This window comes from Miscanthus floridulus, chromosome 1 (genome assembly GCF_019320115.1).
Source record: "Miscanthus floridulus cultivar M001 chromosome 1, ASM1932011v1, whole genome shotgun sequence".
In the NCBI taxonomy this organism is placed as follows: domain Eukaryota; kingdom Viridiplantae; phylum Streptophyta; class Magnoliopsida; order Poales; family Poaceae; genus Miscanthus; species Miscanthus floridulus.
The window spans coordinates 58,579,134-58,651,222 of NC_089580.1; the positions used below are offsets into that span (position 1 = coordinate 58,579,134).

At 44.5% G+C, this 72,089-nt stretch overlaps 2 protein-coding genes across 2 annotated transcripts; both read left to right on the forward strand.

The window, feature by feature from the left end:
- The first annotated feature begins 15,537 nt into the window (after window positions 1–15,537).
- LOC136457339 (BAG family molecular chaperone regulator 1-like) lies at window positions 15,538–26,146 on the forward strand. Its single transcript, XM_066457373.1, has 4 exons — window positions 15,538–15,638; window positions 25,506–25,639; window positions 25,729–26,003; window positions 26,135–26,146. The coding sequence occupies exons 1-4, from the start codon at window positions 15,538–15,540 to the stop codon at window positions 26,144–26,146; spliced, it is 522 nt and encodes a 173-aa protein (XP_066313470.1).
- Window positions 26,147–32,011: 5,865 nt separating this feature from the next.
- Window positions 32,012–35,496, forward strand: LOC136457349 (protein ALP1-like). The gene is made up of 3 exons (XM_066457381.1): window positions 32,012–32,155; window positions 34,171–34,957; window positions 35,045–35,496. Exons 2-3 carry the CDS (start codon window positions 34,189–34,191, stop codon window positions 35,494–35,496), a joined length of 1,221 nt encoding a protein of 406 aa, XP_066313478.1. The 5' UTR covers window positions 32,012–32,155; window positions 34,171–34,188.
- The last annotated feature ends 36,593 nt before the right edge of the window (window positions 35,497–72,089 follow it).

A 72,089-nucleotide genomic window follows, 5' to 3' on the forward strand; every position in this document is an offset into this window, starting at 1 on the left:
CATGTGTTTTAGGGGTACCTAGCTGAAATACATTGGTTCACAAATCACTGTTTCCATGAGACGGTACGACTTGGCTATGGTCTAGCACCGTAGTAAAAACTGAAAGATGAAAGATGGTGAAATGGTTCTGATTGCTCAACCCTTTCTAGAAATTAGAACAGTGCTTACCTAGAATGGTTAGCTAATTAAGTAATCATGACTACTAATAAAACTTGACCCTAATAATGTACTTTTAGTAATGCTTTTTCGCAAACAAAAGAAAACAACAGACCATATTGCCTATCATGTTCCTTACGAGCCGAGAAACTATTTCCACTAGTCGGGTAAGTCTTAGCGAGTACATTATGTACTCAGGGTTTATTTTACCCTATTGTAGGTGCAACTTGAGGAGTTAACTCTTGTGTGGAGGATTCTTCTGGTGGGTATAGATGGATCCGTGTATCATTTTCGCTAGATGATTATTACATTTCCACTGTTTAATTATCACACTTTGAACTCTAGTATTGTAATAAATAATTTTAAGACTCTAGATTGTATGAAATGGACTAAGTATTGTAAGCTCGTACTTATTATTGGATTCTAGATATAAGACATGGATTGTTTCGAGTTCTCCCTTGGGGTGTGCTTGATGGAACTGTCCGGTATAGTCCACTTTCGGGGTGCTTAGTGTCTAGTGGAAGACAAGCTCCTCCGAAAGTGTGTTATTCTAAGCGGTTCTACCATAGGTGGTATTAGAGCCAATAATGAGTATATGGGTTTAAGAACTCTTTTGAAAAACCTAAAATTTGACCAACAAAATATTTGTGAAAAATAGGATGTGATAAATTAGATTCATCAGTTCCTTGGTCTTGTTGGTTATTATCAGTGCTTCATCTCCAAGTTTTCCAAAATAGTTCAACCGATGACCAAGTTGCTTCAGAAGGATGTCAAGTTTGTATGGAGTCCAGCTTGTGAAGAGGCTTTCCAAGCGCTGAAGAAGTTTCATACCTCTGCTCCTGTTCTTGCTCAACCAGATATTGATAGGCCATTTGATGTGTATTGTGGTGCCTCTAGGACTAGATTGGGTTGCGTGCTTATGCAAGATGGACATGTAATAGCTTATGCTTCACGTCAGCTGAAAAAGCACAAGATGAATTACCCTACCCATGATTTAGAGCTGGCTGCAATGGTGCACGCTCTAAAAATTTGGAGGCATTACCTGTTGGGAAATAAAGTACATATTTTATGGATCACAAGAGCCTCAAATATATTTTCACTCAATCCGAGTTGAATATGAGGCAACGGAGGTGGCTCGAGTTAATCAAGGATTACAATTTAGGGGTTCATTATCACCCTGGAAAAGCTAATGTGGTAGCTAATGCTTTAAGTCAGAAGTCACATTAGGTTGAGGAAGAATCTTTGCCCCTCACTTATTCTGAAGTGTTAGCCCATATTGCTCTAGTCTCGGATTTACTTGAGCAAATTATTATAGAGCAAAGGCAAGATGCTTTGGAAAACCCTCATATCAAGAAGTTAATTGCCGAAGGGCATGGTTCTCATTTCAGTATTGATGATCAAGGTGTGGTGAAGGTCAAGAACCAATTGCTGGTTCCCTCAAGAGATGAGCTTAGGAAAAAAATTAGATGAAGCTCACAATTCCAAGCTATCCATTCATCCTAGAAGCAACAAGATGTATCTTGATTTGCGTCACTTATATTGGTGGCCAAATATGAAGCAGGATATTAATAAATACATCTCAGAAATGCAACATTTGTGGGAGGGTTAAGGCGGACCATATGCATACACTTGGTTTTCTACAGCCCTTACCTATCCTTGTTTGAAAATAGGAGGATATTTCCATGGATTTTGTTGTGGGTTTGCCCCGCACAGCAAAGGGGTATGATTTTATTTGGGTCATTGTGGATTGCCTCACCAAGTCTGCTCATTTTCTCCCTGTGGATACAAGGTATTCTACCAAGAAATATGCTAAGTTGTATTTTGATCGAGTTGTAACCTTACATGGAGTTCCTCTCACCATTGTCTCTGATAGAAGGTCAGTTTTTGTCTCTTGCTTCTAAGAGCAACTCCAGAAGTGCCTTGGTACTCGCCTCCTTAGAAGTTCAATTTATCATTCGCAAACTGATGGTCAGACAGAAAGAGTTAACCAAGTACTTGAGGATATATTGAGAGCTTGTGTCATTTCTTTTCTAGAAAAATGGCATGAATGCTTGACTTTAGCTGAGCTTTCTTATAACAATATTTATCAAGAAAGCATTCGAATGGCACATTTTGAGGCTCTATATGGCAAGAAGTGTAGAACACCACTTAACTGGGTTGAAGTAGGAGACCGTTGTTATTTTGGGCCTAATTTTATCAAAGAAGTAAGAGAATAAGTCAGTGTAATTCAGAGTCATTTGAATGTAGCTCAGAATAGTCAAAAAACTTATGTGGACAAGAGGAGAAGACCTTTGCAATTTGAAGCTAGTGACTATGTGTATTTAAAGGTATCTCCAATGAGAGGTGTATCGGTTTGGGATCCATGGGAAAGTAGCTCCTCGCTATGTTGGACCGTAAAAGTCTTGGAATGGTGTGGTTCTGTTGCTTACCGTATCCAGCTACCAGAGATCTTGTCGGCAATCCACAATGTTTTCCACATTTCCCAACTAAAAAGTGTTTGTGAGTTTCTGATGAAGTGGTGGAAATTGAAGGGCTTTCTCTCCAACCTGATCTTTCTTATATTGAGCATCCCGTCAAGATCTTAGATAAAAAAGAAAGAATGACTAAAAACAAAGTGGTGAAATTTTACAAGGTCCAATGGCAAAATTATTCAGAGAATGAAGCAACATGGGACAAGAAAGCTATATTTTTAAACATTATCCCCATCTCCTTTCTAGTTCACCAAGGTAATTATGTAAATTGAAATTTATTTCTTATCTCTTTCCCACACTAGGCACACACATAAAATCTTGGGACGAGATTTTGTTTAAGGGGGTAGAGCTGTAACACCCTCGGTGTTACACCCTAAACAAACCACTAAACTATGTTATGAGCATCATGTTTATGTGATAAAGCATGTGATAAAGTGTGTAGATCAATTTCTTGTAACCTAAAATAACTAATAAAAATATTAAATGAAAGTTGATTCAATAGCTCATGTATATCAAGTAGGGTTAAAAACTAATTTTTATTAAGCAAAAGTATTATAGAACATGTGTGTGACACCTAAATAAGGTTTGAAGTACAAACTTTGTAGATGACAATGCAACTCTTGCTGTAGAAAAAGAGCATTGCTAGCTAGTATTTCTAATGGCCTAAAAATGGAACCTGAAACTAAATCTAGCTCAAGACTTAGAAGATTTCCAAGTTTGAAAATAGGGTGATGACGTTATATTGGTGAATTAATTCCATGCAATTTAGCTTGGGAGTGGTGTCATGTTTTAGCTCATGTTGGTAGTAAATAACTTAGTAGGGTTTAAACTAATTTTTATTGAAAAAAATGCTATAGAACATATATGTGGTGCTTAAATAAAGTTTGGAATATGAACTTTATAGATGACAATGAAATACTTGCTGCAAAAAATAACATTGCTAGCTAATATTTCTAATGGCCTAGAAATGCTACATGGAATCAAGTTCAGCTCAAAGACTTAGAATATTTTCAAGTTCATAGACAGCAAGACATGCCATATTTGGCAATTTGTTTTGTGAAATCAGGTTAAGACAAAGGTGTTAAGTTTTAGCTCAGTTTGGTAGCCTCACATGCCATCTTGAGCATGGTGAAGATGGTTTGGTTCTTGAAGCAACCGTTGAGTTGTTTTGGGCGCTTTAAAATTCATGCACGACTCGGTCTCGGGCTGGTTGGCCGCGTGGGCACGGTCACCATGCTCGAGCGCTCGGTGTCGCCACGCTGGCTGTCCCACGCGCACATGCACTGCCACGTGTGGCCAGCCATGGCTACTCTAGCCTGATTGTGGCCTGGCCGTCGCTAGCTCTTGGCGTGTGGAGCCACTGCTGCTGCTTGCGTAGCCTGGCGGTGTTGCCACCGGCCCCGTCGTGCTGTCGCACTGCTAACCCACCCCACGCCATGACAATGCCATTGCCGCTGCCATCACATCATTGTCATGTCCACACCCGTCCGTTGTAACCTCTACGCCGCTGCCGGCCCAGTTCGAGGCCGCCACTACCGCGCGCACGTGGCCGAGCTTGCCGTCACCTTGTCGTTGATGGCACTGTGGCGCGTGGGCCACGCCGGTCAGGGATGCGCGCGCTTGTACTTTTTGTCTGCACGCATGCCTTCCTGGTCGTGCCAAGCATGTCTCACCAAGGTGAGGCCGTGCTGTGCCACCTACCAGTGCATGTCTCTCTCTTTCTCGCTTTCTCCCTCCGCTGCCGCCATCGAGCCGCGCCATCAAATTACGTAGCGAGCAATCACCTTCGTTCAATTCATCGTATCCATGGCATCACCATCACATCATGTAGCTACCCGACCCCACCTAGCTTTGAAGCGAGCACGGCCAAGCTTCAATTTTGGAGTTTCCCCATCGTCGTGCTGATAAGGCCACGTCCGGCCATGGATGTGGGCAGCCCTCCAACCGTCCCTCCTGAGCTAGTTGACCTACACCACTAGCATCGCCTTCACTCCCTCTTCACCCTGCGTGCCTTAGCCAAACCACTACCGCCTCCCCATCATCGCTGACGCGACTGTGCCGCCTCGGTGCGTCACCGCATGGCTTGGACACACGTGGCTAGCCCTCCTCCACCATCCTCCACCCCAACCGTCATCTCGGCTAGATCCATAGTAGTCTACTGATGCTCCCTCACTAGCCAGTTAGGTTCTTAGGTGCTCTGGATCGCTGGGGCAGCTACGCCATCGCCATGGATGGCCACGCGTCGCTGCAGCTCGCTCCAACATGTCCTGCCACCCCACATTGCTGGTTGGTGTAGGTGGTGGGACCGTAGTTAAAGTTTGGCCTAATTGATGGGCCAGCGTGAGCCTCTAGTGGCCGGCACGGTCGTGTCGTGTCATCGCCGCTGCGCCACCGTGCACTAAGCTATTGGGGGGTGCACACGGGTGAATGTAGGAAAGGCTAGGGGGTTAAGTGAGAAGGTTTGAGAGAGGGGAAATAGCGTTAGGACTTAGTTGTAATTCAGGAGAAGTGTGAGTTCTATTTTGCAAAAATGCCAACACACGCGGGATTTCCCCCGCCGCGGGCCATCTCGCGCTATAGGCTGGCCTCGTGTGGGCCGCACCGTTGGCTACCACACGCTCTCACATGCACTGCGTCGCGTGGGCCGCACAGGCAAATTCGTTTTTCTTTTTCATAAAGAATTAGAAATAGCTTTCTAATTTAATTTTTGAGCTGATCTTTGGTAAATCATATAAAATCATGTATATGTCCAAAAATTATGAAACAAATTTTGTTAGGTTCTCAAAATTGTGCTCTATCTATTAGTGTATTTAGTTCATATATGTACATATTGATACTAGGAGCTATTAAATCATTTGAAAATGTTTAATATTGTTTGGGTAATTATTGTAGGAATTTTTGTGGTAAAATTGGTGATAGCTTTAGTCCTAAAATTTTTATAGTAGCTTTAAGGTATTATTATGTGCTCACGGTAATTTTTGTAGCCTTAGAATAGACTAAACATTAATGTAGTTAAATACTCTTTGTTTCAATATACATTAAATCATTAGTAGAAATAAAGATATATCCTTCATTTGTAAAGCTTGGTGTTTGTTAGTTGAACCCAACACTTTGCTTGGTAAAGATGATAGTTAGCTTAGTACCTTAGTCATTAGAGCTAGCTTAGTAGCTTAGTATGCGTATTCTTAGTTTAAGAGTTGCTATTGCCTAAATGCTAAGTGTTGCATCATCATCGCATGCATGTAGAAAACGAGTTGGCAGAGATCGTGACCACCGGTGATCGCGAGTTCGAGGAGATCATCGAGGAGTACGAAGAGGAGATTCTCGTGCAGGAGGAGGTCCCGGAGCCACCACTGACTGACTCAGCTGACACCACGCCTGGCCAAGGCAAGTCCCGGTGCATAACCACTTATTTTTTATAATCATTGTTTATATATGTTATGTGCATTTACATTACAACAATTTTATGGAAACCACATGCATAGATACACCTATCCTAAGAGTCTTACTAGTGCGTGTTTGAGTAGATGCTATGCTTAGGTCATCGGTAGCGTGAGTAACCCACCGTTGCTCACAATAGGGGATTATTTTTACTCTCATAATAAAATGATGAAGGGAAAAATGAAGACCAGGCAGGGATATGGTATGGGTATTGGTGGGTGTAACAGGTTGTGTCCCGCTGCCAACGGGGCTTAGCTTGGTTACACTATTTCCATGTTCGTGTTGATTAAGGACCGTCCATTGCTGTGGATGGTAGTCAGGTCACAAACTTATTATCCTAAGCACATACTTGCTTATGGGAGTGGGAAGGCTCATTATGATCTTGTCATGGGTTCTGGCTCTTTCTGGACCGACTGATTGGAGGTGGGGAAAGGTGGAGGTTTGAGCACCATATTGAGACTAGGTCTCAAGTGTGGGGGCTTAGAGTCCAAGTTTGGACGAGGACCTAGACCCCGTGACAGGAGTGGAATGGGTTGGTCTTGTTTGTGCCTGGGGTACAAACGGGGCATGTGTTTCGGGGTACCCAACTAGGATACATTGGTTCCTGAATCACTGTTTCCATGAGACGGTATGACTTGGCTATGGTCTAGCACCGTAGTAAGAACTAGAAGATGAAAGATGGTGAAATGGTTCTGATTGCTCTACCCTTGCTTGAAAGTAGAACAGGTGCTTACCTAGAATGGTAATAAAACTTGACATAATCATGACTGCTAATAAAACTTGACTATAAGGATGAACTATTACTAATGCTTTCAGCAAACAAAGAGAAAACAACAAACCCATATTACCTATCATATTCTTAAGAGTCAGGAAACTATTCCCACTAGTCGAGTAAGTCTTGCCAATACATTGTGTACTCAGGGTTTATTTTACCCATGTTGTAGGTGTAGCTTGAGGAGTAGCTCTTGTGTGGAGGATTCTTCTAGTCGGCACAGATGGATCCTTATATCTTTTTCGCTAGATGTTTACTTTCATTCCACTGTTTAATTATCGCACTCTAAACTCTAATATTGTAATAAATAATTTCTAATAACTCTTGTTATATGAAATGGACTAAGTATTGTAAGTTCATACTCATTATTGGATTCTGGAAGTAAAACATGGATTGTTTCGAGTTCTCCCTTGGGATGTGCTCTATAACAAAACCGTCCAATTTATAAGAGCACAAGTATAATAGCAATCACTGAAGTGATCAAACTATCATACTTGAGCCCATTTAAATCCGGTAGTTCGATGAAATCATGAGGGATCTCAAACCAACCAACATACAAACCAAGATCATACATGATTCAACATAACAAGTCACATATTATATTACAGTTCACAAATGGTTCACAACTATCTTACATACATTGGAGTTCACATAGTTATTACAAACCAAGTTCAAATAGCAAAAGCAAAGTAGTTTGACATCAACATCACACTTAGTTTAAATACATGCCATTACCATGGTCATTTCCAGCAAAAGCATAACAGAGAGAATAACTTAGGAGTACCATGCCCCATGGTTTAGTCCTCATCCACGGTAGGATGAAGGTAGTTCTTACAGTACCCATGATACATCATATCATCTACAACAAGAGGGAATAAACCCTAAGTACGAGAATGTACTCAACTAGACTTACCCATCGTAAACCAAAAATAATATGACACCAAGGAGTATGCAAGGCTTTATCGGTGGAGTTAGCTTGACAACATTTTGCAAAAAGCTTAAGTAACATAACTTGGAGATTTAATATCTTTAGCATCAATTTGAATACCTATTCAATTAAGCATCTTTAGATTAGCACCTGTACTTGAGCAATCACATGATTAAACTAACAAGCATTAGTAACCATATCCAATGTATTAATTTGAGCATCATCATAACCATCAAGTTCCATCAATTAATGTTACGTTGCCACTGCTCAGTCAAGTTCTCACTATCCAGGAGAGACGGTGACTCGAATCGATTCCAACCAGCTAGGGAGTTATTCCTAATATAAACCCATACTTCCCCCGTTGGGGTCACGTCGGGTCACCTTTGGTACAACTCCGGTATAGTTGTGGGTCCGATCAGCGCCACATTCTTAGGGATACTACCTATCTGCCAGAAAGTTTAGGCCCAGCTTGCCCTTGAACTCACGCCACTAGCTCCTCGCACATCCTTACTTCCTCCAGTGTGTGTACTTTCACTTACCAGGTCCTAGCCTGAGTTAAGCTACTCGGCTTCAAGGTCAGAACGGCTTATCCGGCCAACTAAGTGCTAGGCATGCGTTCAACATGATATAAGGACGTACAACGAATCGGTCCTTAACTGACATAGATGAGAATAAATAGGCACCAAGACCTCCATGCCTTATTGTTTTTTTATCACAATCCTGTCCGATCTCCTTTTATTCATCAACACATGGTTATTTCCACGATAGTAATTATAGCCAACCATGACCAGATCTCTACCTATATCTTGCAGGTGATAGGAATCACCTGACTTCTACCGGACTAAGCATGGCTAAGCATATATTCGATCCTAGACCTACATAGGATTCAAGATATATTTGTCTAGACAAAGAAAGTATATGCAGCAAGTGATTCCAATCAACCCTTAGTACTTAATGCATCAACATAAAAGGACTCAAGTTAATATTTAGAAAACATAGGAGGCTTATAATGCTCTAGGGCTTGCCTTTTAGAAATGAGGAAGGTTGGTGATCAGGACACTCAGGAAGATCTTCTATGTTGACTCCTCCTTTTGCCTAAACCTCCTGCTCCTGGGCTGCCTGCTACTCCTCCTGACGCTCGAGTTCGAACTCGAGTAGCGTCATTCCTTCTGGGGAACCTATTGCATGCATATGCACAAATGAGTATCATGAATGCATAGGAGATGAGATGACATGATAAAGTGTATACACATGAGCTTGGTTATTCGTAAGAAGTATGATAAGTTTAACATTCGTTGACCAAGTAGATGTATAACTTTCTTCTAGTTGATCTTTACTGAGTAGGTGCATATCTCTTCTATAGTACAAGAAACATACACTCACCAAGTTCTAGTAACCTAAGGTAAAGTTGTTCATCATCAGTAAGACGCTTAGAACCTGTAGCTAACAACTAATCTCAATTAGCCTAAGCATCTACACAAGCATCACATAAGACAAACAATTACAATTTGACTTAGTCATTTCCTGGAATGTAAACATCAACTACTTATTTTACCCATATCTAGAGTTCTACTCAACCAAATACTATGATCTTAGACTTTCTAGAAAGCTTATAAAACTTCCGACAACTTTCTTATAGTCATCTCCAGATGATTCAACGTCTATCAAGGTTAAACAAAGCAATTTCATAGATCTATTAAAAAATTCCAGAGAATAAGCATTTCTGGAGACCAACTTCCAATAGCTATAACTCTCAAACCATTTAGCCTATTGTCATAAAAACTTTACACAAGCAAGATAATTAAGTTATCTACAACTTTGTTACTGACAAGATTCACAACAAACATCATTTTACCCATGCAATTTACTTAACAACAGAAACTATTCAAAATAGTCACTATAATTGAATTATAGAGCAATTAATATTTCACTGCATACAAGCAATTAAATCTAGGCACAACCAATGGTATCAATAGTTCATAGACATCATATACACTTTAGAAAACATAATGGTCAAGCCCAAATAAATTATTTAGATACCTTTATTAATTTATTTGGACACTAAGGTGAAATAAGGAACACATCAAAAGTGCACAGTAAATTCTGAGAAAACTACAGTATCCTACATATGACCCCAAAAGTCTATTATACAAATTTCATGCCATTTAGATAAGTATAGCCATCTCTACAAAAATAACAAGTTGCATAGGCTTATTTTAGCAAAAATAGTTTAGCCTAGTAAAAAGTGTCAAACAATAGATTTCATATTTTCATTACTTTCATCCTAGCACCATAACACTGTGTAAAAATTTGCATGATCATAAGTTCTGTATTTTTACCCCATTTATTTTCACTAGAAACTAGCAATTAATCAAGGTTAATAGGAAAACCATATTCCAAGTATACCTACTATAGGTTTGGTATTTTTCCTAGCTAGAGCATATCAATACAAGACTAGTAAAATTGAATGACAATTTTTGCACTTCCCTAGCTCAAGATATGCATTTTACAAGATGGAAACAAATTTAAAAGCACTTATCTAGCTCAATTAAATTCCCCTAGAAAAAATCCCAAACAGTAGGTTTCATATTTTTATCAAATAGTAAACTTCATGAGGAATACAACAAAATTTGGATCACTTAATTTGGACACTCCTAGCTCTCGATATGAATTTTGAAGTTTGCTACAAAATCTGGAATACTAAATAAAGAAAATCGAATTTCAAATCAAGCTCAGCTGCTAGGTGCACCCGGTTCATACACCCCGCTGTGACTGACGCGTGGGCCTCGGGAGTCAACTGACCCCACAGGTCAGCCACACCGAAGCAGAGCGGCAGTTGACTGGCAAAAAGCTCACCAACGGTGAGCTCTTCGGCGGTAGCATCACCACAACTACACTCGTCTCTCCATTCCGCGTCGACTGGTATCCTCGGTTGGATCAGAGACTTGCCGGAGCAAGCTCAACGGCAGCAATGGTGGCTCAGCGGCGATGCACGATGGCGCACCGACTATCTCTGACCACGGCAAGCTCGGACGGGCTTGGCTACACCTCTACTGGGACCTAGCAGAGACCTAGGGTTTAGATTGGGGCTTGTGAGGGCACCAATGAGGCATGGCCGCGTGCATGATGGCACAACGACGCGAGCACGATGGCGGCATAGCGGTGTTCTACTCCGACGAGGTCAGCATCGGCATTAAGCTCTTGCCTTGAGCTAGACCTAGCTCTAACCTAACCCTAACATGAGAAGAGAGAAGACGCGAGGGCTCCGGTGAGCATGGCCATGGTGAGCTCGAGCTCGGCGGCGCCAATGGCATTCACGGTGACATCGTGGCCTCAGGGCCCTCACCTTAGTTCGAAAGGCGATGTTAGCGGGTCAATGAGGTGGAGCAAGGCACGACGAAGATGTGGGTGCGAGGGATTGAGCAGTGGTGCTATGGCAGCGGCGTATTCATCGGCGAGGGCGTGGCGGTGGCGGTGCGGCTTGGCATTGGTCGTGGCGATGGCGAGAGCGAGCGAGAGAAGTGGGTGAGAGCGAGAATGAGCAGCAGCAGCAGTGCGTCACCCTCTTCTCCCTGTTCTAGCTTGACCAGCCGAGCCAATGCCAGTGTACGGCTGCCTGCGCTAGTTGGCCGCGACGCGCACGGCAAGGCCAGTTTTAGTTCGGATGAAACTGCCTAAAACTCGATTTTCTCTCCACCATAACTCATACTCCATGGTGAATCAATGGAAACTGTATTAGTGAAAGTTGTAGAGCTATGTGAGATCTCCAACTTTGATTTAGGGAGTAGCATCTAATTCGTCATGGTTAGCAAGTTACAAAGCTCCAAAGTTGTGCACTTGAAACTGAAATCAGCATTTTGAACAGCAAAATTTCTAAGTCTAGAAACAACATTTTGTTGATTCTTGTGAGCCCTATTTGACCATATTAGGCACTGAATTAGCTCATGACCCTTAAATAAAGTTTGTTCCACATAAGATAAGCTACAACTTTTATTAAGGGTGCATTACCATGCAAACACTCTATGCTATAGTTCAAATTTAGTCAAAGTAGGATCATGAAAAATGATATTTTGAGTAAACTAGGACTTAGAAGCAAAATTGGCCTATGTCATGAATACAAACATTGTTCCATTTACCATTCGAGACATGTCTAAGGTGTTTTTGTGACCTCGCAACCATCTCTTGCATTGGTCACACATGATCACATGCATATGCATGTATATAATCTACATCATATTTGATAATATGTAAAGAATAAGATGAAATTTCATATGCTCATGCTCATGAATGCTTGGATGATGCTTCTGCTCATGAAATGCAAGTGCCAAATGCAATGATTAACACTAGGGTGTTACATGCTCAACGGAACTATCTGATGTAGCTCAGTTTTGAGGTGCTTAGTGTCTAGTGGAAGACGAGCACCTCGAAAAGCGTGTTATTTCAGGCGGTTCTACCACAGGTGGTATCAGAGCTAATAATGAGTCTATGAGTTTAAAGACTCTTTTCAAAACCTAAAATTTGACCACCAAAAGCTTTGTGAAAAGTAGGATGCGATAAATTATGTAAATAGGTATAAGCCCTAATAATATGGTCTATCTAGGATAGCGGCACTAGTTTTATCTAATCAATCTTCTATAGGTACACTAACTTACACTGCATAAGAACCATTTAGCGTACATAAAGTGAGTGTGCGTTGTGCCAAAAATTATATACGAATGCCGCTATATTCTGGCCTGAGCAAACGAATAGGTCGATCCATGCATCATGAAAAGAGAATCTTGCTTAAACTAAACTCCCCCACACGTATAATTTTTAGATAGTAAATTGGTAGGATAATAAATAAAGAGTAATGCTTTAACTCTTAAGGAAAAGTCTCGCTAGTAACCATTTATTGGGCCTTATCATCTCTTTAGCCTTTTGTTTCTAAATATGGAGGCCTTGTCCCTAATGGTGGGTTCCTATTTGTTTACAAATGAACCTGAGGTCTGGTCATGGGAGCACCAGTGCTAGGACGGGCCGTGGTCTTGGTGAAGACCAGGGCAAAAATGGTCGTGGTGATGATCATGGCAATGCCAACGGGGAGAGCCATGAGGCCCCGTTCCTTGGACCTTCTCCTCTGCCTCCACCAAAGCCTCCGATGACCCATGCTAAGATGTTGGCTGCTCGTCGCGAGTTGGCCCGTGCCTTGGAGATGCTGGCATAGGCTATTGGTGGCTTCACCCGTGGAGGCCTTGGCGGCAATGGCAGGAACGAGGGTGGTGCTCGTGGTCTTGAGTGGCCCTATTCCTATCAGGACTTCTTGGGGACACACCTGCCCTTGTTCACACTGACTACTAAGCCTCTAGACGTGGAGCATTGTCTTTGTATTCTAGAGCAGAAGTTTTAGCTGCTCAATGTGACTGATGAGCAGATGGTGTGCTTTGCCGCACAGTAGCTTCTGGGATCTACCAGTGCTTGGTGGGACACTTTCAATGCCATGCAGCCTATGGACCACCATGTGACTTGGTAGGAGTTTACCAATGCTTTCCGTTAGTACTATATTCCTGCTGGTTTGCTGAACAGGAAGCTATCTGAGTTTCTAGAGCTAAAGCAAGGAAACATGACTGTGATGGAGCATGTGAACAAGTTCAACCATCTTGCACAGTATGTTGGGACTCATGTGGATACTGATGAGAAGAAGATGGACCATTTCAATCGTGGTCTCTCTTGCATCTTGCAAGAGAAGCTGTATACAGGGGGCTATTAGACCTTTGGTGCTTTGATGAATGGAGAGACTTCAGCATGACTCTTAGGCTGAGTGGAAGCGTAAGAGGGTGATCACTGGGTCTTCTAGTCACCCACAGTCACAGAAGGTATAGGTGGTGAGGAGGGTGTCCTATCACTCTTCGGGTGGACAGCCGTCTCATCAGACTCAGCAGACTCACTAGACACCTCCCACCCAGTATTGTGTACCTACTCAGCAGGTGCAACAGCCTTAGGGACAGTAGGTTCCACCTCGTAAGGGATAGGGAAACAAGCCGGGTGCTTGTTTCAAGTGTGGCAAGGAAGGCCACTATGCCCGTGAGTGCCCCCAAAACTAGCTTACTCGGTCTTCTTAGCCTTCAGCCAATTCTCGTTTGGTCAAGAGGACTATCATCAGGAAGAAGGTGCCCATGAGCTGCTCGGGATAGGTTAACTTCACCAAGGCTGAGGAGATCTTGCAAGGAGAGCCCATGATGGCTGGTATGTTCACCATTGATTCCCACCCAGCATATGTATTATTTGATTCTAGTGCATCACATTCATTCATGAGTATGGGGAGATGATTAAGTGGGTTGATTATAGTTTTTTAGATTACACACTACAACATAGACGCTCATAAAGCATGCACACTCACCCCTATGAATGCACGCACATAAACCTTACCCCTATGAGCACCTTCGAAGACTGGGTAGGCAAATCCTCGAGACGAGATTGATGAAGTCACCATAGGCGCGTCGCTGTCGATAGAAACGTCGCCTACCACAAAAAGCACAAAGCTGTTAAATCTTAAAGTATTCACTCCCACGGGGAGTCGAACCTTGGACCTTAGGTGTTACTAATGCACTTGTAACCACTAGACTACAAGCCCTTTCACAAGTGGGTTGTTTATATATGTAGGGTTTTTCCAAACATGGGCTTGGGCTGCAATGGGTTCATGGGCTTATTTGATATAGCTTAGTTATTGTGGTGTATTAGATTAACCGATCAAAATTGGTTTAGTTAAAAGCCAAGATCGAATTTGTGACTAAAAATTTTGTTTTTGATTTTGGTGAGTTTGGTTCGTTCTTCAGTCTCAGTTAATTATTGGAACACCTTCCTTGTTACACCCTAAACAAACTACTAAACCATGTCATGAGCATCATGTTTATGTGATAAAGCATTTGATAAAGTGTGTAGATCAATTTCTTATAACCTAAAATGACTAATAAAAATGTTAAATGAAAGTTGATTTAATAGCTCATGTATATTAAGTAGGGTTGAAAACTAATGTTTATTAAGCAAAAGTATTATAGAACATGTGTGTGACACCTAAATAAGGTTTGAAGTACAAACTTTGTAGATGATAATGCAACTCTTGCTGTACAAAAAGAGCATTGCTAGCTAGTATTTCTAATGGCCTAAAAATGGAACCTGAAACTAAATCTAGCTCAAGACTTAGAAGATTTCCAAGTTTGAAAATAGGGTGACGACGTTATATTGGTGAATTAATTCCGTGCAATTTAGCTAGGCAGTGGTGTCATGTTTTAGCTCATGTTGGTAGTCTGATATGCCCGCTTTAGCATAGTGAAGGTGGTTTGGTCTCAACTTCCATAGTCTGGTTGTTATTGATGCTTTAAAATTCGTGGACATCTCCTGCTCGGTCTGTCTACGCAGTCACCATGCGCCTATGCTCGCCATGGTCATTCCGGCTAGGCCATGCACATGGGGCTGCATTGCTAGGCTAGGGTTGCCCTCGGCTGGCCGTGGCTTGGCTGCGGCCTAGCCGCCACTGGCCTCTGCCGTGTGGAGCCGCCGCTGCTGCTCGCCTAGCCGTGCGGTGTTGCTGGCTGCCCCGCCGCTCCTACCGCACTGCTGCCCCTGCCCCGTGCCATGGCCCGGCTACTGCTGGTGCTGTCACCTCGCCATCGCATCCGTACCCCCTACACCTCCGCGCCGCTGCTGGCTCGGTCCAATGCCTACCACTGCTATGCACACATGGCTAGGCTCGTCGTCGTCTTGCCATTTATGGCACTACTACCGCACGGGCCATGCCCAGTCATGGACGCACATGTTTGGTTCATAGTGTTTATGCGCGTCTCTCCCCAATCACGTCGACTACGTCTAGCCAAGACGAGGTCGAGCTGAGCCCCACCTATCTCTCTCTCTCTCTCTGCTTCCATGGTCAGTTGGGCTATGCCATTAAATCCATTATGGATGGCCATGCGTCACCGCAACTTGCTCCAGCGAGTCCCGCCACCCCACATTGCCGCTTAGCGTAGGCGTTTAGGCCATAGCTGGAGGTCGGCCCGATCGATGGGCCTATGTGAGCCTCTAGTGGCTGGCGTAGCCACCCAATGCTATTGCTCGTCGCGCCGCCATGCATGGGTTAGCTAGGTGTGTGGGGGGCAAATTAGAGGAAGGCCAGGGGGTTAAGTGAAGAGGTCAGATAGAGAAAGAATTAGTAAACGGATGGCGACATAGTTTCAGAAAAGATCAGGGTCTCTTTTGCAAAAGAGCCACACCCGCATGGGTTTCCCTCTTGGGTCGCGTTGATGGGCCGGCCGATGCTCGTTTGTGGGCCGCGAGGTCGGTTTCATTTTTTCTTTTTCTTAGAAATAGGTAATAGCTTTCTATTTTAATTTATGAGCTAGATTTATATAATTAATATAAATTTGTATAGGTGTCCAAAAATTGTGAAACTAATTTTGATAGGTTCCTAAAATCATTGTCTACCTGATAGTGTAGTTAGTTCATACATATGTGTGTTGATACTAAAGGCTATTAAATCATTTGAAACCGCTTAATATTATTAAGGTAATTATTGTATGAATTTTTGTGGTAAATTGGTGATAGTTTTAATCCTAAAATTTTTACAGTAGCTTTACTGTACTATTATGTGCTCACTGTAATTTTTGTAGCCTTAGACTAGACTAAACATTAGGGTAGTTAAATGTTCTTTGTTTAAATATATATTAAATCTTTAATAGAAATAAAGGCATACCATTGAATTGCGAAACTAGGTGCTTGTTAGTTGAACTCAATATCTTGCTTGATGAAGATGATAGTTAGCTTAGTATCTTAGTCATTAGAGCTAGCTTAGTAGCTTAACATGTGTATTCTTATTTTAAGAGTTGTTGTTGCCTAAATACTAAATTGTTGCATCATCATCATCGCATGCATATAGAGAATGAGTTGGCGAAGATCGTGACCACCGGTGAGCCTGAGTTCGAGGAGATTGTCGAGGAGTACGAGGAGGAGATTCTCGTGTAGGAGGATGTCCTAAAGCTGCCACTGACTGACTCAGCTGACACCACGTATGCCCAAGGCAAGCCCTGGTGCATAACCCTTATTTGTTATAATCACCGTAAATATATATGATGTGCATTTACGTTATAGGAATTCTATAGAAACCACATGCATATATATATATATATATATATATATATATATATATATATATATATATATATATATCCATCCTAAGAGTCCTACTAGTGCAGGTTCGAGTAGCTGTTATGCTTAGGTTGTCAGTAGCGTTAGTAACCTGCCGTTACTCACAATAGGTGATTATTATTACTTTCATAATAAAAATAATGAAGAGAAAATGGAGACCGGACAGGGATATGGCATGGGTTATTGGTGGTCATAACAAGTTGTGGCCCGTGGCCACGGGACTTAGCTTGGTTACACTGTTATCCCTGTCCGTGTTGATTGAGGACCGTCCATTGCTATGGATGGTACTTAGGTCACAGACTTATTATCCTGAGCACATACTTGCTTATGGAAGCGGGAAGGCTCGTTGCCCTCTTATTGTGGGTTCTAGCATTTATCAGACCGACTGATTGGAGGCGGGGAAAGGTGGAGGTCAAAGCACCATGCTGAGACCGGGTCTCAAGTGTGGGGCTTGGAGTCCAAGTTTAGACGGGGACCTGGATCCCTCGACAGGAGAGGAGTGGGTTGGTCTCGTTTGTGCCTGGGTGAAGGGTTGAGATGGCGACTAGACGGGGGATGAATAGTCTTTTCTAAAACTTAATCGCGTCGGCTAACCGATACAAATGCGGAATTAAAACTATCGGTCTAGCCAAGACTATACCCCACTATATATGTTCACTAGCACCTTGCAAAGATACTAATTATGCAACCAAGGTGTCGGGCTAGCTAGAGCTCTCCTAAACAATTCTAAGAGCAAGGTTACACAAACCTATGCCATTAGTATTTTAAGCAACAAGAGAGCTCCTACACATGCTAGTAAGCAAAAGCACAAAGCTAACGATGCTCACTAGCAATGCTCAATAACAAGGCAACCAATGCCTAATTAGAGAGCGCAAATACTTAGCTACACAAACTAAGCAATGTGACTAACAAGGTTACTAAAACCAAATTAGCCACGCAAGGGAGCTACTTCTATGCTACACAAGCAAGAAGGTAATTAGCAAGCTACACAAGCTATCTAATTACAAGAGCAACTACACAAGCTTAATATGTATAAAAGTAATAGCAAGCTTGTGTAATGGGGATGCAAACCAACGGGAAGAACAAGGTTGACACGATGATTTTTCTCCCGAGGTTCACGTGTTTGCCAACACGCTAGTCCCCGTTATGTCGACCGCTCACTTGGTGGTTTGGTGGCTAATTAGCATCACCCGCTAAGCCCGCACGTCGGGCGCCATAAGAACCTACCCCTTGAGTGAGGGTAGCTCAATGACACGCTTTACTAGAGTTGCTCTTCGTGGCTCCCGTGGGGCGAGCACAATGCCCCTCACAAGCACTTCTCCGGAGCGCCGCACAAGCTTCTTGCGCGCTTCAACGGAGACCACCACCAAGCCATCTAGGAGGTGGCAACCTCCAAGAGTAATAAGCACCACCGGCTTGCAACTCGATCACCTAGTGCCACTCGATGCAACCTCACGATGCAATCGCACTAGAATCGCTCACTCACACAATCGAATGATCACTATCAAGTATATGTGTGATGGAGGGCTCCTAAGCACTCTCAAGCATGGACACAAAGTCCCCCAAGGTGCTCCACACCAGCCATGGCCGAAGGCCACTTCTATTTATAGCCCCAAGGGCTAAACTAGCCGTTACCCCTTCACTGGGCAACGGTCGGGCCGACCGGACGCTCCGGTCATGTTGACCGGATGCTGGACCTCAGCGTCCGGTCGCCCGCAGACGGCCACGTGTCCTAGTTCCAACGGTCACTTGACTTGACCGGACGCAGCAGCTTTCAACTGACCGGACACTGAACCCCCAGCGTCCGGTCGTTTCCAGTAAGGTACCGACCTCGACCGAACGCGTCCGGTCACACTTGATCGGACGCAGCCAGCGTCCGGTCACACTCCAGCTTCTGCGTCACCATACGTCAGCCTGACCGGACGCATCTTGCCAGTGTCCGGTGCTTTCAGACCCAGCGTCCGGTCAGTTGACCGACGCCAGCGTCTTCGTGACCAATTCGTTTTCACTTCTAACTTCTTCACCATTGCTCCAATGTGTGAACCACAAGAACTTGCATCCGGCATAATAAAAAAATAGGCATTCCATTTTCCCGAAAGCGCCGAATCTCGCCGAGCTTGCGAGGCGGGAGGGAGAGAGGGACCCAAACCCATCTCACCCCTACAAACACCACCTCCTTTGTAAATGTGCCAACACCACCAAGTGTACACCACCATGTGTATGTGTGTTAGCTTTTCACAATCAATTCCCAAAGGATGTTAGCCACTCAACTTGCCACGCCACTCGATCCTAGCGACGATGCAAAGTTAGATCACTCGAGTGGCACTAGATGACCGATATGCAAACAAGTTTGCCCCTCTTGATAGTACGGCCATCTATCCTAAACCCGGTCATAAACTTCTCTACACACCTATGACCGGTGAAATAAAATGCCCTAGGTTATACCTTTGCCTTGCGCATTCCATTCCATCTCCTCTAATGTCGATGCAACACATGCACCAACACGATCAACAATGATATGATCCACTTCATATCATCACGTGATCATATTGGTTCATCGATCTTGACTTTACTTGCTCTTCACCGTTGCCATCGTCCATCGGTGCCAAGTCTTGCTCAAGCTTCACCGCCACGCGGTCCATCACTCCAAAGCCTTCGACTTGCCCTTTACGCTTACAACCGGTCCATCAAGCCAAGTCTTGTCTTGATCTTATCCACCTTGATCACATGACTCAATGTCATGTCTCATGTGTATTTAAGCTCCTTCATCATCACATGTGTGAGCTTTGCAATATTTCGAAGCCATTTTCACCTTCATGGCATATGTTGCTCACACACATGTACCTATGGACTAATCACCTGTGTATCTCACATTAACACAATTAGTCCACCTAGGTTGTCACTCAATTACCAAAACCAAACAAGGACCTTTCACTGGGGTACAAGCGAGGCATGTGTTTTGGGGTACCTAGCTGGGATATATTGGTTCACGAATCGTCGTTTCCGTGAGACGATACGACTTGGCTATGGTCTAGCACCGTAATAAAAACTAGAAGATGAAAGATGATGAAATGGTTCGGATTGCTCAACCCTTTCTAGAAATTAGATCAGGTGCTTACCTAGAATGGTTAGGTAATTAAGTAATCATGACTGCTAATAAAACTTGACCCTAAGGACGTACTTTTAGTAATGCTTTTTCACAAACAAAAGAAAACAACAGACCATATTGCCTATCATGTTCCTTGCGAGTCGGAAAACTGTTCCCACTAGTCGGGTAAGTCTTGCGAGTATATTGTGTACTTATGGTTTATTTTACCCTGTTGCAGGTGCAGCTTGAGGAGTTAGCTCTTGTATGGAGGATTCTTCTGGTGGGCGCAGATGGATCCGTGTATCGTTTCCGCTAGATGATTATTACATTTTCTGCTGTTTAATTATCGCACTCTGAACTCTGCTATTATAATAAATAATTTTCAAGACTCTAGGTTGTGTGAAATGGACTAAGCATTGTAAGCTCGTACTCATTATTGGATTTTAGATGTAAAACGTGTATTGTTTTGAGTTCTTCCTTGGGGTGTGCTCGACGGAACTGTCCGGGATAGTTCACTTTCGGGGTGCTTAATGTCTAGTGTAAGACAAGTTCCTCCAAAAGTATGTTATTCCTGACTATTCTGCCACAATTATGCCCACTCCTAGCTATCACACTGTAGCACACATTGGGCTCTGTCTGGCTACGCGAGGGTCTATGGTGGGCTATGGCTTGTGCCTAGCATAGCCACGGCAGGTTGGCAAGTACGGTGAGCTGTGGGTTTGTTTTCCACTTTTTTGTTTTGTGAAATGAGAAATGCTGCCAGATGAATAACCAACAATGACAGCCAATGCAACCACTATTCGGCTTGTTCGCTTGGTCGTAAACGATCGTAAATTTTCAATCAGAACAGTATTTTTCTCTCATACCAAACCAGCCAGCAGTAATAATCCACGATCGTATATGATCGTTTCAGCCCCAGCCGAACATGCTTATTGATTGCTCATTGCTAGTTTCAAAAAGTGACAGTGTTAGGGTTTTCATAACCAGTAGTGCTTGTTGGTTATGAAGTAGTTCCTTCCATCAATTCGTTAGACTCTAATCATCATTGCTCAATAATATTCTATTTTATAAAAAGATTATCTACCCTCTTCAATTATAAAAAATAAACTAAACTATATATATTACACATCTATAATGTCATAAAAGATAGCCTAAAGTAACCCTTGTCTTCATGTAATTTACCCACATATTTCGTTACTACAAATAACCTAATGTGACCACTAAATTCTCATATAAATTACTCAACTTTGACATTATCAAAATGATTTAGTCATAAACCCCATAAACCCTAATGTAAATTACCTGACCATGCCATTATAAAGAAATTTTCTGACTCTTATATATGCATCTAAATTACTAATTTCTGCAGTTGTTCATATAAAAAAACTAACTCCTCAAGGTATACAGACCACATTGACATATATGCAGGAAGTGGTGAGCATATTGATTTCCATGTTAAACGCATAGGTCACGCTAACATTTCAACCAAACATATGTCAAAATGAATTTGGAGGTACAATGCAAAAAAATTTGACATCTGAAGTGGATCGCAACTAAACACAACCAGAATCTGCAACTTTCTACTAGTGATGTGGGGTTGTCGTGTTTTAGCATAACATTTAGTATAAACATTCCCTACCAAATGTCTTCGGGTGAGTATTCCCATGTGCTATGATTGGTGGTAGTATTTTATTACTACTTAAAAGTACTAAGAGAACTCTACCATTTTGGTAGTGAAATAAAGATGATCATAATGTATCTATATATACGAAAATTATGTGGAGCATAAACAAATGAGGCGGACCAAAGTTAATGAAGCGCACAAAACTACTACTACTACTAGCGAGGCGATGCATATGGTGTTCTGGCAGCGGGGATGTCCAGCCCGGCTCTGCCTAGCGAGGGCGGTGGCATGCTGGCACTTGGATAGCCCGAAGTGCCCTGCCCCTTGACCGTTTGCGCTGAACCAAATGTCACTATCGTGGATGATATCCGATCCCGACCCTTTGCCTACCCTGTACAGATATGCTACGATGTGACCATCTGTTGTCGATCTCTACTCTAGCTGGGTTGGTTGCGAATATTTTGTCATTTCCTCATGTGAACGCATGGCCCGTCGATGGACAGTACGTGTCCTCTCCTTTTGACCTCTTGGGACGACGACCGTACCGACCGACAAAACCAGCATATAAACATCACTACAAAGCTATACTAAGTGTATATATATACTAGCACTGCTGACCCATAAACATTTACTTGACCAGCATGGGCACAACATACCAGGACACATTTATATTTACATGTAGTCCCTCGTGCAAGTTGTTGGAGTATATGTAACACTTTACATTTTTTTTTCAACATGTGTGCACTGAGAACTTAGAAAACACCCGTGATTTTGCAACGTACGTTTCTGGTGTAAGATGAGAGGAAACACGGCAGGTCTAGTTGGACTTGTTGCTACTACTAGAAGCTAGCTATACTCTACTTTTTCGGCTAGTAGTTGCTGTGGAAGATTGCAGCCGAGGGGCCGAGCTTTTCAAAGCTCGGTGAAGCCGAGAGTTCACATCGTGCCATGCCGTTGAACGAGCATGTTGCATGTATGTGCATTGCATGCGTGCATCCATGCAATTTTTTTATCCTCTCCTTGAATACAAGTTCGGTACGGTGTGCTTGGATTGACTGAGATCATTGGTTTTAGTTTTACTCCAGTGTTTATCTGATCTCGTCCTTATTAGGCCTTGTTTGGATGCGCATGTATTCATCTCAATCCACGTGTGTTGAAGTGGATTAGAGTGGAACTAAACTAAATTTCATTCCAATCCACTCTAACATACGTGGATTGAAGTAGACACACATGTATCAAACAAGGCCTTAGGTGGGTACGTACTGATGCCACTCTTTCAATGTTGACACCAACCGAAGACGACGAGTGACTTCTTCTTCCTTTTACAGGGTGTCGTGTGTCGAACAACAAAAAATGTCTCGAGTTACATCACTAAACAATCCGTACAAGCAAGAACACGTCTTTGAATTATACTAAAGTAATGATTAGGATTAGAATCTTGATATTACATAGAGCCCATCACATAAACATAAGCGAAAATTCCTATCTTTTGGTAGAAATTGAGCAGCAAAATGCGTTATGAGATTCATGCACAAAACAGAATTTTTGGGATCGAAAAAACAAAGATTTTCAGATACTCACAATTGGCCATTTGTATGGCTACGTGCGTTGAGGTCTTCGTATACATGAGAGCTCTAAAATCGAGAGAGTCAAGAGGTTCTGAGCTTTAGGAGAAAGGTGAAGGTTTCACATCATTAGCGACTTGTATTTTTACAACAAAGTGATGAGAGAAAAGACCACATCATAACGGCACATCGCAAGCTAGAGTCTGCAGTGATGACCAAGGGAGCGCACTATCAAGTTCATTTAAATTTGGGTTATCTCTATTGTATCAGTGGAGTCATTGCTAGTGATGAATAGTAGATTTTATAGGATTAACAACAACATTTTGTAGGGGCTAATCAGCTGACCTTGCAAACCAACCTAACTCCACCCCTAGCTATGACTTTCCACTACTACAACAATCTTATTGCAGGCGGGCAAACCCGGTTAGTTAACGAAGACAGGCAAAGCGTCCGCCTCCGTTGAAAAGTCTACGTTAATGCATACTTACCTAGGTGGGCGTCGTTAATCCTTTAGCGCAGGCGATCGCCTTACAAAGACCGTTTGCGTTAATGGAGCATTAACGGAGGCAGGCGCATTGCGTTGCCCGCCTCTGTTAATGATTAATGCACGCGGGTGCTTGGCCGCGGGCACTGCCACCGCTTAACGGAGGTGGCTGCCCAATGTGCCCGCATGCATTAATAAAAGGGTAGTGCCTCGCGAAATCTTCTGTGTAGTAGTGTTCTTTGCCTCCTTCAGATGGCTTTTACTTTTGGGTTTCATTTTAACTAAATGTATCTAATTGAGAAGTGTATGTATGTCTTTTTATATGGTGAATTAATCTTGTAATAAGCGTGGTATAATTCCTCAAAGGCCGCCTCCAACAAGTTGCCGAAGTCGCCGGCTAACATGCAAATCTATCCAACGTGGCGGAGAGAGCAGAAAAAATGGTCTCGCTAGTGAGACCCCAAGCGCTAGTCTTGCAAGCGTACCGAAGAATCCTGTCTCTTTCCATCCCGTGCTGTCAGGACACGCAGGTTCAAGCGCTTTTTTATTTTATTTTAACGCCACGTAAGCTAGCGATTTTGCTAGACCGCTGCGGACGCCCTAATGGGAGGACGAACCCAGATCTTACTTTTCATGGTCTAAAAGCAACATGCATTTTTCAAATCATTGTCAGCTCTCGGGTGAAAACTCAGCAGAAAAGCTAACCAAGGAAAGAGACAGATATAGCCTTGCAATGTGACTTGAAAGAACTGAATAAACACAGTCTGCATGCAACTATCAAATAAACAATCCACAACGCAGTTCATGAACTAGCTAGTAACTAAACCATATATACAAAATGAGCTACCATATACAGCGTAAACTATTGTTTAACCGTACACAATATAATCCCAACTATTGGTAGAAAAGAACATGTGGAAGAGCCTTTAGTTGGCAAACACTTAACAATTGTGCCCCTTTGGCCAAAGTCCAGGGTGTGTATTTCCAAGGGAAGAGAAAGCCATAGCAACAACTAAACCCACTCCTTTCTCTCTCAACAAAAAGCAAAATGAAGATGTCTTCTTCTCTCTATAGGTTGGTGGAGAAGAATACACTACTACAGGATTGAATTTGCGCAGCGTTGCACTTTTGGTCTCCGTGGCGGGCACTGAGTTTGCCCGCCACGGTAAATACAGCGATTTACCGAGGCGGGTATTTTTTTATTTACCGTGGCGAACTTTTTTTGCCCGCCGCAGTAAATCGATTTACCGTGGCGGGCGCCTAAAGACGTCCGCCACGGAAAATACCCTATGTACCGTGGCGGACGTCTTAAGATGCCCGCCGCGGTAAATCGATTTACCGTGGCGGGCGCATTAAGACGTCCGCCACGGAAAATACCCTATTTATCGTGGCGGGCGTCTTAAGGCGCCCGCCACGGTAAATCGATTTACCGCGGCGGGCATCGTTTAAGTCCCGCCACGGAAAATCGGAGGCCCAATAGGCCCAAAGCGAGGCCCACTATTTCCGCGTCATATATATACACAGACTAGGGTTTCACTCGCACTCCCAGCAGCCGCGCCTCCCTCTCTCATCTCACTCTCTGCGCCGCGAGCTGCAGCTGCAAACCGTGCGCCCCCGTCTTCCCAAGATCCGGCGCCGCTTAATCAGCCCCTGCTCGCGCCAGGGGCCAGAGATCGTTTCAGGGACAGCCGAGCAGAGCAGAGCTGACTCTGCTTGCCCGTGATTGGTTGCTGTTGCTGGCGTGAGTGCAGGAGGAACGGTTGATTTGATTCTCTCTGTCCGTCTCTCTCGCTTCGCGCGCGTGGCGGGATGCTGGTGCAGAAGCGGAGCCCCGACGTGGACGCCCCCGCCGGTGTGCCAGTCCCCACCATCCGCGTCAAGGTCAAGTTCAACGGCGTCTACCACGAGATCTACATCAACTCGCAGGCCTCCTTCGGTAATCCCCGTAGAGTGCACCGCGCCTGGCGATCCTAGCTACCTACGAGCTGCTTTCTGATCGAGATGGCCGGCGATGCTCTCCTGCAGGTGAGCTGAAGAAGTTGCTGTCGGCGCGGACGGGGCTGCACCCCGAGGACCAGAAGCTCGTGTACAAGGACAAGGAGCGGGGCTCCAAGGCGTTCCTAGACATGGCCGGCGTCAAGGACAGCTCCAAGATGGTGCTGCTTGAGGACCCCGCCGCGCAGGCCAAGCGCCTCCTCGAGCAGCGGCGCACCGACAAGGCAGATCCGGCCGGTGACGGCGTCCCGAGGCGGATCCGGTCGGTGGCGGCGCGCGGTGGCCGGATCCGGCGGGCGAGGATGGTTCGGCGCGGCGGCCTCCCTCCACCACGGCCACGACGCCAGGATCCACCGGTGGGCTCGCTAGTGGGCTCGAGAACGGGCTCGCCGGCGGGCTCCTGATTTTTTTTGTTTTTTTAAATGATTAACCGCAGCGGGCATCCTAACGTGCCCGCCGTGGTAAAAGTATATTTACCGCGGCGGGCACGTTACACCGCCCGCCGCGTTAAATCGGTTAACAGCGGCGGGCAAGGCCGCCCGCCGCGGTTAAGCCACGATTTACCGTGGCCTCTAGGCCGCGGCGGACGGCTTTGCCCGCCGCGGAAAACCGAAAACGCCCGCCTCCAGTAAAGTTTGTGTAGTAGTGATAAGCGAGAGGCCTAATCATTTGTTTATTTTTGCATATAGACATTATGGAAATTTAAACTATGTATGGTCATCAGTGTCTTCAATGGTACCCAAAGTCCAAGCTGGTTGTATTAAATTAATGGTCCTTGTTTGTGTGGCCTTTAGCATATTACTACTACGGCTCATGTATATCGGTGAAAACGGAGTGATCGATTTGATGGGATGTAGCCATGTAGGACCATTGTGGGAGACCACGGTTACATTGAACAGTGATGGGAGCATAACTTACGTGGGAAAACGTAACAGTGGGTTGGCATACGTAGCTGCTTGCGTCACTTCACCCGGGAAAATTCATAGACAAGAATGAGCTGACCAATCTATAGAATCAGATGTGTCTATGTTAGACTTGATTGGCTGCCCAATCTATTTGTCGGTGCACAGAGTAACCAACACGTAAATATTTATAGTTTTGCCGTACGTTGTGATCGGAGGTGGCCTAGCACTCAATGACTCATGGTTTATACTGGTTCAGGCAACGTCCCTACGTTCAATCTGAGTCGGTTGGTGACTTTATTCCTGAGCCCAAGTGCTCGAAGTTTGCAGTGGGGTTACAAACGAGAAGGAGAAAGATGGGGGTACAAGAGGTCCGGTCGGACTCTGGTCAGAAGGGCCGAGAGTGACGGGAGCTCTGCTATGAGTTAAGTGTTCGAGCGTGTGCTCGTGGTTTGAACCTGGCAGTTCTGGTGTTGTGTCCTAGTGAACTTGATCGATCTGAATCAACTTAGTCTTTTGGGAGAGAGCTCATCCCCTTTTATAGATGAAAGGGATGATCTTACAAGTGTGTGTGTGAGAGAGAGAGAGAGAGCACGTATGCTGCTAAGTCTTGCTGCCCACGCTGGTGGGTACAAGATGATGGTAGACGCCTACAATACTGTTGAATGTCAGATGCACGCGGGCAGTTGTGTCGTCTTCTTCAGGTATGGCAGACATCGGTGCCTGCCACATTGTTTTACCATGTTCGCTCGGTACGGTTAATACCGGCGCCCATAATAATGTTGATGCCTCAGAGGCACGTGGGGGAGCCTTACCGTACTTGTCCGGTATGGGAGTTGATGGCGCCCACAACACTGTAGAAGAAAATGTCGACGCCCACAACACTGCTTGGGTTCTGTCATGCCAGGGAGGTCGTAGGGTACTGTTCTGCAGGTGCACAGGGTACGGTCCCTGGTATTACGGTTTGACTTGTGCGCCCTGCCTTACTTTCTCCGTCTGTTTCCTGGTCCTTACCGAGCGAGCGTCCCTGGTCGGTTGGTCCCAGTCGGCTCTGATTGCGCTAGTCGGAGAGGAGCTATAAGCAGGGGTTCGGTGCGTTCCCGGTCGGAGAAGCGGGTCGGAGTTGGAAGCGGTGTCTTGGCCAGGCCTTCCGGTCGGAGAGACCGTCCGGTGGCAGGCTGGAGACCAAAGCGAGCGTTCCGGCCGGAGAGATGGGCCGGAGTCGGAAGCGGGCGCCGTTCCTCCTCGGCCAGACTTTTCGATCGGAAATTGGATCGCCCCTCTGGCCTGCTGTTTAGGTATTTGGGCCGGCCCAAGAGTTGCGCGTTGGTTTGCGACGTTGTCTGCTGTGCTGGGCCTTTGCTGGGAAACCGGTCTATGAGGGACACCGGGTTTACGAACGACACTGTTAGTATATAATGTACGTATATTATGATTTTCTGAGCATATTAGAACAAATTAAATTAAACGCTTTTGACACATTATGGCTCTGTTCGTTTGTCTTAAAAATGGCTTGTTCGGCTTCTTTTTTCAGCCGGAATAGTATTTTTCTCTCACAACAATTCAGCCGGAACAGTATTTTTCAGCCAGTTTCAGCCAAGTTTCAGACCAGCGAACGGAGCCTATATTACGTCGTCCACTGAAAAACAACTAAACAAGCTACACTAATAGCCCTTGATTCATTAGAGCAAGGCTAATAATACAATCGGCTGCTGGCGGTAAGGATCTTTACAGTCTATCTCTCAGCCCACCCATACAGTGGTAAGTTTACAATTTGTTTCTTCTCTCTGCTCCGCCTCAATATTGGGTCCAATTATGGCATGCTATTATACTTGTTCTTAGTACACTCAGAGGCGGAGGATGGGCCGGTGCTGCTCGGGACCGTAGATTCTAAGAGAGAAGTATAGGACTAAAAATTAATTCGAATAAAAGACTATAAAACTTGCAATTAATTCAATCTATTTTCAACCAATTCATCAGCGCCTCTTCTCTAGTCCGGCTCTCTTGTTTGGCTCCGCCACTGAGTACACTGCTACAGGATAGATTAGGAACAGTGGAACACGACAAGAGATACATTGAAACGAGAGATCGAAAGAACTGAAGATAATAGTGGATTATATAGTGCTTCGTTATTCTTTTCTTGTTTATTTTTTTTTGCCAAAGCATGTATAAATGTGTCGGATATATCATCATCTAAGATATATGTATTTACACATTCAGAAATATGTTTACACGAGCGTCCGTCCACCCACACTCCTCCAGACGCGGCTTCCCACTCCCCCTCGTCCGCTTCTCTCAAGAACAAAAAAAATCTCCCTGCCATCAGTTTGCACAGCATCTCTCCGGCCCTTTCCCAACCCAATGCCGTCGGGATGCCTAGCCGCCGCTACCCCTGCTGATGGCGGCTAGGCGCACATGACGGGGCGCCTCAGGTAGTCCCCGGTCGAGCCAAGGGGCACCTACAGCACGGCCGATACTGGTGGTGCTCGCGCGCCGCCCGCTCGCCGATGGCTCCCACCCTAACGGTCAAAATCGACCAGCCCTGGTCTCTCCCCTATGTTTCAAACATATGTTTCAATTGTTTAAGATGTTTTAGGGATATGTTGCAAGTGTTTCATATGGATGTTGCAAAAGTAGATCGGGATGTTGCATATGTTGCAATAGCTATACACAAATGTTGCAAGCGTCTGTTTTAAATATTTCATCTGTTTTTTAGACGTATGTTGCAAGTGTTTTTATTTTGATGTTGCATATGTTTTACAGATATGTTGCAAGTGTTTTTATCTGTATATTTCATATGTTTTGCAATGGCTTCTCAAGTGTGTTCAGGTGCTTTTGCAATTGTTTCAGACACACGTTTCAAGTGTTTCATCTGTCTTCAGATTCATGTTGTAAATATTTCATCGGGATGTTTTAAAAGTAGAACATGTATAGTACGTATTTCAATGTGACTCAACTACCACAGCCGTCTGCTGCAGCTGTTGGGGGCGTCGTGGATGTGTGTGGGAAGCAAGGGATGGAGCGTTGTGTGGCTGCGGGCAAATGGAGGGGGGGGGGGGGGGGGGGGGGGGGGGGGGGGGGGGCGTGGAGCGGCGCGGGCATGCAGCAGCCGCGAGCGTCCGGTATTATATTTACACATTCGTTGAATCAGTGCAGGCAACTTTTCTTTTGCAGAGGTTTGCATTAACCTGCCGACAATGTATACATTTCCTTTTTTTGATGCACACCCATCTCGCTCCTCCTAAAATACTCTGGAGGATCTCCAATCCGATGTCTGAAAAGGGAAAAGGGCCGCATACATACAGCCTCCGGAGCTCCTTTTTCAACTCCTGTGATGGTGCACGCTTTACCTAAACCCGCCGCCATGATTGGTCACCAGTAGTGCTTATGGTTACATGTCTCCCTTTATCCGATTCACCTCTTGGGGGCTGGGGCTGGGGCAGGGGTCCAACAAAATGCAGTATTTATTTATTTATTTATTATTGTAATATAATAATGGATTAGATTATATATATGGCAGCCCTTAATAATGCCGCTTGGCCCTTGCATGCTTCTCACATGGGCATACACGTTACGTGCTCAGACGGCCGGGCCCTAGCTTCCTGCTGGCCAGCAGCTTTATATATATATAATATAATACACTCATGTGCACAATTGTGTATTGCGTAGCGTGTACGGCTGTGAACGAAGCTCTACGACCGTATGCTACGCAACACGTACCGTGTATGTAAATCATGGCAGGGGCCAGGGGCCAGGGGCCAGGGGCGTGCATGCTGATCATCAAATCAATCGTGTTAGGCTTCCATTTGCTGCGTGACTGCCGTCGTTTAGTTACCTTTATTATTAGCTGATGAGAAATAAAGCAAAACTGGCAGCATGCAGCGCCCGCGCCCGCGCGGAACGGCTGTTCCCGTCGTCCCTCGTACGTGCGGGGTCAGGGTCTCCCATGTTCGCCAGTCATGTCCGTGCGCCCCGTCCCCGTCCGTGTGTAACTGAGGAAAGGAAACTAAGGAGTACTCATCATCACCATCACAATTGACAAAGAAACACAGCCACACGAATTTTCGATTCACATCGGATACATTTTGTGGATACGGCCCAGCCCATCTCTTCCCACGGGCCCCGGCCACAATCTCCAGAATGGCGCTCCCTCTGGCCCGCAACGCGCACCTCCACCGGGCGGGCCACATGACAGCCTGCAAAACGCACATCACCTGCCGGTGGCGAAGTCCTCGGCGAGCCGCGGTGAGTTCCCTCACCGTTGGCCCTGTTCGGATCCAGGGGCCAGAGACAGTTTGTGCTAATTTGAGCTCAACTAGTCCAAAAGTATCCAAACAGGAGGGCTAAAGTGGGTTATTTGCAACTAGCCCACCAAAAAAACTATCCCCCAAAAGAGGTGATTATTTGGGCTAGTTCTGGTGGGGCCCACTGAAAACTATTATTTTTTTTATTACTCCACCGGTCCACCCGCACCGGATCCTCGGCACTCCCATCCCCCATCGCGACTAGCTTCCCCCCTTCGCGACTCGCGCCGCCGCCGGTCCCAGCTGCACCGCCGCCGCTTCAATCCGCCAAAGGAGCAGCGCCGGCGGCCCCCCGGAGGCGGATCTCTGTCGCCCGCGCCGCCTCCCTCCCTCCCGTCGCGCCCTTCCCCTCCGTCGGCGAGCGATGGATGGAGACGGATTCGACTTGTGGAGCTCGTAGCCGTCGGCGAGCGGCCCTACCCGCGCCGGTCTCGACCGCAACTCGCAAGCGCCGGCGGCGGAGGGGTTCCCGGGGATTCGGCTGTACGAAGACTTCCTCCAGGGCGACGACGTCGAGGTCCTTCCTGGACGCGGCAGGGGCTCCGGCCTCCCTCCCTATCGCCCACCGCGTGCCGGAGCAGGAGACGCGTGGGCGACTCCGGCGCCCCAGCATGCCCGACAACTACTCTTTGGTGGCTCCTCCTCGGCGGCAGCCGGTCGCGGAGGAGGAAACGGTGGCGGCTACACCGGCAGGTCGTCGTCGGGGGCAGGCGGTGGTGTTCGGCAGCGCGCGAACTCGGCCGCCGCAGCAGCCGGCCGGCGTCCCCAGCGCACCAACACGGCTTCTCGTGGCAGCGGTGGCCAGGGCGTACCGCTTCCCCGAGCACCGAGGGCACCAAGGAGTGGCGTACGTGGGCATCCGGCTCCGGCGGTACCTTCGACATTGACGATGAAGCAATGGAGGATAACGTGGAGGAGTTAGCGAGCTCCGGCGGTCCCCCGGTGAGCCATTCCAGTCGAGCCTAATGGAATGATGCAAATAATGCTTGCTTGTTAGAATTGTGCATAGAGCAACGTAGAGCAGGAACGTATAATGGTTCACAAATGAGTGGTGAAGGGTATCAAGCCGTTGTCGATGGCTTACTTGCCAGAAGAAGGTTGGTGTACACCCGTGGACAAGTGAAGAACCAAATAGGCGTACTCAAAAACACCCACGCTTTCTGGCGCTACTTGCAAACGCACACAGGGTTGGGGAGGAGACCAGATGGATCCATTGATGCAGATCATGATTTCTGGCTAACTCACACAGAGGTACAATATTACTTAGCATATTTTTTGTGCTCTCATATGCTTGGTTACTCTATGCTTGCTTCAAATTTGATCAATGAAAGTCGTTGCACATATGTGAGTTTTCTTTTAGCAGTTCGACTTTTCTAGATAATTGGTGGGGCAAGAGCCCTCCAATCTAGATAATTCTGCAAAATGTGCACTTTCATCTTAGATGCCTGTAAATGCTTGGAAATTAATGGAAGGAGGGTGTGAGTTAGTTTACACAATCATCTTAGCAACCTATTTACAAAATGTAAAATTACAGCGACTATCTACATAGGATGCCCAATGAAGGCCACTTGTCTTGTTTGCCCTCCTGCCGCTTCATGTTCACCTACTGATAGGCTTGGTTCTGGTTCTTACATGTTTGTGTTATCAACGAATAAAATGGATTACATCTTGGTACTGATGCACTAAGGACAATAGCTGGTGATTTTTCAGATGTCACAGGTCATTCGATTAGTTCCAGTCATTTGACAGTGTGCGTATTGAAACAAAAGTTCTTATTTCCAGGTAGCCATGTCCTGTTCTTCATGGCTGCTGCTATCTATTTGCTGGTCACAAAGCCAGTTTTATACTTTTATACATCTATATATAATTATTAAAAGAATCAAAATTTGAACCAACACTGTCAATGAATAATTTGCAGTGCCAGCCACTGCCTGAACCAACACTGTTATTATTTCTGCATGTTTATTTCTTGATCGATTCAGCATATGAACTTTGGCCGCAGGCCAAGTTTCTTGAGGCTTGTCAGGAACGAAACGTCAATTGCTTCTGAGTTGAGCTGTCCGTTCTGAGCATCAACGTCACCCCCTTTTTCTAACTTTGTTTGGGTGATCGGCAGATTCGGATCAGACCAGACACTCTAGAGGCCAATCTTTAGTCATCTTTCGTCTATGAGGGAGAACGACCTTGTCATGTAGTAGTAGAAAAGATCAATTCAAATGGCTCAGCGATCGGATTAGTGTTTAGATATACTCTTTAGAACTGGTCATTATTGCCACCAACTGTGGTTGGGCTGTCATTTTTCATCATATGTGGAGTCAATGTAAACAGCTGATAACTAGTTTGCTGTGCTCTCATAACTAGTTTCTCATAACTAGCTGATATTTTTCATCTTTATTGTAAACAGCTGATATTCTCCTGTCATAACTAGTTTCTAATCAACTTTTGTGCTCTCATATCTTAATAGAAAAAACCATACTTAAAGAAGGTTCTGACGAGTCCTCCAGCAAACGAGGACTTGCTTGATGAACTGTTCAGAGGGTACACTGTGGATGGCACCACAACCTTTGTGCCTGGTGATGATTATGGTGACAATGAGGGGCAAGATGCAAGGACAGAAGATGATGAAGAAGAAGAGTTTGCACAAACACCTACAAGTAGAAGCAGCCAGAGGAGTCAGAGGGGCAAGAGGGCATTGAACAGCACTACAAGCACTTTGACCAGTCCAGTGAAGAGGAGCAAGAGCCCAATGGTGAAGATTGTGAAGGACATAGCCAGTACCTTCAAAGAATCTGTCGCAGCCAACACTAAGCAAATCTAGAAACGTGCAAATGACAAGGCTGCATTTTCTATCAAGAGGTGTCAGGAGCTGGCATTTGAGTGTGGCGTTGAGAAAATCGTTGACTCTGTCTATGCTATGTCCAAGATGTTCGAAACTGAGTACCAAAGGGAGTTCTTCTGTAGCCAGCTAACTCCTGAGCTTAGGTTGGGTTACTTCAAGAAATGGTGCAGGGACAACAATTTGGAGTAGTTAGGATCTTTTCGGTCCATGTGTGTTGAACCTATCATATATGTGTGAACTATTATATGTGCGTGTGAACTATTATCTGTGTGGTGTAATGATACTTTATGCTATGTGTTGAACCTATTTAAATTAATCTATGAGCTGTGATGTCAAGTGTTGAAGTATTAATTTATTGAATTAATTTGCTTACCCTGGTTCAAGTTTTATGCTATGTGCTGATAGTTTGTTACATGTGTTGAAGCAGGAAGATGATCATGGCCCCATGATTGAGGAAGAAGAAGATGATGGAGGTAGCTCAAGTGAGGATGAAATTATATCCATGTGCCGCAACAATTTGGTGCAGCAACAAAATTTGATTCTGCAGTTGGTACCTATCTTGGGTATGTACTCTGATAACTACTTCCTGAAACTACCTAAGAGGGTAACTGGAGATTCTGGTTTGGATTGGGTGCATGAGACACTAGCCCGAGAAACCCAATGTTACAACATGTTTAGGGTTGAGAGACCTTTATTTTACAGGTTGCATAATACTTTGGTCCAGAGGTATGGGTTGAAGTCCACTAAAAAAATGACATCTGTAGAGGCTCTTGCTATGTTTTTATGGATTGTTGGTGCACCACAGTTAGTTAGACAGGCTGATAATCGTTTTAGGAGGTCTCTGGAGACAGTAAGCAGGACATTTAACATAGTTTTGAGGTGCCTCCTTAGGTTAGCACATAACAACATTAAACCCAAGGACCCAACATTTCCAGAAGTGCACCCAAACTTAGAAAATCCAGCATTCTGGCCACACTTCAACGAGTGCATAGGAGCTATAGATGGGACACATGTGAAGGTTGTGGTGGATAAGAGTAAGAGAGTTCCATACTTGAACAGGCACAATGAGACCAGTCAGAATGTGCTTGCTGTTTGTGATTTCGACATGAGATTTACCTTTGTCTTGTCGGGATGGCCTGGTTCAGCACATGACATGAGAGTTTTCAAAGATGCCATAACTACTCATCATCACAAATTTCCACATCCACCGCCAGGTTTGCTACTTGAACTTTCTTGCAAAATTTTTTATCCAATTACACTTGTTCATCTAAGTCTCATTGTGTGCCTTTGAAAATATGTAGGGAAGTATTATGTGGTTGATGCGGGGTACCCAAACCGGCCAGGCTACCTTTCACCATACAGATGTACAAGGTACCATGTGGAGCAATGGCAAAATGGCCCGCCACCACAAGGTATGAAAGAAACCTTCAACCATGCACATGCCAAAGTTAGGAATGTCATAGAGCGAACTTTTGGAGTGTTGAAGATGAAGTTTAGGATTTTGTTGAACATGCCAAGATTTCCAGAGGAGAAGCAAACTAGAATTATTGTTGCTTGTATGGCTCTTTATAATTTTATTCGAGAGAGCAGAATTGCGGATAGAGAATTTGATGCCTGTGACGTGGATGAAAATTATAACCCAATGCCTAGTTCTTCGGCATCAGCATGGCCAGAAGATGAACCTCTTGTTGAAGATGTGAACATGAATGCCTTCCGTGATGAATTAGCTCATGCTTTGTTTCATGGAGTGTAATTTTTTTGTTTAGCTTGATTGAGGACTTGTAAGTTTGAGTGACACATCTCATATGTATGGACAAATTAAAATTTATTGTGATTTGGATGCTTGATTTGTACAAATAATGTATTTGTATCATCCGTGTGCGGGAGGAGGCCACACAAGAGCCTGCCACACCAAATCTGGCTGAAAGATGGTTTAAATGAGTCAAATGATTAGAAAAGTACATTTATTGTTAATCTAACTCTTGCATCCAAACACCTCTTGGGCTAGAGTTAGTTCAGGGCTAGTCTAGAGCTAGAAACTAGCTCTAACCTCTAGCCGAGCTAGAGTATCCAAACAGGGCCATTTTCTTCCTGGCCCACTCTTCCTCCTCAAGTTCGGCCTCATCGCTTTCAAAACCAACGAAACGAGGATGAACCTGTTCTAAAACATACCGACTTTATTTCAGAAGGAGAAATCCTAATCCTATTTCATTTGTATATGGGTTTTTATCAAACTCTTAGACCTTAGCAGGATTATATATGTGGAAGCTCTATGTTGTAATTACTAATATTCAGAGAAATAAAGAATAGTCTTCCTATCTTGTGTCTATGTATTCTACTTCCATCTACTATGTTGATCCTGAGAGACGGAGAGAGAAAGATCCTAACTGCTGGCAACATGTTTTATAACACATTATCAGCACGACAAGCTCTATGTCGACATCGCCGCTGAAGTTACTACTGATCTTCGACGTCGACACTCATGCCGACGTTCCTGCGCGACTATTTTGACGACGTCAACATCCCCGATGTTGTTAGCGGAACGGATCTGCTGCCTCTACCTACTACTAATCTGTATTGCATCAACATGCACCGTCATCGTCAAGCAGGCGATTCTACAACAATGCCAAACGCCATATGTGATATGTATCTACTAACCACTGCCCTACGTGGGGAAGGTGAAGTAGATCAATTGACATCCTATATGAGGTAAGAAGCGCAGATTACTTGCACTGGTAGAGAACAGAGCTTTACTCCCGGTGGGGAACCCCCTCTAGTCCCGGTTCCTCACCCGGGAGCAAGCATCCGGGACTAAAGGGGGTCCTTTAGTCCCGGGTCAGGAACCGGGACTAAAGGGAGACCTTTAGTCCCAGTGGGTAACACCAACCGGGACTAAAGGTGCCTCCTGACATACCACGATGGCCGGCACCCTTTAGTCCCGGTTGGTAATACGAACCGGGACTAAAGGTTTTTTTTTCTTTTCTTTTCTTTTCATTTTTTGTTTTCTTTTCAAAATAGGTTTTTGAAGTCGTATTGTACGCTGCTAATTATACATTTATATGCGCGTATAGTATGTTTCGGTTCAAGCACAATGAACGTATTAAATCACACAATTCAAGCATATATATATATATATATATATATATATATATATATATATATATATATATATATATATATATATATATATATATATATATATATATATATATATACATATGCATGCATGCATCATATATATATTTACATGCATGCATGCATATGTGTATTTTACATTATATTATTTCATGTGCATATATTACAAAAGATTGCATTACAGTTATTGTGATATAACAAGTTTCATCTCATCCTCTAGCTTGGCTTCCATGGCAGTGTTGGGTCGAAGTAGAACTCGTCCTTGAAATCGATGACCTGGTCATTAAAAAATCCGGCTATAGACTCTTGAATTGCTTTGATTTGGTCTTGCCGTATGACCTTTTCCTCCAACCATCAAGCCTACATGTTTGAATTAAAGGAAAATAAATTAATATATGTACATACATATATATATATATATACACACATATATACATATATATATATAAAGACATAGTAACACAATCAATAATAATTAAATGAATATATAGTGTATTTTTAACGTACTTTGAGTCTCTCAGTAGGAGTTCTTTGGGAGACCACCTTGATAAACTTGCAAACATAGTAACCACAGTAGTTGTTCCCCTGTTCCTGCCTCAGACACCACTTTACGAGAAAAAGATTTGTCATCCAATCTGGTGATCCGGTGAAAGCTATATGTTTAATTAATAAAGATGATGCGATTTAGGGGACTTACTTTCAAAGGGATTACATTCAGTGGCGCTTTGCATTTTCTCATGTGTTGCTTCTCAATAAAGGTTTTCTAAACACTGCCCAATAAAAAATTTGCCACGTCATCAGATATAGTTAATCATCATGTTTGTGTGTATATATAGTTGCTAGAGATGCCGAAATTACCTCTGGATAATATCTATCATATCTTGGTAGTCTTGTTGTGGTTTTCTCATCGAGTCATAGATTATCAAGTGACTTTTCACCAGATCGATGTCCATAAATATCCAGTGATTGCTGCATGTGTTTATAGGATATAATGCATAACACTCATTAATTAACTAGAATCAACATATGAGCCATTAAGGATGATCGACATTATTAACACTCACTTGAAGTTGTAGGGAAAGAGTATATCCTTCTTGTGGCGTTGGTTCACTAAGAAGTTCATGAGGTTACTCTCTGACTCAGACTTCCAATTAGGCTTTGGAGCAACTGGGTCTTTGAATACTATATGGGGATCAACAAAACCAATTTCATTGCAGCCTTCCTTTCTGAGCTCTGTCATTGTAAATCTGCATATATATAGTACTTGTTAGGATAATTTATATGCATATACACACATATGATGAGTTTAATAATAGATCGAAAGAATTATTACTTACAGGCAATAGCAGCTAATGATAACTTTGTCCAGAGAGGTCAGGTAGCATAGTTGATGAAATTCTGCAAAGTCAACATACATAACATCATCGCCACGGAACCAATGTTCATCTCTAATTCTGACACCAACGCAGAAGTCTCCACCGGTAGACGCTTGCATGTACCACTTGTTTAGCAGGTATATTTACGTCCCCAGATCACATAAGGCTTGAGGGTTGTATAGACTCTGGCCTAGTACAAATTTTTTCTTCTAGATATCAACCTCCGCCGCACTCTCAATGTTTCCATCACCAAACATCTGGTAAAGGTTGAGACCAGTCTCTTCAATAAATTCACTAAGGTGATCCAAATCAACATCCGGAGGTATGTTTGCCTGATGCATTAATCCTAAATTCAAACCATATTCATTACCAACAACTAGCGGGGGGACTGATTGGTGCGATTGTTGTCCGAGTTGTGCAACTCCTTTCCCTGCCCGCTTCTTTTTCTATGCCGCCTCAATTGACTTGGTGAGAGTGCGGTCATAGTCCGTTAACGTTGATTTGGACGGCTTACGAGATTCCCGCTGTTGTTGCTGGTAAGAAGCCACCTTTTTTCTTAGAATATCTGGAGCTACGAAGAAGTACGGTTTCTCCGGGTTTCTCCTTGCTTCTTGATCCTTTTTAATTTTGTCATAGAATCTGGACATATCTTTTTTATATGCATCAGTTACTTCTTCCTTCTCTTCAGATATTATTTTGGGAATAGCCCTTGGTTTCACGGTGGCTTTCTTTGTCGGTGGGGACTGGTTCTTCGTTTGCGGGGCTGGCCTCTTGCTAGTACTTGGCTTCTTGGTAGGCGGGGGTGGGGGAGGCGTTGGAGACCTCCTTGGAGGTGGTGGCAGCGGTGTTGGAGACCTCCTTGGAGGTGGCGGCTGCGGCGTTGGAGACCTCCTTGGAGATGGTGTGGATGCAGCCTCGCCTTCCAACACATTGTCATCGTACAGAGCACTATGATGATCTGGCGATTGAACAATTGGATTTAGGTTGGGGGAGGATCTGCTACAAAAAAAGGAATGACATATTATTATGAGCAGATTGTTAATTATTTAAGCCAATATAAATTAATGATGTAGTATTTTCATCCGCACCTATGGTGAGGTAGTTCAGGAGGAGGTGGAGGCGACATCCCGGGAATGATGATGTAGCGCTTGCGCCATAGAATGAATGTCTTCTCTGCTTCTCCTAGAGTCTTCTCGCCATCACCTCCAAGAATGTCAAGAGGCAAATCACTAAAACCTTTTTTAGCTTTATCTACCGAGATGGTAGCATATCCTTCTTGGATTATATTCCCATGAATCCTTGGTGTCTTGGTTCGGTCGATAGGATTAACAAGACCGATAGCCACCTTGATTGTGGAATTCCCCTTCAGAATGTGTAGCTCACATGATGTACAAGGTTTAGTGACATCATCCACATGGAAGCGCAGTCATGTGTCCCCTTGATTTGGTATCTCTGTGGAAGCATAGCTGCTTTTCAACTGAACAGATTGGCTAATGTTGATTCCTGGCTCTGATGCCTGCTTGCTTGCACTCACTGCTATTTGCACTTGCCTTCTGATTTCCTCTTGCATTCTCGCTTCAAGGTTTTTTCCCGCTCCTGTGCTTCACACACCGCTTCCTCCAACCTCTGGAGCCGCTGTGCCTCTTCTTCCTTCTTTCTCTGGCGGCTTCTATAGGAAGGTCTGTCCTAAGGGAATCTATGCTCCCACGAGACACTTCCTTTGCCTCTAGTTCGGCCACCATGTTCAATAGTCCCGATGGCATATGTCAGTTCATCCTTCTCTCTGTTGGGCCTGAACGCACCACTAGCAGTAGCTCTCTGAGCATAAAACAATCTTTCTGCTCCTTCTTGCAGTCTTGCACCATAAACGCACTTCCCTGTCTCCTGGTCTAGTGTTCCCCCATGAGCAAAAAACCAATTCTTTGCACGCTCTCCCCACTCGAGTGATTCTGGTGTGATACCCTTGGCAAGAAGGTCTGCTTCCATTTTGTTCCACTTCTTAATGGCAGTCGGGTAGCCACCTGATCCCAAGTTATGGTGGTATGTCTTCTGTTGGGCATTACATTGGTTCTTTATCACCCGACTCACACCCTCTTCCGACGTCTTATACTGTACAAACTCATCCCAATAGGGCCTCTACTTTGAGATCGGGCCTAGGACAGTAAAATCTGGTGCTATGTTCTTCTTGACATACGTCATGTATAGGTGTTTCTTCCAAGTCTAAAACTAGGTGGCCATCTTCTTCATTGCCCAATCCCTAACTTGCTCCTTCAATTCATCACCATCTATTATATCATCATAACCATCTGTTTGGAGCATGAAATGTTCCAAGACATCATTCCAAATTAACGTCTTGTCACGATCGGAGACAAAACTGATATGAGGAGCATTGGTCTTCTTCTTCCATTCGCGGGTACTGATCAGGAGCCGGTCCCGTACAAGGTAACCACAGTGGTGCACGAATTTCGTTTTATTTGGCCCCCCGGTTCGCCTGTATCCACATTGAACTCCGAGATGATGAAGCGGCCCTCCAATGGCTTTTTGGGACCTCGAACATTTTTACTCTTCGTTGTAGTTGTTGATGTCGATCCAGAGGGCTACAAAACATAAACATTATTTTTAATGTCATGAGCACACATAAGACATATGATAATATATATAGCTAATAATAAAAAAATATATACTTGGCCAATATGTTGTTGCTTATTTTGTTCAAGAGCTAAGTACTGACTCCCATCATCTGCATCCTCTTGCACGTTATTTTTAGCACCATCATCGCCGGCAACTTGAGTGCCAGTGTTGATCAAATTCATCATCAACTCCTCCTCATCCATGTTTCTCGGGTTGGCCATCTAGCTTCAAAAAACAAAACCAATATATAGTACGTCAAATCTTTGCTTACATGCGTAAAATCTACGAACAATATGCATTATTAAATCTTGCCCCTCGGTCATGGATGCAATTCGCCACACTAGGGCGAACTGCGTCGGTACTAGGGTGAATTAGGGCTATACATAAACGGCCGAGGGTGAATTGCGTCAGTGACTAGGGTGAACCACGTCGGTGACATCAACAACGCGGTTTGCCCTAGTCACCGACGCAATTCGCCCTAGTGTGATTGTTTAGCGTTAACGATAACGATAATACGAATGTTGATCGACTAGGCCATGAGAGAGGGCGGTGTGACGAGAGTGGCGGTGCTCCATTCTGCCGTATATATGTTTGTACACATGGGTGAACGAGGGCGGCGGTGCTCCACCGTATAAACCCTAAACCCTAGGGCGAACAAGGGCGGCGGTGCTCTGCCGTATAAACCCTAGGGCGAACGAGGGCGGTGGTGCTCCATCGTATACATAGAAACGCATGGCGCTTATATACCAGGGGCCGTATACATATGTCAGCCACCAGCCGGGAGTACTCGGTCGAAATGGTTCACTAATTTGTATAATGTTGGTAAGCCGGAATAATTCCCAGCTCCATTCCTGACTAATTGAAGGGCCCTAACTTGTGGTCCAACTATCCAGTATTCCATGCCGTTAGACCCCAACTGTACGTTGTTGTACCAGTTATGTACTGTAACAATATATAATAACTCAAGCAGCCTAGCTGGGTCACATAAGAGAACTCCGATTCCATTTCGCTAGCTCTTTAAGTAGATGCCGCGCATTTTGAGATGCCATCGAACTACCTTCCATTTTAAATTGCAACAAACTTCCACCTTTGATCTTTCCATTTATAAAATAAAATTTTAACAACACACATACACGTACGAATTAATTAGCCATGAAACTTATACCTAGGATCGATGTCAGATCTGCAGCTAGCTAGCTAAGCACCCCTTCCCCTAATTGTTCAAGATCGCCCAACATCAGCGCCGCCACCGCATTGTTCAAGATCGCCAAATCACGAACAAACTTACGAACCACCAAGCACGCACATACGATGGTCGCGGAGAATCGTTGCCATCATAGAACATATGTACATACCTTGGGAATGGAGGAGAGGAAGCCGCGCGCGTTGGTGGCCTCGTTGTCGCGCCGTGTCAACGCGCTGGAGGGTACGGTGTGGCCCGCGCGTCTGGCCGGGGCGAGCAGCAGCTGGCGCCGCGAGGTCGTCGGCGCACGGGGGGCATGGGGACCGCGGATGCGCGCGAGGCGGTGGTGACAACCGGCGTCGGGCGGGGTGGCGGCGGCGTCCTCGGTGTGGCGGGCCGGGTGGCATGGGCACAAGGGGAGAGGAATCGACGATGAACGCAAGGAAGAAGATGGCACTGGTATATATATGCCACACCCCTTTACTCCCGATGCCATCCCCCCACCGGGAGTAAAGGTCCTTTACTCCCGGTGCGTGTTACCAACCAGGAGTAAAGGTATACCTTACTCCCGGTTGGTAACACACACCGGGAGCAAAGGTTTTTTTGGCGGGCCACGAGACTACAGCCCATGGGAGTAAAGGTGGGCTGCAGTTTCGTTTCCCGCCTGTTTTAAGCAAAATTTTTTAATAGAAATGCAATAGTCTTGTTAAATACATAATAAATTAAATAAAAGGCATAAAATTATTTTGTTAAAAATATGGATTTTCTTTTTCTTTATTGCACATAGGAAAAATCTATAACCTAACTTTTTTTATTTTTTGTTATAATTATAAAACATAATGTAACTAATATTTATTATTTCGTTAATGCAAAAATGTAGTGTTTAATTAAAATTATTAAAACTATTGGTTTTGGACAGGAAATTTGTTTTCACATCATTTTAACGTTAATATTTTATTTTTTCATCACTCAATATCCTAATTTAACTTTTCGAGAGAGAAATCCCTCCAAATCAAACATTGATTTAATTTGAAACACGACATAATAAACATCTGAATTCACAATTATTACATAATATCTCAAACACACACTACATTAAATCACTATATCATCAAGTGGGCACAGCAGTGAACTTCTTCTTTACGTATGTCCCTTGGTTATGATCGTGTCGTAACCATAGAGTGTCCTCATCATTTACCAAGATGCTAGGGTCTTTGTTCACTTTGAAGGGCAGAATTCGGTCATCCTTTTCATAATCTTCTGACATGTCCGACTTGTCCTCAATTCCCACGATGACTCTTTTCCCTGAAAGAACTATGTGGCGCTTTGGCTCTTTGGTTGAGTCATTATCGTTTTTCCCTCTTTTTGGTTTGGTAGACATATCATTGACATAGAACACCTGATTCACATCCTTGACAAGGACGAATGGTTTGTCTTTGTACCAAATATTACTAAGGTCTACTGTTGTCATTCCATACTCGTTGTCTACTGTTACCCCGCCTCCGGTCACCTTGACCCATTGGCACTTGAACAATGGGATCTTCAAAGTAGGTGCATATTCTAGTTCCCATATTTCATCTATGCATCCATAATATGTCTGCTTATTCCCATTCAGGTCTGTGGCATCTATGCGGACACCACTGTTTTGGTTGGTACTCCTTTTATCTTGGGCTACTGTGTAGAATATGTTCCCATTTATCTCGTACCCTTTGTATGTGACGATATGCCATGATGGTTGCATAGCCAATAAATACAGTTGCTCATGGATGCTCTCATCACCTAGACATTTTTTTCGCAACCAATCGCCGAAAGTTTCAATGTGCTTACGCGTAATCCAAGCTTCAGTCTTCCCTGGAAACTCGGATCATAAGAGATCCTTGTGTGTCTCAATATACGGATCTACTAAAGAGGAGTTCTATAGAACTATGTAGTGCGCTTTATTGAAATAATCATCATCCGTACCAATATATGTTTTCCTCCCTAGTGTCCCCTTTCCGCTTAGTCTCCCCTCATGTCTCGATTCAGGAACACCAATCGAGTCAAGGTCGGGAATAAAGTCAACATAGAACTCAATGACCTCTTCTGTTCCATAGCCCTTGGTGATGCTTCCTTCTGGGCGAGCACGGTTGTGAACATATTTCTTCAGGACTCCCATGAATCTCTCTAAGGGGAACATGTTGTGTAGGAACACAGGACCGAGAATGAAAATCTCCTTGACTAGGTGAACTAGGAGGTGTGTCATGATATCAAAGAAGGAAGGAGGGAACACCAACTCAAAGCTAACGAGACATTGAACCACATCATTCTGTAGTTTAGCTAGATCAGTTGTATCAATTGCCTTCTGAGAAATTACATTGAGGAATGCACATAGCTTCACGGTGGCTAGACGTACATTTGGAGGTAGAATTCCTCTTAATGCAACTGGAAGTAATTGCGTCATGAGAACGTGACAGTCATAGGACTTTAAGTTACAGAATTTCTTCTCTGGCACATTTATAATACCCTTTATATTCGAGGAGAATCCAGATGGTACCTTGATGTTGTTTAAGCATTCAAACATGATTTCCTTCTCCTCTTTGCTTAGAGTGTAGCTGGCAGGATGTAAGTAATGGCGTCCATCATCTGTCTTCTTTGGATGCAGGTTGTCTCTTTCTCTCAAACAACGCAGGTCCTGTCGTGCTTCAAATGTGTCCTTAGGCTTTCCATACACACCCATGAAGCCTAGTAGGTTCACACAAAGATTCTTTGTCAGGTGCATCACGTCGATCGAGCTGTGGACCTCTAGGACTTGCCAATAGGGTAGGTCCCAAAATATGGACTTCTTCTTCCACATGGGTGCGAGACCGTTAGCGTCGTTCGGAATAGGTTGGCTGCCATGTCTTTTTCCAAAGACGACTTTCACATCATTGACCATATCGAGTACATCCTCACCGGTTCGGTTGCGAGGCTTGGTCAAGTGGTCTGCCTTCCCTTAAAAATGCTTGCCTTTCTTTCTTACAGGGTGATTTGCAGGAAGAAATCGACGATGGCCAAGGTACACGACCTTTTGACATTTTTTTCAAGAATACACCTCTAATATCACCGAAGCAGTGTGTGTATGCATTATATCCCTTGTTTGACTGTCCTGAAAGATTACTTAGAGCAGGCCAATCATTGATTGTTACGAACAACAATGCTCGCAGATCAAAGTGTTCCTGTTTGTACTCATCCCACACACGTATACCTTCTTTATTCCACAAAATGAGAAGTTCATCAATAAGTGGTCTCAGGTACACATCGATGTCATTGTTAGGTTGCTTCGGGCCTTGGATGAGCATAGACATCATAATGAACTTCCGCTTCATGCATAACCAAGGAGGAAGGTTGTAGATACTTAGAGTAACAGGCCAAGTGCTATGACTACTGTTCTGCTCTCCAAAAGGATTGATACCATCTGTACTTAAAGCAAACCTTAAGTTTCTTGTGTCATTTGCAAACTCCGGGAATTCTCTGTCGATTGCTCTCCGCTGGGACCCATCAGCAGGGTGTCTCAATATATTGTCTACCTTACGGTCTTCTTTGTGCCATCGCAATAATTTTGCATGTTCTTTGTTTCTGAACAGACGTTTCAAGCGTGGTATTATAGGAGCATACCACATAACCTTGGCAGGGATTTTTTTCCACGGACGTTCACCCTCAACATCACCAGGGTCATCTCGCCTGATCTTATACCGCGATGCATGGCATACCGGGCATGCATCCAATTTCTCGTACTCTTTGCCACGGTACAGGATGCAGTCATTAGGACATGCATGTATCTTCTCGATTTCTAGCCCCATAGGACAGACAACTTGTTTTGCTTCATAGGTAGTGGCGGGCAATTCATTGTCCTTTGGAAGCATCTTCTTTTGGATTTTTAGTAACTCTCCAAATCCCTTATCAGATACACCATTCTTTGTCTTCCATTGCAGCAATTCTAGTGTGGTTCCCAACTTTTTCTGTCCTGCATCACAAGTTGGGTACAACAATTTCTTGTGATCTTCTAGCATCCGCTCGAACTTTATCTTCTCCTTTTCACTTTCACATTCTCTTTGTGCGTCACGAATGACCTGACAAAGATCATCAGCCGGCTCATCTTCTGCGGCTACCTCTTCTTCAGCTTCTCCCATTGCAGTATCATTGAAGCACGCACCATCGGGAATAATATCATTGTCGTCCCATTGTTCTTCTTCACCTTCTTCCATTACAACGCCGGTTTCTCCATGCTTCGTCCAACAAATATAGTTTGGCATGAAACCCGACTTGAACAAGTGTGAATGAAGAGTCCTTGAGCAAGGATATTCCACCATATTCTTACATATGGCACATGGGCAGCACATGAAACCGTCGCATTTGTTTGCCTCGGCCGCACGTAACAAAGAATGCACGCCGTCAATGAACTCTTGGGAGGGCGATCAGCATTGTACATCCAATGCCGGCTCATCTGCATTACATGACATAAATACCATATTAAAACCTAGATCATAATTAATTATTTATACAACATGCGTGCCACCATAAAAGGTACAAATTTATGAAAGCATCGCTACAATGTAGACAATCCCAACTACCACTAAAAGAACTAAAGCTAAAATACATTTCAGGAGCACAAGGATTTCGCGACCAATCTCAACTAAAACAGATAGATCCCCTGATTGTGCAATATCTTTGGGCTTCTTCGGCTGGATCACTGCCTCATTAGCCGCCGTATCTGCCAGTTGTGCAAGATATTTTTGCACGAGTTCAACATACTCTTCCTCCCAGTAGAAGCCTGAACATCGTCCACTGCCATCCCACTGAAATTAAAACAAAAAATTAGAACTTTAATCACAACCATCATGAAAATAGGTATAAACTAACCATAATCATTAAATACGATAAAATAACTCACATTGCGATCCGGACACTTGTAGAAGATACGATCCTTGTTGGGACCCTCCTTCTTCACTCGGTACTCCATCACAATCTTCGTCTCATCACGACACTTGCCGCATGGAATGAGAGGGAGGCCCGGCCTAAGTCGCTTTGGAAACCCATGAGAGGCCGAGGACCCGGAAGCATTTGCCATCTACTCTCTATACTCATTTTTTAATACACTATAAATTTCTCATTTTATAAACAAATAAAATTAAGAAACTATAAAATTATCTATATCTCTAAACAATGATATTTTTAATGGTCATTGTGTTCTCGTCTTTTACTGTGGCAGGTAAGTAATTCACATGATATTTCCGCAAATTAACAGAAGAATGGGAGTGTACACACATAACAATCGATTATCGTTTATATTTATATATATACTATGTTTGGGTACGGTGGTTGACAGACTACTGCGACGATATCGGGACGTGTGAATAAATAACCATCCGTACTAGTTGACCTTGCTTATGTGATCATCTCGGTGAGCATTTCTCCACTGGACGGCATCGTACTTGGCCACAGAAGAGCTCCGATTCTACAAGGAAGGGAACACGGTCTTCCACGACCGTTGCCGCTCTCCCTCGTAGAATCAAAGCTCCTCCTTGACGTCCGTTACTGCTCGGCAGAGAACATGCTCGCCGAAATGAATACGGTCCGCTAGTTCAACTAGCTACTTTAACCTTCCTTCATGTAAATATGCAAGCTTGAAGTGATTTTGAGCTCAAATTGCTTACAAATGAAAAAAACCACAATAAAGAACCATATATATATATAGTGAACAAAATGGGATAAGACAATGATGAAACATGAGAGTATGAAGTTGGTAACCTTTAGAACCGAAGAATCGACGGAGGAATCGAAGAAATCGATGGAGGAATCGAAGAATGGATGGAGAAAGAGCAAGAACACTGCTTAAATTTGAACTTAAGCTCTCGGGCGGGCTCGGGGAGGAAGAAGACGGCCAGCAGGATTTATAGCTCAAAAACATGTTTTAATAAATAACCATCCGTACTAGTTGACCTTGCTTACGTGATCATCTCGGCGAGCATTTCTCCACCGGATGACACCGTACTTGGTCAAGGAAGAGCTCCGATTCTACGAGGAAGGGAACACGGTCTTCCACGACCGTTGCCGCTCTCCCTCGTAGAATCAAAGCTCCTCCTTGATGTCCGTTACCGATCAGCAGAGAACATGTTCGCTGAGCTGAACACGGTCCGCAAGTTCAACTAGTACGGATTTTCTATAATTTTCTAACTATTTTCTAAGTTTTTCATTTCATAAAAAGTTAAAATAAAATGTTTAGTCGCGGAGTCCATAGAAATGACCATATTTTGACCTAGCAACGCATTGTCAATTGTCATTGCGTTGCATTGCACCTCGGACCGGACTCCGGACAATAAAATACTATGGTCGATCGATGCCGTTCTTTGTCGTACAGTCGCACGGCGACGGCCGACGGACCTGTTCAACCACCAAATCTGTCAGGTCCGGCTGTTCGGGCGTATCGTCAAAAGAGAACGGATTTGCTTCCTATTGCACGGCCTTGCATTGCATCTGTCATACCAGTCGGAGGCACTAGTCCCTATACCCATTTTTAATACACTATAAATTTCTCATTTTATAAACAAATAAAATTAAAAAACTCTAAAATTCTCTATATCTCTAAACAATGAAGTGTGCTATGCATGCTACAAATGAATGGTGAATACTAGTTTTTAATAGCTACTTTAACCTTCATTCATGTAAATATGCAAGCTTGAAGTGATTTTGAGCTCAAATTGCTTACAAATAAAAAAAAACTACAATAAAGAACCATATATATATATAGTGAACAAAATGAGATAAGACAATGGTGAAAAATGAGAGTATGAGATTGGTAACCTTTAGAACTGAAGAATCGACGGAGGAATCGAAGAAATCGACGGAGGAATCGAAGAATAGATGGAGGAACAATGGAGTGAGGAAGCAAGAACAATAGTGCAGTGAGCTTCAAAATGTGCTGAGCTCGGGCTCGGGGAGGAATAAGGAGACGGCCGGGATATAAAGAGGGACCTTTAGTCTCGGTTGGTGGCTCCAACCGAGACTAAAGGTCCCTCCCAACGGCTATTGCGCCAGACAGAGGTGGCAGGGACCTTTAGTCCTGGTTGGAGCCACCAACTAGAAGTAAAAGTCTACCTTTAGTCCTGGTTGGTGGCTCCAACCGGGACTAAAGGTCCCTGCCACCTCTGTTTGGCGCAGTAGCTGTTGGGAGGGACATTTAGTCCCGGTTGGAGCCACCAACCGGAACTAAAGGTATCTCTAGTCCCAGGTGCAAAAAAATGCCAAGACTAGAGCCTATTTTAGCCGAGGATCAAAGGTCTGTTCTCTACTAGTGTTGAGCTAGCCATCGAGCCGGTCTACGTATTTAAGTTATGCATGTTGGATTGTACATGAAGTACATATAATGCATGCGTACATGAAGATTGAAATTACGTAAACGTGCACATACACTTTTGATGGATGTCATGTCACACGGTTGTAGTCCATGCAGCACACGACATGAAGTCGCTGCTATTACATCATCTCGATCGATCATATACGAATTGATGACTTGAAGTCGCTTTGATCGCTAACCGAAATCCTAGCAATAATCCACGCAAAATTATATTGCCGGCTGGAAGTCGCGCACTAGCATTGCAGCCTGCTCGCAGCAACCCGTACGCCGAGCGGACTCATCGCATTACGAGGCCCTGGAGTGTACCTTAGCATGCAGCCCCCATCGCCCTTGTCTTCTGCTTGCACGCTGAGACTCGTGTTTTCTGGCCGCCCGCATGCGGCTCTGCAACTAAAAAAAATCTGATTTTGAAATATCAAAAGGTTCTCGAACATATCTATTACGTCGATTTTTCTTTGTGAACCGTAACTATAGTTGCTTCTCTGCCCGGATGCGTGCAATGAGCCTGTATAGTTCCTTGTCGCTGTCTCTGCTGGCTTGAAGCCACAACCTACTCTTTGTGCGAGGTCGCTGCACAGCTTCCATCAGGCATCAGCGACATGTTGAACAGTCGAAGAACCCAGCCTCGTGTTCTGAAAAAAAGGAAGTCTCCAGTCCGCACCGAATGTGTTTGGCTGACTCCACCTTGAGGTTGTTGCAACTCCTGCATGAGCTCACTGACGTTATATAGCTAATTCTCCGCATGTGGCTACTGTTTGAATGGATGAGAAGATTTCCAACTTAAAGCCGGATTGCCTGTAGCTTTCTGCGTCATCACCGTGTGGCATTTGCAGTAAAGCTCATATGCATTTAGAAATAGCATAGAGCATTGAATTAATAAAATAAACCCTTATTGAAATCTGAATTTCCTGAAGAAACGTATGTGTTTGTGTCTAACAGTGAAAGTTCTCCGTTTATATACATTCAGAATATTTATTTTTATGTTCATGTATAATGGACGTGTGCTGATATTTTTTATGCTCATTTGAATGCATTTATTTATCACACATTATGAATATATCATGTAATTGAAAGAATAAAATTATGAATGATTACACTAGAAACATGGTATAAAGTATATGAGCTCTCTAAATCCTGCAGACCTTAGACTAATCACCTTTGAGAGGCTCATATTTGTTTTTCCTAGCATAATGAATTTTTGGGATGAATGAATAAGTTGGTATTAATTCTGAAAATTCGCATATACCATAATCCTGAAAAATGTTAGGATGCTTCTAAGAATATTTTGCATAACTATCCACAATATTTTTGCACCTTGCTACTTGTTTACACGTAGTAAACCTATATGAACATGATTTAGTTATAATGATATATGCATACCTTCATGAAGAAGAAATATCTTGGACTTGCCGTGAATGGCAGAATAATATAGCATGGTCTTGTTAAATTCTAGCAGGATATTCTACTACCACTGAAGTGGGGTGGATCTTAAGCATTGTAATTCCTGACATTACTCTAAAAAAATGAGTATGTGGCCAGGCTAAATCCTAAAGGTCTTATGGGACTCACTGAATGAGAAATTCTAGAAGATATCCTACATTATGATTGCATAATGCCAGAAATATTGAAAATTGAATTTTCAAGCTATATGACCATATGGGATATAATGCTGCTCTATAAACAAATACAATAAGCTTGAAGCTTTGTGATTAAAAGTCATAGAAGACGAGATGGTAAATAAGACTTTGTCTAATTTCAGAAGAAATATTTCTTAAAATAGAAAGACCGAGAGCATTGAAGTACTATAAGTATTCAAATTTATCATCCATAATTACTCAATATCAAGTAGAAATTGAGTTAGAATTTTTGGACAGCATTATGAATCAAGATATATGACTTGCATATGTTGTACTCCTAGAAGGATTATGATTACATATCACAACTATGAAGTAGAGCATGCATGAAGCTGCTAAATGTCAAGCATAGAAGCTAAGACATGTAAGAATGGATAAGAAGTAGAATATTTAAAGGTCTTTCTTGAAGATGAACTTGAATCATGTGCTTACATATTTGTTTTGTCTTTGAAATTACTATCCTGAAGTACTAGTTGTAGCGGTGGTGCATTAAGTTTTAATTCCCATTGAATTAAGTGGTTCTCATATACTCACACAAGAGTTAATGGGTTAATCTATTGGCTTGAAGAGTAATGTAAAACATTTAATATTCTTAGTTGTATTTTTTACTTGCAATAATATATGTTAATCTTGCATGGAATGAATTATGTTTTACATATAAACAATTGCCTATTGCCTATCTAAATAAATTTTGCATTAATTTATCCATAAAGAAGCCTCAGTTAACCATGAAGGTTATCGTTCTTTGTGCACTACTACCATATAGGTAGAAGGGAAATTGAATTTCCTAGACGCATGGCATATAAAGCGATCTTAGAAGGATTAATTTAGCCAATAAATAGTATAATCCATAAACCAAGTATTTAATACTTCAGCCCAGAAACTAGAAATTTATGTCCTACCCTGAATCTGTTACACTGAATAGTACACTGAATATGTGAATTTTATGCCAGAAACATTGAATACTAGAAGTACGATTGAATTCTATGGAACATCTGAAATGATTATTCATATATGCATGAAGCTTATTACTACTTGAAGTAATTATGGCATGAAAAGGAGGAGAAATTTTGGGTAAAGGCAAAAGAAAATGTGAGTAATATATATTTAATAGACATAGCCTTCCTAAATCTATCTTTAAGTGCATGTATCAGGACTTGAAGTCCTAGCCGCGTCCTCTTTGGCCGAGTTAACTTTCTCAACATTGCATGAATTGCAAGCAAGCTTGTAGCTTTGCATTTTGTTGTTATCTATTACATTGGATTGAATACCAACATTCCACATTACACATGAATGTGTATCACTATGTTGTGCTCTCGTTGAGCTGCAACTTCTCCACTCCTACATGAGTATTAGTGTAGAAGCTATATTCGTAGCTTGTAGGTACTACCTTTGCCCCTCATAATTAAATTGGCTAGCTAGCACGCTAGTTCTCATTGAACTAACAAATATTTTGCTTTCAATGTGTTGCATGCATAAGCAATACATTGGTCTATTGCCAAGTAGCCTAAGATCAGGGGGAGTCGGTTAATATAAAATTAGCTAAATGGAGAAGTGACCCACTTGATGGGATGAATAATTGTGGAATTAATATGGTGGATAACACACTTAGATGATTTGGGATTTTTGAAGAAAAGGCATTTTGGGAATTTTGTATTAATGGCAATTAGAAATTTCTAGAAGAAATTCCATGTGATTTTGAATGTTGCGTATTTTATACATTTGAAGTATATGGTCTATTTTTTATGTATGAGTAATTGGATCATTTTTTTGCTAAACAATAAAGAAGCTAGACAATGAAATAGTTTTCTAAACCATGATATGTGTAAATCAAGGGGAGAACATCCCTGAGTTTGTAGGAATGCTGAACATTCTTAAGTGCACTTTATGTATTCTAGCTCGCTGCATTTTGTGAATAATAACCCCCATGTTAAAATATGTGTGTGAATATTTTCTATAAAACTACATCATAGCATACATGAATGGGCCTCCACTTGTAGTTGGAGATACATGAATTTGAATTATTTTAAGCCCATGATAGGGGATATCTTTTGAAGTATGCGATTAAAGATCTAATATTGGCATTAGGGGGAGAGAAAGCCTATGTTGAATGCTAAATATTATTTCCATAAGAAGGAAAATGGTCTTAAGAGAAAAATATTCCTTGAAGCTTGAAGCAGGAATAGTATCACACACTAAATCAAATAATAGTTTGACTAATGCTCTTATGAAGCATGAAGTGGAGCATATGCCAGATATTTTTGAAAATGAGAGGAGTAACTTGAAGTTATAAACTAGAAGTTGTGTTTACTAGTAGAAAACTAAATATTGTATACTATCAAGCTAAAATCTACGGGGACGCCTGTGGATTCCAGTTTAGTGTATACTTGTTCAATAGAAATAAAATGAAAATCCTCCATTCTCATGAAGAGAACACCTTATGAAGAAGGTTAAGCACCTCATGAAGAGGATCATCATGAAGGTGAAATCCAACACACTAAGCGCGCACATCATTAATGTTGGGTACGCAGAACAATAAATTATCTTGTTTGGAAAATGACAAAGAGATAGAATAATTTCACATTATGAGAATATTATGAGAAAATAATAGTTGTCGATAATGCTACCTTTATAATTGCAAATGTTTCTCTTATGAGAACCCAGATCTAGAAGATAAAGTCCATGGCAATGTCGCTTGTAGTGACTATATCGAGTCAATAAAAAAGTAATTGAGGTTGAATCTCCAACTAAGAAGAAATAAATGTTCTACTATATCTCTGGCAAATGAAATGAATGAATATGAAATATGCCGTTAGTAAGTGGATTCTGAAAATCCATATAGTTCCTAAAGAATAGAAATCGCAACATATGAAAATTAAATCTAATACTAATTATTAAGAAGTCTAAGGTAGAATATATATTCCTGTATGAATATTTAAGTCTCAAGAAGAGCATGTCCTAGAAGGAATAGTCATCGAATGACTTAGTAGTGAATAACACTATCTCATTGTGTATATCTGTCGGTGCGGGACCCACGGGATACCCCGCAAGAAAGGGAGAAGATCTAGTCTAACTAGGATTCTTCCCCTGTAATCTTAGTAGCAGTATTATTTTGTAATCCTACTAGGAACTCTCATTGTAAACCGACTAGGACTCTGGCCTTCTGACTATATAAAGGAGGGCAGGGCTCCTTGGATCGGGAGTTCAGATAACAATTGTACGACACAACACTTTATGATCAATCCAACGCAAAGGCTAACGCCGACTGGACGTAGGGCTATTACTCGATCAAAGATCGAGGGTCTGAACTAGGATAAATCGACTGTCTCTTGTGTTTACCGTCGAGTTCTACATACGCTGAAGCCCGAACATACTGCCTCGGGTACCCCCATGACAGGCTATCGGTGGTCAAATATTGACAGCTGGCGCGCCGATGAGGGTAGCTAATAAGCTAACACCCGAACAAAAAAGCAAAATGACTGAAAAAGACGCCTGAGCATACCGGCCAAGAGCAAAAGAGCTGAAAACATGCTTGAGCCCACTGATGAGGGTAGCTAACAAGCTAACACCCGAACCAAAAAGCAAAATGGCTGAAAAGACGCCTGAGCATACCGACCGAGAGCAAAAGAGCTGAAAACATGCTTGAGCCCGCCGACGAGGGTAGTTAATAAGCTAACACCCGAACCAAAAAGCAAAATGGCTGAAAAGACGCCTGAGCATACCGGCCGAGAGCAAAAGAGCTAAAAACATGCTTGAGCCCGCCGATAAGGGTAGCTAATAAGCTAACACCCGAACCAAAAAGCAAAATGGCAGAAAAGATGCCTGAGCATACTGGCCAAGAGAAAAAGTGCTAAAAACATGCTTGAGCCCACCGATGAGGGTAGCTAATAAGCTAACACCCGAACAAAAAAGCAAAATGGCTGAAAAGACGCCTGAGCATACCGGCCAAGAGCAAAAGAGCTGAAAAGATGCTTGAGCCCACCGATGAGGGTAGCTAATAAGCTAACACCCAAACTAAAAAGCAAAACAACTGAAACTAAGCCTGAACATAAATCTGAGCAACTTCAAGACAAGACCCTCCAGCTCCTTGTTCCAAATAGCAAGAGGCTCGGGGGCTACACTCAGAAGATCCCAAGAAGCGCTACATAGTTTCGCTCAAGAAAGCACTCGGACAACGCTTGTTCCTGCTCAACAAGACTTGAAGAAAACAAGACGATGCTTCCAGAGCTCTACCATGAAGTGCTCGGGGGCTTGCCGGTCCTAGGATATTTTTGCAACCAGAGATGGGACCAGATGCTGACCACACTCCAAGCTAAGCCAAGAAGAAGAAGCTGGAGATATCCTAAGTCTTTTCAGTACTAACAAGAACACAAAGTTTGTCGAGGCAACGGTCGATACCGAGTTGTTTACAAGTCACAGACAAAAGCCAGAGAAGCACTCGACAAATCAAGGAAGTCTGTCAAGACATCAATATACATATACCAAGTTGTTTACAAGGCACAAACGAAAGCCAGAAAAGTACTCAACAGATCAAGAAAGTTTGTCAAGACAATGATTTACCTAAGCCGAGTTGTTTACGAGACAAAGAAATACAGACAAAGAAGACATCAACAAAAAATAAAGATTCTCCATTCAGTTTTCAAGTATAGTGTTTTGTTACAGAAGCTAGAATACAAAGGTCGATTACATCAGGCATTGTCACCAGGAGAAGAAACATCAATGTTAAGATTATCTACAATCTTCCTGGCTAAGTCATCGACCTCAGGCTCCAACCTCTCAACAGCATCCAGGTACTCTTGGCTTTTGGCTTCATCGGCAACCTTGGACAAAGGAAAGTCCGGAGAAAGAACCCAGACCTGGGCAAGAACGTTCCTAGTGCAAAGATGGGCACACCTCTTCATGAACTCCTAGAAACGGGTCAGCACTTGGGGAATGAACTGGGCCCAAGGATGACTGTCGTCTGCTGGAGTCCAGAGAAGGTCGGCTACTGACCGAAAAGACTTCCACGAAGCTTTCCAGTTCTCAGTAGCCATTGCCGACTTGCTAGTCAAGTCCTCAACGGTCTTTTGGGCCTACACAAGATCTCTGTCAGCTCCACGCCTAATCAACTTAGCAAGCGCGAGTTCTTCTTCAGCTCGAGTAATTACCTCCTCAGCCTTGTTATGGTTAGCGCGAACGAGTGTCTTCATCTCCTCATTGCCCTCCAAGAGCTTCTGCTTTTCAACTCGAAGAGCTAGACCAAGCAACAAAATACAAGTCAGCAGAAAGGCAAATTTGAATACAATGGGAAGCGAAAAAGAACTCGCGATACCATGGTACTCTTTCTTCATGGCCTCCACGTTTTTAAGGCCTCCTAGGCAGCTGCATCCCTCTGCTTTTCCACCTCAACTACCCGGGCACGGAGAACCTTGTCCTCATTCTGATGCGTCTAGCGCTCAGTCTCCAACTTAGCCCGATAGAGGTCAAGCTCTGCCTTCAGGGTACTCACCTCAGAAGACAACTTTTTCGTTTTCAGACGAGAAAAAGAAGCCGGTATGATCATGAGAAAAAGACTGAGCAAAAAGAAAGAGAGAAAAACAAGAAATAAGGACAGGAAAAAAACGAACATCCAAAGAAAGAACTGTAGAAAAACTTACCAGGAGCCTTTCCCCAAAAGAAGTCACAATGGTCGACAAGCTTCCCTAGGCGGTGGTTAGCTCCGACAATCGATGAGTGGCATCAAATTGCTGCACCACTTCATCAGCCAAAGGCGGACCACCGAAGGCAAGAAGAGGAGAAGGAGAAGCCGACTGAGGCAAAGAAGGCACGACTAGGGCAATCTCCTAGGAAGCCACGACAAATCCCTCAGATGAACCCGCAGCAATGGCCACAGTCACCTCGGGAGTCGGCAAATCAGCAGCTGCGGACTCCGTCCCCCTCACAGCCACCTCAGTGACCGTGCGTTCTGAGCCCTGAGACTCGGTACGCAAGGGCGCACCAGAGGTTTGACAAGAAGTCGACTGGAGGCTCGGGGAAGACGAAGACCTAAAAGTTGATAAAGAAACTCATCAAAAAGAATAAGAAAAAAGGGGAACAGAAGCAAAGAAATAAAACCAGAATGCACTCACTCAGCTATCTTCTTCTTCATGAAACCAAAAGAAGACCTTGCAGGGGGAACCATAGCGGCAAAAACATCACCGCCACCCTACGACAGGAGCGGTGCAGCCGGTACTGGAGCCCCAGAAGAACTCGAATCCGATGACCGCTTACTACAAGAGAACAAGACCAAAGTCAGAACAAAAAGAAGGGTTCAACAACAGGGAAACAAGAAAAGAACTCACCAATGAGTAACAAGGGCAGCATCATCATCCTCTTCCTCCTCACTCTCGACCAAGGCCACCATGGCTTCGGCTGAAAAAGGACAAAAGTACTCAGTCAAAGATAAAAACAAACAGCAAAAGGATAGAGCGTATTAATATGCTCACCAAAGAGCATGCTAGCTACAACTTGAGTACCTGGACGAGTACTCGACTGGTGAGACTTCTTGGCAGCAGATGGAGCAGAAAAAGAACTATCTGCTCGCCCCCTCTTTCCAAAAGTACGAGGAGCTCGAGGAACTGGATGAGGAACATACTCTTCATATACGTCTAAAAATGCAAAAGAAACTCTAGGAAGCATCATGGTAGTTTGAAACTTACTAGTCAAGGATGCCCTAGCAAGACTACCCCCAGCCTCCACATTTGCAGGGAGATCATCAAGGGGAATTGGATCAACGAAATTATGCCCCAATTCCTATAAAAGAGTAAAACAACAAGACAAGGAAGATTAAACAAAAGTAGATACAACAAAAGAGAATCAAAAGTACCCATATAAAGAAAAGAACAACTCACAGTAGGGGGCGGGTTCTTTGTGCTGTACTCAAGGACAGCAAGCGGAACAACGCTTACTCCTTTCAGCATCTTCTGGAGATGCTTGAGCACCTCCTCATCGGTTAACTCAAGGGCAGGGACCATACGAGAAGGGTCCTCCGCTCCAGAGTACTCGAAACCGTAATGTTCGCGCTCCTTCAAAGGTTGAACTTGACGACAAAGAAAACTTGAAATAATCCCGAAGCCGATCAAGCCTTGCTGTTTCAGAGTGCAAATCCTATCGAGAAAAGGCTTGATCGTCTGGAGTTCAGCAGTCGTCATAGGGTTCTTTTCCCATCGGTCATTAACCAAGGGACCAGAGCCAGAGTGAACGAAAAGAGGGGGAATCAAGTTGGCAGCATAAAACCAGTCAGCACGCCAATCCCTTATAGAATCAACCAGGTCATAGTCAAAGAACTTGCTCTTAAGACCCTGGTGAAACTGAATTCCACAGCCACCAAGAACATTGGTGTCATCGCGGCGGGGTTGGGGCTTCAGGCGGAAAAGGTAACGAAAGAGGGAAAGAGATAAGGAATTCCAAGGAAGGTTTCACAAAGATGAACAAAAATGGAAAGATGAAGGACAGCATTGGGGGCAAGGTGATTCAGGCTAATCCCAAAATAGCCGAGAAACCGATGAAGAAAAGCAGAAGCCGGGAGGCAAAGTCCAGCATAGATAAAGGAAACGAAGAGAATAATCTCACCAGGACCTAGAGCAGGGACCCGATGCTTGCCCGGAGCCCTCCATTCAGCAATGTCTTTGCTCTGGATCAGACCATCGCCAACAAGCTCATGAAGCTGGCCTTCAGTCGTTGTCGGAGCCGACCAAACCTTCTGGGCAGCCCTCATGGCCATGAACTCTTGGTTCTTGATCACGAAAAGTGATGATTCCTCATCCACAAAGGCCGTCTGGGACTTGCTCATGACTTTCTTCCTACCCATGTACTAGAGGAAGCAAAAAGGCACTAGGAAAAGAGAAGGCTCGGACGGCAGTGCTCAGATGACGGCGGTAATGGCGACGGTGGAGTTGCGAAGGCTAGGGTTTCAAGGCAAAGGCAGGGTACTAAAGAAAAGAAGAAGAAAGGCCTTTAAATAGATTTTACACCGGTAAAAATGCGGCCCACCAGGCCCGTTTTAACACGGCATGAGGACGCAACAGTCCATTTACCGACGCAGCTAAAATGACGGACGGCTCAAATCCACACAATGGTACAATTCAACGGGCAGATTTCAGACTTATACATCCAGCACCACGGCGGAGTTATTGTATTACCACAAAAAAAACTCATCAACAATAAAGCAAAGAAGGGTTATCTCACAAGGAGCGCAACAACCCAGTCCTTACAGAAAGAACTCGGAAATCTCATCAACAACCGGCACATCAGGAAAATAAAAAATTACAACTCAGAAGACAAGATTCTTTCCGTTATAACTGGTTTCAAAAAATAGAAGATTACACAGGTTACAAGACCCAACGAACTCGGTACCATGAAAAGCAAAGTAGCAAAGAGGAACCCGGACACGGCTAGGCTCTAGAACGACTACGTGTTCCAAATTGCTACTCGGAAGGACAAACCGCCCTTGGGTACACTGTTTTCTTCAAAGGACGGACGCAGTGCATCTAAGGCGGAAATCAGCAGCATGGCGGGACAACATGGAGCAGAGAAGGCGGGCAGGCATCTGTCTACCCAATTCCGATGTGATGCTAGATATGATGCTGATCTGCACCGGACAGTCTCAGGGCAGGCAACGAGGATCAACCCAGAACTGCCAGATGAAGGATCGCATCCCACATCACAAGACTCTCTCCAACTACCACCACATACTTCCAAGTACAATGCTGCTGCGGGATTAGCCTACCTCTAATCCCTATCACAAGACTCCCTTCAGCTACGGCAAGATACACAAGAACTACAAAATACGCTCGGGGGCTGCTCTACTTCACAAACTAACATATTCATGACTATGGAGATTTCAGACCACGCAACAAAGTGCTCGATGAATCAAGTTAGCACAACAGAAGGGTATTTATAGACCAAAGAAGCAGTGCACATAGACCGGGAGCACCAACGGAACAAGCCTAACAAAGGACAGAGTGAAAAGACAGAATTCAATGAAAGAGGACTTAGGCGTGAAGGAACAGTACTCAAGGACAAGCATATTCGAAAGGATATACCAACACTGTACAACTCGTGAACAAACAACATTTACACTCAACCACCACCATACAACTACATCTGACAACAGCAGACTACCAGAGAATATGCCAAAACCCTGCGTCCGAGTTCTTTCTGAACATAAGAACCCGGATATTTGCTCGAGGGCTGCAACAACAGATGTTTTTAGTTCTTTTGAACAACTCAGATTCAAGATCCTCCAACTTTTTGTTCCAAATAGCAAGAGGCTCGGGGGCTACACTCAGTGAGTGCACTTTTTTCTTCAAAAAAGCGCACGTCACCAAGAGGAATACTTCAAGACAATAGTTTTTCAAACGACATAAAGATTCAAGACCCTCCAACTTTTTGTTCCAAATAGCAAGAGGCTCGGGGGCTACACTCAGTGAGTGCACTTTTTTCTTCAAAAAGCGCACATCACTCAGAAGACTTCTTCAAGACAGACGACTTTAAGGCCACACGACAAAAAGAACCCGGGTATATGCTCGGGAGCCCTTTGACGAAGAATCAGGACGATTTCAAGAATAGATCCTCAAGCTCCTTGTGCCAAACAGCAAGAGGCTCGGGGGCTACATCCAAATGGGAGTACTTTTTCTTTAAAAACATACACATCACGCGAAGATCTCACGAAGCGCTACATGGTTTCGCTCAAGAAAGCACTCGGACGACGCTTGTTCCTGCTCGATAAGACTTGAAGGAATAAGACGAGGCTTCCAGAACTCAACCATGAAGTGCTCAGGGGCTTGTCGGTGCAGGACCCACGGGATACCCCGCAAGAAAGGGAGAAGATCTAGTCTAACTAGGATTCTTCCCCTGTAATCTTAGTAGCAGTATTATTCTGTAATCCTACTAGGAACTCTCATTGTAAACCGACTAGGACTCTGGCCTCCTGACTATATAATGGAGGGCATGGCTCCTTGGATCGGGAGTTTAGATAACAATTGTACGACACAACACTTTACGATCAATCCAACGCAAAGGCTAACGCCGACTGGACGTAGGGCTATTACTCGATCAAAGATTGAGGGTCCGAACCAGGATAAATTGACTGTCTCTTGCATTTACCGTCGAGTTCTACATACGCTGAAGCCCGAACATACTGCCCCGGGTACCCCCGTGGCAGGCTATCGGTGGTCAAACATCGACAATATCACATGATAGTCTCTCATGTAGTAGAGAATATATCTCGTAGAAGAGAAATGTTATTCACCGAAAATAAAAACATCCTCGAAGAAGTTAATCCATGAAGAATTTACCAGTCGATTCTTGAATAAATGCCAGTTATCCCTGAAGTGAATATAGACCCAAGAGAAGAAAAATGAGGAACCCTAAACAACATGAAGGTGCCATACAAACACTCAGAAAGTGTATATTGTAAGCTAGCAATGAAGTGTTTATATCCTCTAAATACCATAGAAGGTATAAGAATAATGGCGACTTTGGTAATTGAATTATCCTCTAAATGCCAAATGCAAGACTTGATTTATTATTTAGTGGTACAATCAAAATCTCGAAGATTTGTAGAACATATAATTTAAAAATCCACTAAGGAAGAATTATAAGTATTTAAACTATAGTATAAGTTTGATACACTATCCAGAAGATATTGAATATTGTAAATTATTTACCCCCATAATCCTCTAAAATGATTTATTACACTGAAGGATAAATGTTATTTGTTTTGCACAACTAATAAGTGGTCATTATGCATGAAGCATATTTCTCTTGTTTATACTCATATTATAATTTATAGAAGAATTGGGAGCCATCTTTTTAAAGATATAGTATTATGGTACTGCATACCATTAGTTAATCACACAATTATGAAAAGTAAGATTTGAACAATGAAGTTCAAACTATGGCTTTATGAGGGGAGCATATTTGATTAAATATACCTTGAAGGTAAACCACTAAAATTACAAATATCAAGTAGATCATATTTGCCAAAACATTGAAGTTTGTACATAGATCATGAAGATCAATATTTGTTCATGAAGAATAGAATAACTTAAAGAATACATGACTAAGAAGGTTAAATGTTGTACTCTTTTTCTCTATGTGAGCTTTTACTTGAAGATTTCTCACAAGATTTTTAATGAGACAACATGTGCAATGCAATTAACGAATGCGATGTAAGAACCGTTTTTTCCTATTGGGTTTTCGGATGGAGTTTTTAACGAGGCATGTGCATATCATGGTAACGTGGTAATCGCCCAAAGAGGAGTGTTGTAAAACATATAGACTTTATCCTAGCTGAAAAGGAGAAGGGGGAATCCTAATCCTAATCCGTTTATATATGGGCTCTTACCAAACTCTTAGACCTTAGCAGGACTATATATATGTGGGAGCTCTATGCTGTAATTACTAATATTAAGAGTAATAAAGAATAGTCTCCCTATCTTGTGTCTATGTGTTCTACTTTCATCTACTATATTGATCCTAAGAGACGGAGAGGAAAAGGTCCTAACTGTTGGCAACATGTTTTATAACAGAATCAATGCAACACAGAGCACATGGTGCTAGTTAATACTAGCTTATTGATAGTTATTACCAGTGACGGAGCCAGCGGTGGGGCTGGGGGCTCTAGCCCCCTATCGATCCTGGGCACGTGGAGCCCTCTAAGCCCTCCCTTAAAATTTTATGCATATATGTATTAGGTAGGAGAGGCTAAGGTTAAGAGAAGAAAAAAAAACCCTCTATTCTTTTGTTCAGCTTCTCCTAAATTTTTTTCTGGCTTCGTCCCTGGTTATTACTATCAAGTATCACCATTCTAAATTACATGTTGTTTTATAACTTTTCTAGATATATAACTTGTAGCTAGAAAATCCAAAAAACTTTAATTTGAGATATAGAGCGCATCCCTGTGCCCTCGTTGGTGTCCAAAAAGATGGCCGCGCACTTTTATCCAGTGTGTCTGTTATCTCCTTATTCCACGCCACTGGCAACAAAAGGTGAGGTAAATTGCGCCCGCCGGTTTGAAACGGAGACACCGATTTGGGGATGAACGCAATCGAGGGATGGGATGGCAAAGGGAAGCCCAATTGCTTCTTCTACCGAACGACAAAAATAGGAGATTGGGTTGACAACGCTATTGGAGCCTATTTTTCTCAAATTTTGTCAAAGCCGAGTAGGGTAGCTAGTCTATAGAAATTAGTCTAATGGGTTTAAACCTATCCCTTACCAAACTCATCCTATCCATAATCTCATTGTTTTAACCCAACGTTCACACTTTAAAATTTTAGCGAAATTATTTAAAATTTGTATGATACGATTCCATGTGACACGAATCTACTTCAGGGCAATTAGACGAGTAAATTTGGATCAGCCTAGCATCAACTTGGCCCAAACCCGCCGAGTTTGGCCTAGCCCGTGAACCTTATTGGACAGAGTTTGGATCGAAATGTCATTGTCTAGAAAATATCGGCTCGGCCTGTGTCCAACCTGAAACATTTCTTTTATTTATTTTTCTACTAAAAAGGTAGCAGGAAACCCGCCTTGGCATAGATCTAAGTTACACATGATCCAATTAGTATAAAATTTTTACTATAATTCAAGCATACAATAATTATCCCACCATAAAAATTTCACCATAATTGGACCATAGAAACTACAGCTATGAATTAATTATTAAAAAGCATAGATCTAAAGCTACAGAAAAAAGTTGTACTAAAGCATACCATATTATATATTCAGTGTGTAGATCTACTCATGTGGAGTCAAAAAAAATTAGATTTTTTATTTTATAATTTTTCTATGATTTACTATGATTTTTCAAAAATTTGGCCAAAATAAATAAAAAAGAAAAGACAAAACTACCTTTGAAAACTGTTTATAACCGGTTAGGGAGGTAAAACGAATGGTTTTAAAAGTTCCGGGAGGTGGTTTATCCGGTTTTAGAGTTCATAGAGGAAAAACAGACTTTCGTAGAAGTTGAAGGAGGTAACGTGGGTTTTTTCCCAGAAACTTTAGGCTTAAACTTTCTAACTTAACTGACCTTTTGCTAATCTAGCCCACATAATGTTGTATATGCCAGATAGTGTGTCGTATATTAGCCCTACATTAGCACAGTGCGTTCAACAGGAGGAAAGGTATAGCATCATCAAAAATTGACATCTACATGTTGTTTTATTTTGAAAGAAACAATTTTTTATTTACATCATTATATTTTTATTGCACTCGAAATTATGCTAAAAACGTATATATAAATAATTTTGACTCAATATATTTTCTTCTACTTAAGTCATCAATTACATCTATGCCATAGCGCACGGACTCTCTTACGAACACGAAGGGCCAGAGGCGCGCATTTTCACTTCCACTTCCAATTATAGCATCAAAGAATCAACCAGTGAATTTACATAGTTTATAAACACTTCATCGTGCAATTTTTGTTAAATTGGAGACCAAAAGCACATAATTAATCAATGAGGAATTTCACCAGTGAAGCAGTTTTTTTACTTTAGCTCCATGAGCTGCTCCAGTGATGGAGATGAAGCTGTTTTGGTGAAATGTTTGGTTAAACAACTGCTTATGGTAGTTAAAAATGGGAAAATATCCATAATACCCTATCTTTTTATTTTCTTTCTTTTTTCTTTTTTTTTCTCTTCTTCCTTTTTATTTTTTTCTCTTCTTTTTTTTTGCTTCTTTAATTTCTCAGCCTTATCTCCTAGCTCGGACTTGGAGTCACGAGGCCTCATCCACTTGCACCCGAGCCCTCCAAGGCTCCAACTTTGTCCTCCTGAAGCCTTGCCAATGCGCCCATGGAGCCTTGACGGGCTGACGGTCACAGCACCCCGGCGGCCACACGGAGCCTCGACGCGACCATGCCCCGACAGTTCCACGCAATGGCATCCCCGTAGCCTGGTAAATCCATGCGACGGAGCCCCAGCAGCCACACGCCCCAACGACTTGGCAGCCTCGCCCGCGTCTCCGTCTCCTCTTTCCTCGACTTCGTATCCTCGCCTCGGTCTCGCCCAGGTCGCCGTCTCGTTAGGTTGCCCCTCCATGGCCCGACCTCGCTGTCGTCTCCATGCCTCACGCCATCATCTTTCTGGCCTTAGCATCTTTTCATGCTGCCTCGCCTACGCTGGTATGGTGCCTTGTTTATATGGTGTTGGTGTTTCGAGTAAACACTAACGAGTAAATTTCTAATATTGCGCGTCTGGCTCGAATGCTGTGCTAAGAGGACACGAGGTTTATACTGGTTCGAGCGGAATGTCCCTACGTCCAGTTCGTTGCTGCTGCTCATGTTACTAGCACTGAAAAGTTCATAGTAGGGGTTACAAACGGGCGAGAGAGGGACAGATCCCAAGTCGCTGGTGGAAAGAATGAAGGGGTACTGACAGCTCAGTCGCTGCTCGGCATTGTGTTCGAGGCTCGATGCTAGTGGTTTTGATCTTATCTCCTCTGATGCCTCTTAGTGGGGTGCCCTGCTTTTCCTTTTATAGGCCAAGGGAAACCACGGGTTACAGCAGGAGAAAAGAGGAGAACGAGAGAGAGAGAGAGAGAGAGAGAAAGTTCTTTAGGGTCATCAGGCCTTTCTTTTCCTTTGCACGGGTCCCGCTTACGCTGCAGGTGGTGATAGGGATAGCTCCACACCGGGCGCCTGTCCATCGATGATGCCATGTCCTGGTGTTGTCAGTGGGTCATGATGTCCCACTCTGCCCCAGTAGGCGGCACAGTGAACCAGCATGCTGATCAGCGACCGTACAGGGAGTAGGCAGCATAGTGACCATGCGTCCATCACTGTGGGCGATGTGAGTTCCCTAGAATGACATATCACGGGGACGGATCGTGTTGAGACATGACCGCTCCCTGCATGATGCCAGAAGTTTGACCTTAGGTTGTACTTTCTGGCCCATAGTGATTGGCGGTGGTGTGAGCTTCCATTAGGAGGCGTGCCCGAGAGGTCGGGTGAGGCAGAGCCCGCCCTTAGACGACGAGAGAGGCGGAGCCCACTCCTAGACGTTGGGTGAGGCAGAGCCTCCCCTCGGGGGTTGGGCGAGGTGGAGCCTACACTTAGAGGTTAGGCGAGGCGGAGCCTATGGCCTCGATGTTGAGCGAGGTGGAGCCTATCCCCAGAGGTCGGGTGAGGTAGAGCCCACGACCTCAGTGTTGGGTGAGAGGGAGCCCACCCTTAGAGGTCGAGCGAGGTGAAGCCTGTGGCCTTGGTGTTGGGTGAGGCGGAGCCCATCCCTAGAGGTCAGGCAAGGTGGATCACACGACTTTGGGGTTAAGCGAGGCAAAGTCCGTCCCTAGAGGTCGTGTGAGGCAGAGCCTATTCCTAGAGGTCGGGCTAGGCGAATCGCATGACCTTGGGATTAGGCGAGGGGGAACCTACCCTTAGAGTTCGGGCAAGGTAGAGCCCACGGCCTCGATGTCGAGCGAGGCAAAGCCCATCCCCAGAGGTCGAGCGAGGCAGATCGCACTACCTTGGGGTTGGGTGGGGCAGAGCCTATCCTTAGAGGTCAGGCGAGGCGGAGCCCATGGCCTCGATGTCGGGCAAGGCAGAGCCTGCCCCTAGATGTTAGGCAAGGCGGATCACATGACCTTGGGGTCGGCGCGAGGTGGAGCCCGTGGCTAGAGGTCGGGCAAGGCAGAGCCCACGGCCTCGATGTTGGTTGAAGCTATAGTCGCACCCTTAACTGCCTAGATGGATTAACATATAATGACCATTAGCCCCTCCTCTTCGCGTACCCTTGTATTGGTCCCCGACAGTAGCCCCCGTTCTTTTGAAGGAGTAGAATACTCCTTTGGAGGCTTTTCCAAATGGGAAGACTCTGAGGGCTTTGGCCTTCTTTTGTAGCCCATGGCGTAACCTAGGAACGGTGGTTCCCTTTTGTCGAGACCAGATCCTTCATGGGTATCGCCATGAGATTTGGTGGGTTGGAAAAAGGTCTTTCCTGATTGGGGCCCTAGTATCCTATTCATGGGGATCCGGCTAGGGCTAGCTAGTGACCGACTCTAGATTCTCAGCGGTCAATCCATATAGTTCTCAGGTCCGTTCGACCGGTCCCGAGGGTTCTCTTCCTTCCTTAGGAAAAAACCATGGATCTATCTAGACAAGACTTGAATATGGGCTAGGATGCCCACAGCACTTGTGCGCCTAGGTGCTTCCTTACCTTGAAGGTGCCTAGAGCGGTTGTCAAACCCATCGATGGGCCAACCTTTGAGCTCCTAGGCCTAGATAGGCCATAGAGGTGTTTTCAGATCCGTATTCCTCACACTTATGATGAGTCATGACCCATCTAGAGAGGCGAAACATCCGGTGAGTTTTCCGAGGGAACGGATAGAGATTACATTCGCATATCCCATGGCATGATATTGTGGTAGATCATGGCAGGCACAGAGACCTAGGTGGGCGGTTGGTTTTCTCATGCCCATCACCCCTATAAAACCAAAGGGTTCACCCCCTTGGTTTCATACCTTGCCTTCTTGCCATCGCATCTACAACCACCGCCGCCAATCGCCTAGGCTTCTGACATCCGGGTCCCCACCGCCGTTGAGCTCACATCCACTGGCCCCCATCATCCAATGGATCTATGGTGTTGCTCTAACATCACCTTCCATCATATGGAGGGCCTTGTCCATCGTGGCCTTCTCCGCGTGTGGACCTTGGCCGAGGAGTGGCTACTGCCCAACGAGGAGGATCTACAATCACCGCTCGACGGTTACGTGGTGTCGTTCACGTAATTCCATGAGCATGAGTTCGCTACCCCCACCCACAGATTTCTTTGAGGGCTACTGCACTACTACAAGATCGAGTTGCAGCACCTCAATCCCAATGGGATATAGCACATGGTGGCATTCATTGGCCTGAGCGAGGGATTCCTAGGGATTAGCCCCCACTTTGATCTCTAGAGGTACTTCATTATCATCACCCTCCAGAAGAAGAGGGAGAAAAGCGGTAGGTAGGAGTTGCACATGCCGATGGGGTGCGCTGGCATCTAGCTCTAGAATAATCAGGCCGGCGAGTTCTCGCTGATGCGGCTATTGACATCCAACAAGGGGTGGCACTCGCAGTGGTTCTACCTCAAGAACAACGCCGCTGCCGCCCTGCCAAAGTTCATCGAGTGCCTAATTGAGGAGGCCTTAGAGTCATGGAGGAAGTGGGGCATCCTAGAGAAGGACAAGAAGAAGATCCAGGATCACATCGCCGCCATCCACATCTTGAAGGAGAGTAGCCTGAAGGGGTCAGGCATCATTAGGGCCTACCATGCAAGGACAGTGGCACCATTGATGGTGCGCGCACTCCTGCTGTACAAAATGATGCCCGAGGCATTGTTCGATGGAATAGCTCTTGACGAGGGGGCGCTCTCCAACTCTGAGATCACGCAACGCATCAAGGAGGTGATGGATCCTTCGCAGGATGACACGGGTGCCCCCTCGACTTTGTTTATCTAGTGCTAGGGCATCCTTCGATGTGGCCGGAGTCAGGTCACGTCATCTCCGTAAGTTTCCCCTTTCTGTGTCTTTTCTTCAGTTGATTTCCCGACCTCTTGATACTAAGTTTGAAGGGGACAGGACCAGCCAAGGGACCTCATCTTTATGGATCACCTAGCTCCATTGTCGAGGGATTTGTCTGTGAGGGCAATGAATCGCACCGAGGGCAAGTGGCTGAGGAAGGCGAAGGAGGACAAGAGGAGGAAAAGGCAGTGGAAGCTACAAGCGCGGGAATGGGGGGAGGACACCGACAGCGACGACAATGATGATGATGAGGTAGCCGACAATGTCGAGTGGAGCATCCTAGAGAATGAAGATGCGCTGATAGGTGGTGGTTCGCCCTTGCAGGAGTTAGGACCCTTTCCATTCCACGGAGGGGAGGGTATGTCCGAGGAGTTGGTGGAGGCGGGACATACCATCGGCCTCCCTTAGGAGTCAACAAGGGCGAGCAGCTCTACCATAGCGCCTAAGATGCCAATGGAGGAGGGCGGCTCCGCTGCCATGCCCCAAGAGTCAAGGGGAGTGAGCCCCTTTGCCTAGGAGTAGGGGGCGGGTTTGAAGCGGCCTTGCCCCAATTAGGTAGAGCAGAGGTCGAGGGGTTCGCCCCCCAAACATATACGCCACCCGACGGTGCTATGGTAAGTTATCAGTTCCCCTACTTCCTCTATTTTGGGTAGATTTCATCATGACTTATGTTTTTTGTTTCTTGCAGCGTCAAGAGGCAATGTAATCCTTTGGCGCTGGCGCCAATGCAAAGCATTGCCCTCCAAGCGAGGTGGCAATCATTGGCTAGTGCCGCGCCCATTTTGGGCAGGCACTACCCACGGCGGCGCCCATGCCCTTGGTGAGATGGGCGGACATGGGGGGCCCAAGGGGTGCCTTCGGAGGTCACTGAGTAGACGGCGATGATGGCAATACCGCTGCCAACGATGGGGTGGATGGGGCTACCGACCGCGCTTGTGGCGCCGACCGCGTTAGGTGCGACATAGCCAGTCGTGGCTCCACCAATGCAGGTAGAGGTGGCAGTGGATGTGATAGGCGGGTCACAGCCAGATGCTATCATGGTGACGCCTGAGGTACCAGCATGACCCGCGCCGTTGGTAGCCTAGGCGGCGAAGTCTGGCGTGGGCCGAACATAGGGGGATGTGGCTGAGGGGTCCTCGAACGTCATGGTGCTAGGAGAGAGGTTGGCACCCGTACCACTGACCCCTTCCATCACCAGAGGGGGCATCCTAGGGGCAACATCACGGCGAGAGGACTCGGCGGTGCTTGGAGCCAGTGGGGAGTCATCTCTGGCCCTAACGTCGGTGGGTGGTGACTCGCCTACGCGAAGGTGAGTCCCTACTCCAATGGACAAATCCACAGGACCTGACGTCGACGCTCTTCACCCTCGACGATGACGCCGAGAGCATGGATCAAGAGAGCCTCGACGTGGGAGTCGCGCCCATGTTCGAAGCTCTAGACCATGCCTTGGCTAATGTTGTCGTTCCCATTTGCCGGGTATTTTCTTGATCCTGCTTCTCGCCCTTTCCTATCTCTACATAATTTTGTATTCTGACCATTGTCTTCTTTTAGTCCCTCATCGCTCGTAGCTGGGGGAAGTCATGGTTTGTTTGTGAGTAGAAGGAAACCTAGGACCACCTCGTCGAGGAGGAACGACTGCACGGGGAGGTGATGGCTCAGCTTGCTACCACCCAGTAGAAGGTGACTGAGCTAACTCCCCTTGCTAAGGAGGTGGGCAGTCTTCGATCATGGGTGGCCATGGCCTGTCGACGTGCTGATGAGGCCGAGAGGGCGTTCGAGGCCCTATCGGTGATATCCCGGTGGGACGACGAGGAAGCTACCAAGGTCAGGAAGGAGCGGGATGAGCTGCTCTAGAAGGACGTCAAGACCCACCAGTGGATCCTCGACCTTCTGGCCGAGGTTGAGCAGGAAAGAGAGCTGAAGCTAGGGGCTATGGAGAAGCTCGTGACCCTAGAGAAGAGGGAGAGCCTATATGCTGAGGCGGTCGCCCGGCTACATAAGGAGCGGGATGAGTTGTTCTAGACTATGGAGAGACTCTGCTCGGAGCATGGCATGGCTCACGAGGAGTGCTCCTAGGCCCTCCGAGAGTGTGACCATGCCTACCAAGAGCATGATGACATGAGGAAGAAGGTTGGCTCCCACTAGGCCAAGCTTGGAAACATGATGACCCAGAAGCTAGAGGCTGAGAGTGTCTCTACGGGGCTAGCCGTGGACCTCACCGAGGCGAGGAGGAATCTTTTGGCGGAGAGCGACGAGCTTGGTATCCTGAGCATTGCCCTCAGAGTGGTTTGTGATGACCTTTAGGTGGTGCGGTCAGAGGGGACCAGCTCGCTCACGGCCCGTGCTATCGAGATCATGGCTCGTGTGCACCAGCTTGAGAGGAATGCCCTTCGAGCCAGGGTTAATAAATCCTTCACGATTGCTCATTCTCATTATGGGGATAGGATCAACCTAGAGGCGATGAGCCATGGCTTCACGCCTGGCTATGAAGTCCACGAGCTAGAGGAGATGGAAGCGACAGTGGCTCCCCTTTCGTAGGACCTAGCGGATAGGATAGAAGACATAGTTCTCCCCTAGAGGGGCTAGTTAGTCACATAGGTCGGATGATCATTATTGTAATCAGCGAACAAGTGCCGACCCTTGTGTATCGTAAAAACAAACTTGTCATTTCGTTTCATTTGATTGAATTTGTTTATCCTCCCTTTTTATGTGTGAAAAGGAGTTAATGCATTCCGACCCTTCTATTTGTTAAGACCGTAGAGCTTGAGGTATAGGATAGAAACTCTGATCATGCTGGTGAGCAAAGATGCCATAGCCGCTGAGGTGTAGGTCTCTCATAGTCCGACCAGCCTTGCTCAGTTGTTTGTTTCCATAGACTTGGTCGCTAGGTTTAACGTGAGGAATAGGTTAGGCGCGGCTTCTATTTTAGAAACGGTGTATTTATACCCTTATTAGCCCCCAAGTGAGACCTGACCCCTTGCCATTGCTGGGGTCAGATGTCACTAAAGATCGAGGAGAGGATAGCAAAACTAGTAGGAGAAAGCGTCTCTTATTTTCATGCGTACCCCTGAGCCATCATTCTACGACCTCGCATTTGGTCTCCTTGTGAGTCCAATCTTTCCTCAAGCCCCCGCGCGTAGCAGGGGTCCAGTCGAGGCTCGGCTTGTCTTTGTGGTCATTGCCCCGTCCATGGTTTCCACAACCGGAGGGGTTGAGCTAATGCTAGTTGCCTCGATGGCTCAAGTGACGCACTCGGTGAGCTCGCTAACGGGCATGTTCGAGTGGAATCTGGGTCCGTCATTTGTGACGGGGTCGACATGGCCCTTACATGGCATTCCACTGCTCCTTAACCTGCCTCCCGATAGATGCCCAAGCCATTCTAGAGAGGGACTCTGGTGACCCAATGGCCTCCCCTTAGTGGGGATTCTACGGGCTTGGCTCAAGGGTAGGATCAAACGAGAAGATTGGGATGACCCTATCCGCTTTTGA

Bases quoted from the DNA above. Each gene is read 5' to 3' on its own strand.
- LOC136457339 (XM_066457373.1), top strand. From the start codon at position 15,538: ATGCCCAGTCATGGACGCACATGTTTGGTTCATAGTGTTTATGCGCGT. The intron at 15,639-25,505 runs CACCTATCTCTC...GCTTCGCGCGCG, and splicing joins GACGAGGTCGAGCTGAGCCC to TGGCGGGATGCTGGTGCAGA. The intron at 25,640-25,728 runs GTAATCCCCGTA...GCTCTCCTGCAG, and splicing joins CAACTCGCAGGCCTCCTTCG to GTGAGCTGAAGAAGTTGCTG.
- LOC136457349 (XM_066457381.1), top strand. From the start codon at position 34,189: ATGATTGAGGAAGAAGAAGATGATGGAGGTAGCTCAAGTGAGGATGAA. The intron at 34,958-35,044 runs GTTTGCTACTTG...GAAAATATGTAG, and splicing joins ATTTCCACATCCACCGCCAG to GGAAGTATTATGTGGTTGAT.